Source organism: Vipera ursinii (genome assembly GCF_947247035.1).
Source record: "Vipera ursinii genome assembly, chromosome: 5".
NCBI classification, from domain to species: Eukaryota; Metazoa; Chordata; class Lepidosauria; order Squamata; family Viperidae; genus Vipera; species Vipera ursinii.
In genome coordinates this window covers 51464482-51536570 of record NC_139518.1, presented here as the reverse complement: position 1 = coordinate 51536570, position 72089 = coordinate 51464482, and the positions used below count along the sequence as shown (strand labels likewise).

The 72089-nt window shown below is 38.7% G+C and overlaps 1 protein-coding gene and 1 pseudogene across 2 annotated transcripts; one reads left to right on the top strand and one right to left on the bottom strand.

Annotated features, from left to right (window-relative positions):
* Positions 1–11633: 11633 nt before the first annotated feature.
* Positions 11634–25242, bottom strand: DUSP5 (dual specificity phosphatase 5). Its single transcript, XM_083365040.1, has 4 exons — positions 24443–25242; positions 19863–20005; positions 17755–17974; positions 11634–14303 (listed from the first exon to the last, which is right to left on the bottom strand). Exons 1-4 carry the CDS (start codon positions 24861–24863, stop codon positions 13882–13884), a joined length of 1206 nt encoding a protein of 401 aa, XP_083221166.1. The 5' UTR covers positions 24864–25242; the 3' UTR covers positions 11634–13881.
* Positions 25243–45895: 20653 nt separating this feature from the next.
* Positions 45896–46979, top strand: LOC310640987 (large ribosomal subunit protein uL16-like; annotated as a pseudogene). The gene has a single exon. The product of its transcript is annotated as a large ribosomal subunit protein uL16-like (transcript).
* Positions 46980–72089: the final 25110 nt, after the last annotated feature.

The following is a 72089-nucleotide window of genomic DNA, read 5'->3' as shown; positions in this document are numbered from 1 at the left end:
CTCCTTGGGGATCGCTGCTGCCATGGGGGCCGGCACAGGGATTTGTGGGTTAAATCAGAACCAAGCAGAAAGTGAAAAGGTAGCAACAGTAGCGGGAGTGGTTTTAATTGCCAAGCGTCCCCATGGAAGTCAATGGAGGCACCGCGGCTGGCCTTTTGAGTTGGTGAGTGAATGAGAGCGAGAGAGAAATGTTTTTTGAGCAGTGTGTGAATGAGAGCATGAAAGAGGCTTTTTAGAGCAAAAGTGAGGGAATGGGAGAGTGAGAGAGAAGCTTTTGCAAACAAAACATGAGTGAATGAGAGCGAGAGAGAAGCTTTTCCAAGCAAAGGCAAGTGAATGAGAGCGGAGGGGGCAGGGCGGCTGCGTGTCTCCCTTTAGGCTCCACTGTTTTGTCAAGCCTTTTTTTGCGCATGCGCATGCATGCACATCCTCCTTTGCGGCTCCCAGATTTTTCTTTTGTGAGGGAACCGGTTCCGAGTGGCTCTTTCGCTGTTTCAGGTTGCCGATCCCTGCCCTAGCCATTGTTGCTGGAATAAAAAAATTTCATGACTATTTATATGGCAAGGACTTCACGGTCTTTACAGACCACAAACCACTGTTGGGACTCTTCACAACAGACAAACAACCCCCCCACATACTTTCTCCAAGAATGTTGAGATGGTCTATTTTCTTAGCTGCATACACTTTTAAATTGGTTCACAAACCTGGTAAAGAAGTGGGCCATGCTGATGGCCTCAGCAGACTCCCACTGCCACTAACGGAACCAGACCCAGCCCCTGCAGCCAGAATTCTGTCCATTCAGGACCTGCCAGAATTCCCCCTCCATGCTGGGGACATAGCTGCAGAAACAGCTACAGATAGAACACTTAGTAGAGTGCTTTCATGGGTACACATGGGGTGGTTGGATAAAAGCCCAGGTTCTGAGTTTCAGAGTTATTTTGTAAGAAGACATGAGCTATCAGCTCACAAGGGGTGCATCCTATGGGAAAACAGAGTCATAATCCCCTCTTCACTGAGAGACAGGGTTTTACAGTCATTACATGAGGGCCATCCATGCATTGTCAGAATGAAAGCTTTAGCAAGAAACTACCTTTGGTGGCCTGGCCTTGACAAGGACATTGAGGCACAGGTAAATGGTTGTTATACATGCCAGCAATCTAGGCCTGAGATGCCACACGCCCCAGTTCACAGGTGGGAAGAAACGCACACTCCCTGATCTAGAATTCACATAAACTACGCTGGGCCCTTTCAGGGACAGCTCTTCCTCATAGTGGTGGACAGCCACTCCAAATGGCTGGAAGTAATCCCAGTTGCAAACATGACTACTGCTAGGACCATCCAGGTGCTGAGAAAACTCTTTGCCACACATGGGTTGCCAGATGTCTTAGTTTCAGACAATGGAGCTCAATTCACTGCTGCTGAATTTCAGGCCTTCCTAAGAGCAAATCTTATGAGGCATGCAACATCGGCCCCTTTTCACCCGTCCTCTAATGGTCAAGCTGAATGAATAGTGAGGACCATGAAGGAATCACTCAAACACATCGTAACAGGTGACTGGCATCACAGATTGGCAGATTTTTTTACTCTGCCAACATTCTACACCCTGCACTGCTACAGGCAAAAGTCCTGCAGAACTTCGTTGGGGGAGGCGACTGATCACTAAACTGGACAGGTTGCATCCAGATAGAGTGGCAGCAGAAGCCTCTTGACCAAAGCCGCCAAGGGAGCTGCAAGTGGGCGATTGGTTATGGGCCAGAAACTATGGACATGGGAATCTGTGGGTTCCTGGTAAAATTACCAAATCATCTGGTCCCCTTTCTTACGAAGTGGGGCTGGAGGGAGGGCGAGTTGTCAGATGCCACATTGATCAACTCAGAAAATGGTTTCCAGAATGGCCACTAAGTGAGGACTGCGTCATAAGTCCCTTCCAGAGTCCCCAAGCTTGCAGCCAAGTCAGCCCATACATGGACTCTCAAGACTCTTCCTTCTTAAGCAATGAGGAACTGGGCGTAGAGGAGGGGAGTCCAGAAGTGCAACATGGTTTTCCTGAAGGAGCAAGCCAACCAGACTAACAACCACTGTGCCAACTCTGCTGATCCATCTGACTCTGTGGTGGGCCAACCTGGAGAGGCCAGCCAGAGAGCATCCAATTCCTTTGACTCAGGTGCATCAAAGGACAATGGTCTACCTGGCCCGCTGGGTAAGCTGGTAGACCACAAAGTGACTGGAACCCCGAGGCGTTCCACAAGGGCACGCAAGCCTCCTTCTTACCTTGCTGATTACGTTGTAAAAGGAACTGTAATGTTGTCTGTTATGTAACTTGTCACTGTATTGAACAATACTGGAACCATGATGTTAACTGTCAAGTGTATTGCCAATGAAGCCTATTCATTCAGATACTATGAGGTTAACCCTTGTAACTTGTATTATGTTTTTCTAAGGTTGATATGATGTTAAGTCTTGTACTTGTATTGTTTGCCAATTATTGCTATGACGTTTGTCTGATCTAAGAGGGGAGGGGTGTTATGTATTGGGCTCAATTGTAGCATCACATGGTAAGCTGGAGCAGCTAACGGCTCTCCAGCAACCCAGACTCCAGGTCTCCAGTACTGCTATTGGCTACCCCTAGGCGGCAATGGTTGCTTTAAACCCATTGGCTGCCGCCTAGGGGCCTGGTTATAAATTGCTGCAAGCTGCAGCCCAATTCTCAGTTCAGATCCTGCAAGCAATAAACCATGAGCTTTGCTGAACTCACTTGCCTCGTCTTCTTTCCTGCGCAAAGAACCCGCTACATAACAAGTGTCATGACCTCTTATGAAGCCAGCATGAACATCTAGTACTGTAATTCCCTTTCAATAATTAATTCCAGTTGTTGTGTGATATTAAGAAGAATCTTATTAGCATGAGACCAGTTGTGTGTTCTGTACCAGCCTGCTACCGGCCCTGCAGAAAAGGCAGGGACAACCCCTTTTACAAGAAGGCAAGAGGCTGGAACTAAGCCTGCCAAATTTATGGATACAAAAGCAAACAAAACAAGACACGAACCATGAAACAGGAGCTATTCAAGAGGTTGCCTTCAGCAAACCAGCCCTCCCACGCATTCCCCTTTTATACAGTTCAGGGCGTGGCTTCTCTCTGCCTTCTTCCGAGGTGCCCCATTGCCTTCCTCTGTTTACTCCTGGTTGACTGCCTCCTGTGTCGGGCGTCCTTGAACAGGGCCAGCTGTGGGTCATCTTCATCCATGCTGTCAGGCTCACACAGCTGGGTCCGCGTCGTGACCAGGTGGGAGGGGCCTGGCTGAGGGCTCTCATCAGCAAGCTCTCCAACCCCCTCAGCAAGCTCTTCAACACCCCCCTCCTCCTCCTCTTGAGTCGTCCGACCCAACTGCCAAACCCACAGGCTGACCCTGAATCACAACATTGTGTGGCAATTGAAGAAATCCTTGGAGATGCCCTTTTTACCAATGGAATGAACACTGATAGTTTTCAATCCTATGGGCATGTGTTCATTTCCCAAATTTTCTGATACAAGGCTCTGATGGCTGTAGCACCAGCAATTCTGTGGGGATGGCATTCAATGCTTGGGGCCTTATTGTTTAGTAGTTAGCTCATTGCCCCCACCACCTTTTCATGAAGTATGGCTACTTCTATTTCTAATTCCCTTTCCAAATCATTCACCTGGGCTTCTTTGTTGCTGACATGCAGCTCTTTTATATATTCTCTCAAAGAGAAAGTTAATTGATTAAATATTCTTGCCTAGCCATAAGAGTTGGTCATAGGCACATTGCTGTTTGCTCATCCTGGTATGTGATCAATCATTAGTGCGTTGTGGGATGATGATAGCGCTGCTTCTTTTTCCTTCGAAGAGTTTTTTTCTACATGTGTTGACAACAACCATAATTGGCCATGCTGGCAACGAATTTTAGGTGATGTGTGGCCCAATTTATTAAGATTGCACCTGGTTGAAGAAAATTTGACATGATTTGAAAATTATCCTTGGTATCCATTATCCTTAGTGCCCTCTGTTCCAGGACATTTTTTTTCTCCTGGGCTGGGAGAGAAATTCTTAAAGCCTTTTCAATTCCCATGAAATGAGGTGATGGCTGCTCATCTCTTTGAGATTCATTTTGCTCTTGGAGATGGAAATTCCATTCCAGCTACTAGTCTTAGAATGGCCAGTCCACTTCATAAGTTTTTTTTTAATCTTTAAAAAAATCACTTTAAGTAATAACTTTCACAGCTTACTTCCCTCCTTAGGCACTTTATAGCTTGCTAGCATACTGTGTGAATCCAAATCCACATTCTGAGGTAGCTCCCCAAAGTCTCCTTTTACTATAATCCTGGAAAAAAAAGTAAAGCTTCCATGTAAACTTGTGTTTTTCTTCTGCCTTGACCGAGAGCTCTTTCAGTTCTAACTGATATGGAAAATGTGGACGGGAGATTTTGTTTCCCATTCTCACACTGTTCAAAGTCAAAATCATTCATTTAGACCAGACATGTCAAACACAAGGCCCGGGGGCCAGATCCGGCCCACGAAGTGGTTTCATGTGGCCCACGAAGCCATCCTGGAAACAGTGAGGGAACGGCCCCCACTGCCTTGGCCCTGGCCCAGAGACCCTCCTCCTGCCAGAGACCCTCAGATCTGTCCCACTCCTGCCCAGGCCCCCATAGGCACCCTTGATGCCAACGATGTAGAGCTGGCCATGCCCACCCAGTAGGCCATACGCACTCTAGCCACGCCCACCCAGTAGGCCATGCCCACCCTGGCCATACCCACCCGGCCCCTTGAGGGCAACCGCAATGCTGATGCAGCCCTCAGTGAAATTGAGTTTGACACCCCTGATTTAGACAGTCTGGGGAAGTTCAAACCCAATAAACAGAAGTACAACTTTATAAAACATTTACGTAAGTGCAAATTATGCTTGTCTTAGACCCAGCAATGGCCAGACAAATTTATAAAAGGGAATAGACAAATTCATGGAGAATGGGCTACTGATAGTTACTCATTTTGATGGTTCTTTAGTAGCACAGAATCAAAGGCAGCATATTTTAAATACCATTGCTGAAAAGCAACAGTGAAAGAAGGCACTGTCATCGTGTGACTAATGTCCACAAACTCTTCTCATTCTTTCCAGACTTTTTAACTGAGTCAAATAAGACAGACACTTGCTTCTAAATCTTCATTGTTTTACATTCTCAATAACATGTCTTTGCAATCTCCCTTGTTTGATTTCTGCTTCTCTTTACTTTTCCAAGTTATCTCAGGTAGCTGCCCAAGGAATTTTAAAGAATCAAATATGTATATTTGCTAGATGTCTGGGTTAGTCAGAAATGTCAAAGACCCCTGTGGCTTTCATAGCAAATAGAACAAAACTACTTTTTCTCACTATTCTAGGATAGGCCTCTTCATCAATTTGTCAAAGTATATTCCACAGCATGCATACCACAAAAAGCTAGCAAATCGCATGGTTGGATTTACTGAGCTTAACCTTGTCAGTTACTTAGATCTTAGAAATATAGACACTTCTGCTAATTTAACTGCAGAGATGCTAAGATACATTTGCTCAGCATAGGCAATTAAGTCAGTATTGGAACTATTCACTGATGCTTTTTGATTTGAGGTACACAATATTTGAGGACAAGAAAGATATAGCCAAAAGTTAGTTCTTTAAATAGAGTACAAATTTATATTGGTGATCCAAAAACAATTGAACTCAGGAAACGTGTTTCGAATGTGAAATAACTGTTTTTGATTCAAAATGCTCTGTGCACCACCAGTTTACACCATAAATACATTGAAGTTCATGCACATTGAATAAACAATATTGCCATTCTGGGTTTTTTAGAAGAATAAGGGATTGCCTGAAGTGTTTTGTGGTTTGAAATAGTTAGATATTCAGCATATTCACTAGTGTTCTATTAAACACAAGGAACATATGATATGTAAAATATCCTTTTGGTGCTGTTGTCTACAACAATGTAATGATAATTGATAATGTTGATACACATTATTTCATTTAAACTTATTACTTCATATATCATTATAAGCAAACACTACTGCTAATAATTGCTTTGTTGTCCCATGCACATATGAAAGGAAGATTATTGCAAGTCAGAAATCTGGTGTGCATATAGTATGTTGAGTGCTATGGATTTTCTGATATTTCATTAATGACCCAACATGAACTAAGTCTCTCACCATCCCAATGCCTATTTGTCATCCTGTTATGTTTTTTATGTTTTATGCATTTGAAAATTTCCTTTAAAGTTCCACTACCAAAGAAGTCTATAGTTGCTTGAGTGGCTAAAGGTGGCTTATTGGAGAATGAATTACATCTCAAAATGACCAGAAATATTTTACAGAGCAATTCTATACATCCCTGTTCAGAACTAAGTCCTACACAATTCAACTGAGCTTACAAATGAAACTGTAATTTGCAGAATGAATGTGGTAGAATTCAGTAACAGATCTGAAAATTGCCTTTCGTGTTTGCTATGGAAATCTATTGTCATTTTTTAAAATTAAAAAATGGTCACTTTAAAATTGGAAAAGAAGGAATAATTCTCAGAATCATATAATAAAAGGGAGGTAATGAACTTGCAGATGATCTAGTCCATTCTTCTACCCTGCAAGGAATCCATTACTTCTGGATCCCTAACAGATGGGTATGCATCTGTTTAAACGCTTACAAGAAGTGTTTGCCTCCTCCTCAATGCAGTCCTTTCCAGTTTTTTTTCTTTTTTCCTTAAAAAAATTATTAACTAAAAGCAAATAAAAAAGGAATACACAAAATTCCAGAGGCTGGAAAAATATATGTTTGCAAAGATACCTACTGTATACTGATATACTGTATATGTTCATTCCACTGTTAAACAGCTGTTGTTAGTGAATTTTTCCTGATGTCCCATTGAAGTCTGCTTCTTGTAATATAAACCTGCTGTTTATTATCTTTTGGAATAGCCTTCCCCACTCCATTTTCTGCAAGAAATTTTTCAATATATGAAGAAAGCTACTAAATCATCTCATATTCTTTCTTTTCCCCTGGCTAAACATACCCAATTTTCTTCTTGTTCCTTATAAATTTTAGGTCTTCTCTTATTTTGATTGCTCTTTCTGAATATTCTTCAGTATGCCATATCTTCCCCAAATGGATGCAGCCCAGGATTGCATTTTCTTTTTCTTTTGTAATTGTATCATATTGTTGAAGTGTACTGAACCTGTGAACAATGCAGACTATCAGATCCTTTTTAAATGTATTGCTATCCAATATGGTCTCCTACATCCTATACATATTCCTTAGGTTTTTCCTCTCAAATAAAAAGACCTTGCATTTGTTGAAATTCATCTTGTTCCTAGCTACTGATTATTCCAATCAGTTGCAAGCTCTTGGTAAATCTTAATTCTGTCAACTGAGATGATTGTTTTCTGTCCATCCTGGTGTCATTCATAAATTTAATTGTATAATCATAATAGTAAAGTTGGGACCTTGGAGGTCATCTAGTCCAACCCCCTGCTCAGGCAGGAAACCCTATACCATTTCAGACAAATGGCTGTCCAGTCTCTTCTTAAAAACTTCCAGTGTTGGAGCATTCACAGCTTCTGGAGGCAGGTTGTTCCACTGGTTAATTGTTCTAACTGTCAGGAAGTTTCTCCTTAGTTCTAGGTTGCTTCTCTCCTTGATTAGTTTCCATCCGTTGCTTTTTGTCCTGCCCTCAGGTGCTTTGGAGAATAGCTTGACTCCCTCTTCTTTGTGGCAGCCCCTGACATATTGGAACACTGCTATCATGTCACCCCTACTCCTCTTCATTAAACTAAACATACCAATTCCAGCAGCCGTTCCTTATGTTTTAGCCTCCAGACCTCTAATCATCTTTGTTGCTCTTCTCTGTACTCTTTTCAGAGTCTCAACATCTTTTTTACATCGTGGTGACCAAAACTGGATGCAGTATTCCAAGTGTGACCTTACCAAGGCATTGTAAAGTGGTATTAATACTTCACGTGATCTTGATTCTATCCCTTTGTTAATACATCCTAGCACTGTGTTGGCTTTTTTGGCAGCTGCAGCACACTGCTGGCTCATATTTAAGTGATTGTCCACTAGGACTCCAAGAGCCCTCTCACAGTTACTACTATTGAGCAAGGTACCCCCTATACTATACCTGTAGATTTGGTTTTTCTTGCCTAAATGTAGAACCTTACTTTTTTCACCGTTGAATTTCATTTTGTTATCGGTCCTGTAAATTTTCTAATCTGTCCTGTAAATAATTTAAAAATATGTCAAACAGTAGAAGGTTAGAATGGAGCTTCATAATATGCCAATGCCTGTTTCCAACTCAACATAAATCCATTGGTATACATTCATGAATGTTGCTCATGAAGCAGTTGCTGATTTCTGCCCAATAACATTGTTTTCTAGATGCTCATGAACTAAATGCACAATAATCTGTCCCTGGGTTTTGCCTGGTATTGATGTCAAGCTGTTAGGTCTGTATTTATTAGTTGACTACTTTTTTTGAAGATCTTACTATTTTCAAAATTTGCCTTCCTCTAATCTTCTTGCACCATATTTGTTCTCCACCATTTCTCCAAAAATCACAGAAAGGAGCATCAAGATGACATCAAGATGACATCTCCATGATCTAATCATGGAGACTTAAATCTGTTAATAGTACTCAAGGGCTGCTGTCTCTTTATTTACTTTGGGTTCTCGGTTGTTTGTTGTATCAATTGTTCTGAATAGAACATTTGGACTTAGTTCCTTTGGGAAACTAAGAAGACCAAGACCTATCCCTCTGTTCCATGTTACCATTTTATCATCTATAAATAGGAAGTCCAAGCTTTTATTTTCCCCCTCTAACTGCTAATATAGCTCCCAAAGCCATTTTTATTTCTGTAATTTCCATTGAAAACTTTATTTCTTCTAGATTTTTAGTACCCAGCTGCAGGTAGTCCTCGACTTATAAGAGTTTGTTTCGTGACAGTTCAAAGTTACAACGGCACTGAAAAAAGGGACTTATGACCAATTTTCATACTTACAACCATTGTAGCTACCCTGTGGTCAAAGTTTGGATGCTTGGCCACTGGTTCATATTTATGATGGGCTGCAGTGTCCCAGGATCACATGATTCCCTTTTGTAACCTTCTGACAAGCAAAGTCAATGAGGAAACCAGATTTACTTAACGGTTTGGCTAATTTAACAGCTACCGTGATTCGCTTAACAACTGTGGCAAGAAAGGTCATAAAATGGAGCAAACCTCACAAATGTTTCACTTAGCAACAGAAATTTTGGGCTCAACTGTGGTCATAAGTCGAGGATTACTTGTATTTGATAGCTTATCTTCTTGGTGATTATACCTATCTTCCATTTCTTAAGCATGTCACTTTTCACTCTTTTTATGGGTCTACAATCATTTCCTGAGCTGCTCTCTCTTTTTCCTCTATTTGGAATAGGGTGTAATTGTGTTCATAGGATCTTCTTTCTGAGAAATTCTTAATGTCTCACACTCTCTTTCAATTGATGAGCTCTGCCTATGGAATATTGTGTGGGATTTATTTAAAATATCTGGAATTGGCACTTCTGCAATCTAATGAATATGCTACTATGTACCAGTTTCCCCTTTTTGTAGTATCTTGACACCAAACATTAAGGAGATAGGTTTAAAGCAGTTTTTCTAAGCCTTCCAGATGGTGAAATGGAGAGGGAGGAGAAATTCACCTTTTTTTACAGTATCTGTACAGTTTCTGCATTTAGAAACTGCAGACAAGACACTCCTTATTACTGGTAAAGGCAAATGGAGTTTATCTGATAACCTTAAAACAGTCTACAAATAGCTGAATAATATAAGATGAAAGAACCAGTTTCATCATTTCACAATACAGACATAAAAAAGAGGATACTGAAATTGAGAACCTCAGTTACTGGTAATGTCTTCTTTGATTGACATGAGTGATTCAACCCCTTCCCAAACTAGATTCTTATGCCTTATTTAGAGAAATTAGTCATGTTTCATAACAAGCTGGCAGTGTGATAGAGAACAAATGTCAGAGAAGTTAAATGTGCAAGGTTGGTGGCAACACCTCCCCTGCCCAAATGTTAACTTCCCCATTTTTGGTGATAAATATTTTTTGGAAATATAAAGAATGAGCTGGCATCTGCCCTCATCTTGTCAACAATAATCCACAAAAGAAAATGCAGGGAAGAAAAAAAGCATTATCAGATGAACTATACCAATTATCTTTTGGGTAAAGTGTAGTTTCCAAGAAACAGGACATCTACAATTCTTGGTCAGCTCTCCCACTGCCACAGAGAAATAATACATTTTTATAAGAGCCTTGGTGGAGCAGTGGGCTAATGCCTCCTTAAGTAACACCAGCTGCCTGCAATTAGTGCAGGTTCGTATCCCACCAGGCTCAAGGTTGACTCAGCCTTCCATCCTTCCGAGGTAGGTAAAATGAGGACCCAGATTGTTGGGGGCAATTAAACTGACTTTGTAATAATGTCGCTTGGGGTGTGTGTGAAAGCCCTAATAAGCAGGCATATACATAGAATGAAGGCTACTGCTAAGCTTGTAAGCCGCCCTGAGTCTTCGGAGAAGGGCAGGATATAAATGGAATTAAAATTAAAAAATATATATAATGTAGCGTGTGCCCCGCTGTGCCTCTTCTATAGCACTCAGGACAGCAAACAGAACCAAAGTAAATACAATACAAAACAGTAGAACAAAAGCAATAAAAAGTAACAAAACAGTTAAAATCTATTTAAGAACAGCTGAACTATTTGATCTTACAATGCCAGTATATTACTGAGATAGAAAGATGCTTGGATGGATATTTTAAATGCTTTAAATACTTCTAGGTCACTACAAAGCTAAGTGTTATACTGTGGGCTAGTTTAGATGAGAGGTCCCCAATCTTTTGGGCACCAAGGACCGGTTCCGTGGAGAGATGTTTTTCCATGGACTGGAGGGGATGTGGTTTCATGTACTACCTGCATCCCGCCGATGGGGCTTTGCTTATTTACACTGACCAGTTTCTGGCATGCCGCAGCCTGGTGCTGGTCCATGGATTGGGCGTTGGGGTCCCCTGGTTTAGATAAAAGAATAACTGAGTTGGATGGGACCTTCTAGTCCAAGCCTCTGCTCAAGCAGGAAACCCTATTCCATTTCACACACATGGTTGTCCAATCTCTTTTTAAAAATCTCTAGTGTTGTAGCACACACAACGTCTGGAGGAAAGCCCTTCTACTGATCAATTGTTCTCACAGCGAGGAAATTTCTCCTTAGTTCTAAGTTGGTACTCTTCTTGATTATTTTCCATCCATTGCTTCTTGGGTGTTTGAACAATGGATTTTTCACTTCAGGGACTATTCCCCCCCCCCCCAGATTTGCAATAGCAGAAAAAACTAGAGAATGTTATAAGAGGAATGGTAAAATGTTTGGGCTGGTGCATTGGTTAGTTGTTTACATGATGTCAAGTTGTTGTTGACCTCAGCAATCACGTGTGCACCCATGACCAAGATTATGGCTTTTCTTGCAGACTCTCAAACAAAACGCTAGGCTTCTTGTTTTATTTTCTAAGTTTTATTTTCTAAGAATGTGAGGCCAGCATCAACTGCAAGAAACCAGATTGGTGCCAGAATGGTGGCATGTGCACAGAAGCAACAAGTTTTCTAACCAATTCTTGTCTTTCCCCATATTTAGAAAAAAATAATGGTTAACAGGACAAAGCCACAGCAGAACACGGAGCCACCTGCAGGGAACACGCTAAATATACAGATTATCTGTTTTTTGTTTTAGTCCCATTTGCTAAAAAATAAATAATTCCATAGGCTGGAATGCGAAATGAAAAAAGTCAACACAAGGAACACGAGTCCACATGTCCTTCATTAAGGATTGTCATTCAGTTGAAAAACATTTTGGGGGGGACATTTATTGTTTTTCAGACTGTCTTTCTTCTTTCCCCCCTCCCATTAAAAAAATATAAAAACCCATAAATTCAATTTCAATGTACAAAGAAAAATACATTTTCACAGAACAAAGTCAGAAATTCCAAAATTGTCCTTTATGTAACAATTTGCTATGGGATTGTCTGTTAGTTACAATACTTGCTTTGACATCATTGACCAGTTCAATCAACAAAAATCAGGAGCTTTAGAGAATACCTGTCAGATATTACATACAGTAATTTCTTTACTTTTAGCAGCCCACTAGCTAAAAAGTATGTTTTACATATGACCCAGTGACTAACATGCAATTATTTTGCAGCCTTCTGAAACATGTCAAACCTCATTGTGAAACTTTGGGCTTTCTGTCACCAGATATCCAGAATAAATACCTTAGAATGAATCTGTAAACCTTATATAGGCAATTCAGACTTCAACTGTGTCTTGAGGACCAGGAAGTTCACCCACCGTACCCAGGCAAGTTGGAATTTGGCAATACAGTATTTTGAATAGTTAGTTGTAGCTATCCCCTTGCTAATCTGTTATTTGGTGGCTAAGGTAGACAAAAAGAAAGGTAGGCTGTATTGCCACTTCTAGAACTGCTAAGGCTTTCTAGTAGTATATGAAGAACAATGCCTGAAGGAGGATGTTGTGGGGGTCTCTTGTAGGACAATGAAATACAGGAAACAAAATGGCTCTGTTCACACATCAACTTTAAAATAAGATTTTTCAAATCATGGTTTATTACCAAATGGCTCATAGACCCCATGTTGTAATGCTAAGACACGGTGGGTATGCTCAAGTAGTGAAAAACAAACAAGCTGTGTTATACTTGTGTTACATAATCATATAGCATTATGACAAAATCAATGCACTGTTTTGAAAAGAGCAATTTTGTAGAGTAAGGAATAAAATACAGGATTTAGCAAACACCAAGTTATCCCCTTCACATCCTGGCTCACGATAATAGGAGTTGTAGTTAAAACATCTGAAGCACATCGGATGAAAAGTCAGCTCTAACTGGACTGAGCTGGAGAATGAGGTATGAAATTCTCATGATTTTGCAGCCTTAGTAACTAGAAATTATCTCCTGAATTTACTTCATCCTGCTGATAACAGCATAAAGCAGAGGCTTTCAAGTAAGGGTCCAATTTTAACCTTGAACTCTGTAGTACACTAACAAATAATGGAGGCTGATTGGTGCAAAGGGGGAGAAGAGGCATTTGTTTCTCCAGCTTTCTAATTCACTTGCATATGGCAGTTTATGACATTTTTTTAGGAATCCACAAAAGAAAGAAAAAAAGGCAAGCATTCAAGTTTTTGCCAACACCAAGTAATATCAAGGTTTGCTCTTCCGTAAATTGTGCTTTTTGTTACAGCTTTTTTTTTCCTGACACAGCTGTTTATTGCTTACACTTCAACATAAGTCTATAATTAAAAGAGAGAAGGAGGCAAGAACTAAGAAGCAACCAGACAGGTCTGAGTAACTTTTTTTAAAAATGTGGTTCTTTCTATTCCAACAAGGTCTCGATGTACAGTAGTGAATGCACAAATGTTTCAGAAATTATTTAAAACACTCATAAATATGCACACATTATCCTCTGAAGAGATTTATTCTATCTACCCAGGAACTACAGAGGTTCTTAGCCAGAATGAAGGGCATTTACTTCTGGGAACAATATCTCTAAGTTCTAAGTAGGTCCTTAGATTATCTGAGCTAAAACCTGGAATTTGCTAAATTTAGCACATGATAACTCCAAATTGCATAACTGGCCCCGAGCTTCAATGTGCCAAATTCATTCATCTCCACTCCATCTCAACATAAAAGCATATTTTCCCTTCTGATGTAGACAGTCATTCCAGTGTCTGGAACAGAATGAAATAAATAAGGGCTTCTGTATTGCGTATAGATGAAATATCTTGTTATCATCACCTCACGTCATGGAACTGTACTGTCTCTTGTTCCCAAGAGGGCCCAGCATGATGAATTTGCAGCAATAGAGTTCAACGTTAGTGGATGGACAGGTGAGTGCAGGGGCACTGCATTCAAAACCGAGGTAGGAAAGGCAAAACCTTTGCTCAAAGCCAGCTCTTCTGTGAAGAAAGACACAGCATCCCTTTTGCAAGATGCAACAGGAGGGCTAGGAGCCGAAGACAAAATTTCTGACTCGTACTGCAACAGCTGCCCCATGAAACTGAAGTTTGGTGAGATCAGACTCCTCCGTTGCTTGATGTAATCAAATGCTTCCTCCAGGCGGAATTTTCTTGTTTTCATTAGATAAGCCATGCAGATTGTGGGAGAGCGAGAAATCCCTGCTTCGCAGTGTACCAGGATCTTGCCCCCTGCCCGTCTGGTGCAATCTGAAAGGAAGAAATGAAATTGACTAAATATGGAAGCTATTGCAATCACCATGACTGAATGCCTCTATTGATAGCATGCCATGGCATGGCTCCTGCCTTATCAAGCAATATTTCTCTGAGCTTTGGATAGCCCTGACCCTATTGGCTTTCTAGAAGGCCTTTGAAGACCTGGCTTTTCCTCCAGGTGTTGGGGTCCAGATCTTAGCGAAGCCAAACATACAGTAGTGGCCAAAATTGTGGAAACCTTTTGGGAAAAGTGTACAGTAGAAATGCCACTGTTGGTTAAGTTTCCACCAATTTTTCTTCTAATTTCTTTATAACTGTAGCCTTGTTAACTTAATAATACTATTTTACATCACTTTCTGGGTGACCAGTCAACTCTTTGTACAATTACTTTAATTTTATTACGTTTTACAAGCTCACTAAATGAAAGGAAAAAAAAGCCAACCAACTTGATAGTGATCACATAACACATTGACAAATGTCCTCCTCTCAGCTTCAATACATGACATCAGTAACTGAATCCTACTGTGATCCGACTAGCTCATTGCCAAAATAAGATGACACCTGGTTGGCTCTCTAAACACTCATGCTCATTGGCTACAGTCAGATGAAGGAAAGCTACCTGATATCAACCTAAGCAAGTTGTGCTTCCTTTTTCTGGTTATTTGGCTATAACTTTTCACAGAATACAGTACAGATAATTGAACAAACTTTGTTGCATTACATTCTTGATTAAATTATCTTTCTAATGATACATAATTTTATGGCACTACTGAAAAAAATGTGTTATTAGCCATCAAACCTCAAAAATACACTTTTCCCAAAAGTTTCTACAATTTTGGCTACTAGTGTATATGTGACCTTGACTAGTTTTTAAAAATTGTTTCCTGCTTGTTTATTTTTTTATTTTTTTTGCTCACTGAGTTACCTTAGTTAAGGTGGGTAGCCATAGAGAATTGTTTAATAAATAAATAAAACGTAAATATGCCATGATGCGAAGGGTCTCCCATATTTCACTTTATCACTCATTTCAGATTGCTAAGAGAAGGACATTCGGAAGGTATTTTATAGATGCAACAAACACCAGGAAAGTAATTTCTCCTTGTTCTTGTTGGCCACATTTACACAAAAATTACAACGCTTAATGACTGTGTGGTAGATAAAAAGGCTTCACTCCTTCCCTTCACCCTTGCCAAATCTAGCACATTATGGCAGCAGATGTTTAATAAAATGGACTCTACAGTTCTATATAAAAAAAACTAAAACAGTTTGATTCTTTTCATAAGAAACACAATCTGGCAGTAAAAAGTTTTATATACGTACGCTCTCAAAGCAGATGGAAATGAGTGTATTTCCCTATGAGATCTTTTTTGTAGACGTTTAGTATGCATTTTGAACCCAAAATGCCAAGCCCTGGGCTCCTGGGGTTTCCACCACAAACTGCACAAAAACCTACTCTAAAATCTCTAATTACAACCCTTGATAAGTGGCACTCGGTCTTAAATCAGACTATAAATGGCTTAAGCAGAGCTACCATTTTACGCAATGGGAGGCCCCAAGGTTACTCACACAATTCAATTATTGTTATAAGATTAAAAAGAAAATGCTGAAAATAAGCTCCTTGTGTAAAATGCAAGGATTAAAAATAGAACTGAACTGCTTTAAGCTGGACTAGGAAATGAATTTCCAAGTTTTATCCTATTGTGAAACCTGTTACATTTACAAGCCATGCTGTACTCCACCCAGAGTCACATACTCCCTAATTGTTATTACAAAGCTTCCTGAAGCATCTACAGAAGTCATTTAATTTTAAAGCAAAGAACCTGCACTCTTATTTACTACACAGTATTGAATAGGCATTGATATGTAAAGTGCTTAGACGTCTCAATAATTAGTTCTTGCAAAAATGTAAGTTCAAATCAATATTCATCTTTGAAAAACATTGGTGTTTCATTTTGAGTCACTCCACTTCATAAGGCTGCTTTTATGGGAAAATGGGGAGCATCTCAAGCCCAAAGTGGAATATAAAGATAGTAAGTGAATAAAGCCTACTAGACAGGATACTCTCTCACACTGAAGGATAAGGATGAGGAAAAGACCAAGAGATGTTGCTTAATGCTACCTAACAAGTTAATAGTAAGAGAAAGATTTGAATGGGTGGCTTCTTAGTTGGATATGAATTAGATTTTTTTCCTCAAAAAGCCAGAAACAGTATATTTCAAGAATCATATCCAAATAATTTATCCTCTTAAAACAATTTATGTAAATAACTGAACTGAGCTCTATAAACAAATTAAGCAATCCTGCCTACTTAATGAACCTGTTGTAGCACTAAGCTACTCCTATTTAGGGGCTGACAAATTTTTCCAAATAGAATAGGACTTAACCATAATTTTACACTAAAACTTCGTTTGCAATACTTTCATTAATAGAAAACTGTCATCTAAAAGTTAACTGTAGGTTAACATGCCAGTTTCCTATCCCTAATGAACTACATTTGCTTCTTCTTCCGACCTTCCAAAAGAGATCTATATGGTTGGTTACCTAAGCTTTGGACAAATCTATCAGATGTCTAGCTATTTGACTCTACTATTTATGGTTTTTATCTCTGTACTATATATGTATATAATATCTAAGCCAGCTAAAAGCACTTGGAAAACATTAACTCTCCTGTAGAAATGAGTCTGACAAGCACCTATTCAATGAATTCCAGAGAATACACAACAGTTCAAAGTATCTCAGTAGACAGATATTTATTGTATCCCCTGTGTGTGCCAACTCATTTCTCTTCAGTCTCATACCGTCCTACTCAACACTTAAAGAAAACTTCTTTCATACTTCAGACCCAGCAGTAAATTAGAATGCTTAGCCCTGCATTGTGAAAACATGAGGCCAGGAATGGGAAGAGTGAGGGACTCACACAGGAAATGCAGGGATAGCTTATAGACTAGATGTCTATACACTTTATTTTCCAAAATTCCCAAAGTGCCTTTAGTAAATCTACTATACCATTAGAATGTTTTTGCTAGTATGAATTGAATTAGATATTTCTGTGAAAATATTTATTTAATATATTTACATTTTGTCTTTCTTCATCTATTGCATGGTACATATCAAAATGAATACTAACAACAAATAATTAAAAATACGCTAGCCAAAGAAACCAAAGTAAAAGTGGCAGGCGAGGTAAGCAAAGTACAAATGACCATATACAGTAGCTTTCCGTGGAAATAGATAATGGTTGTAACCATAAACACTACCATAGCAATTAATAGAGAAGTGTTTGTGACCATGGAATCTGCAAAAACAAAAATTCATAATCCTCTGAAATACTCCTGGAAAGGGGAAGAAGGTTCTGAAGTCTGACACTAGTGGAGGAAGGCTTCCTTTCATGACTCAAGAGTTATTATTCTTATTTGCAAGAGAAAGGAAGAGAAAAGCCACCTACCAATAAATTCTATAGCCTCCTGGAAGTGTGAGCTGATGTCTGCTGTGTGACTGTCCTCCACTGGAATCCACTTATAGCAGAATTGATTAATAAAGGGTTCAGAACTCTTTCTGGAGACATTCAAGAGTGCAGTAATGTTTAAGTTGGCAAGGAACTCGCACTTGGAAGCATGATAGGCACTGCCAAGGTATAGGAAAGGCAGGATTTCCACTGGACCACCCTGGAAAATAAAAGAGGAATAAGTCGTTGTAGATCTTCTGAATGGCTTTTCTTCAATAAAATCAAGACAATAGGCAGCTGTGGTAAATTTTTAAAAAGCATTTTGGACACCTTCCAGATGTTCCTGTGATGAACAACTATGGTCGAAAGATTTTGTAAAAGGTGGAAATTCTTTTTAAAGCTACTGTTACTGCTTTGGCACTTGCTACGTTTTTCACCCTCTAAATGTCTTTACCATTATTCTACAAGAGTCAGTTCAATATGCAGGAATAGCTGTTGTTCTTGAAGATATAGATCAGGTATCTAGTACTTTTTAATCCCTTTTTTAAACCAGGGACTGCACTAAGCTCTAAATGATATGTGATGGCTGGCCACTGTCACAAAGTGGGTGATTAGACCAAAGAAGTAGATAGGACCAAGGTAAAACCTATAACTTGCAATGCAATTGAATCAAATCAAATTGGAGTAACTACAATTGGGTGACCTTTGATCATAATATATTGAAATTCAAACTAAGTTTATATTATTATTCACTATATATATATATAATAATTTTTCTCTCCAATCATGTTAAAAACTACTCATATGCAGCACTTTTTAAAGGGGATTTGGAGGCTGTTGCTAATAGTGGTACCCTGATATAGACACATAGCTTATTAGAATTATTAAGCCAACAATTAAGCTTAATAGCTAACGAAGATCCATCCATCCATGTTTTTCATCTCAATGGAGATAAAAGCATATTCAATAGCCTGAACCTGAATAACATGAACATGGGGAAAGGCACAGAAGAAAGTTTGTGGCTTTACTACATCAGATGTTCCATTTTCTCTGTGGATGGATGATGCACCAGAATACCACTAGGACATAAGAATATGCTAAACTGCTTCTGAAAAACATTTATTGCTGAATGTTGGTGACCAGAAAGTCAGAGCTTTGGTTGTTAGGGATTGACCTATATATTCACCCTTAAGTAATATTTTATGGATCTGACTGAGGTCAGGAAGAAAACAAAAGTCCACCAAATGTGATCAAGCCAAAATAATGGACAGAATGCCAGGTCAAGACTGAGGAAGCAGAATCAAAAATTTTTAATGAAAACTTATTTTATGCTATTTGCCATTGCTACGTATTTATCATTAATAAGTAGTTCTGCACAGAATATTCAACTTTTAACATTTCATGATATTTTCCTGTTCAAATAGTGAAATTTCCCCAGAGAAATTGAGATTATCAATATGCTGTCATGAGTAATAATTTTTCTTCCCATTTTTGAAAATAAGCAATCCAAGTAGGTAAAAAATTGATTTCACGTTTTTTAAAATACAGGAGCAGCCCTGTTTAGTTCCATCCTCTTTCTTTTTTTCTTTTTCTTTTTTTTTAAAAAAAGATTTGCTTCATAGACAATTATTCAGAATGAGAATACTCACAAACTATTTTGCAATTGTAGTAAAATTTCAGCCCCTTTGTTCTTTTTCATTGTCTGACTAGGCACATTTCATTTTATATATTTATCACAGTGCCTGGTTAAAGCTGTAATGAAACTTAAAACTGGTATTATCAATCTTCGAATACTATCTCAGATGAAGGTGGCATCTCAGTGAAATATCTATAGTTATAAGATACTTTAATTCTTTAAACTGTATAGCAAGAAGTTGGGGAGGGGAATGACTGGTGTTGGACTAGATTTATGTGGATTTCTCCTCCTCTGTTCTTGAGACTGATTGCAGCAATCCCAGTCTCTTCCTGAATTCCTTGAACTGACTCCTTTTGTCATATTACCAAATCTGAATAAAGGAATAAACTGTGTTATGAAGAGGAAAGTGCCAGAAAGAGTCCCTAAGGAACCAAGGCATAAACAGATTAATCTTATCTTCCTCTAAACACACCTGATCATATGCTGGTTTCTGGTTGATGCATTGCTTCTCATGCAAGCCGCTGATGTTTTTCTCAGTTTCAATCTTCTCTTGGGATACAGGCTTTACATCTATGCAGAACTCAGGATATTGTGAATAAAACGTTTCATAGCCGCCTAGAAAAAGTATAAGTACAAAAGTATAAATTTAAAAAGCTAGGGGGTCGCATATAACTGTGCCGAATCATCCTTTTTTTCTAAACCTGTTTTCGGGTTTCTTATTGCATTAAGAGTTTCCATGACAAAGAAAAACAGAGAAAAGAAAGCAAAAGAACAGGGATTTTCATTTAGAGCTATGAAATTAAAGAGAAAAACTTCAAATAAAAGGTGACATTTAAAAAAAATGTTTCCTTCAGACATTTTTATGCTTTTATTAATTTGAGAAAATACAAATTGAAAGGCTGCTGTCGGTTGATTAAAAAATTCCATTCCTTTGCCACTTGGCAAATTACATGGATCCATTAAGAGTCTTAAAAGTTAATGAAACCCTGTGCTGGGCTTAGGCATCTAAATAGCCCCAGGTGAGTAGTTTTTCTGTAGAAAAATAGATTTTCTAAATTTACTATACAATTAATGTAAACTAAATATATCTGAGATACAACTTAGAGCCTGGGTACTGATGTCTATCTAAGAAGCAACTTAGAGCATGGGTAACTGATGTAAAGAGGATAAATGTATGCCTCAAGTATGCCTCAAAGCAATCTTTCTCATTGTTATATTGGATAACAATGATTAGGGTGGCTCTTGGTTATGTTTTCATTTATAAGGAGGATTTCCACTGATACAATGAGAAAAGGAGGACATGTCTCTACAATCCTCTACACATTCAACCCTCACGAACAAATCTTAAGAAAAAGAAAAGGACGGTGAAGAAGTCACACCATTTTGCTAGTAGAGGCCTGATGTCTGACAAACCCACTTTAAATTAGGGCACATTGCTTAAGGAAACCTACTCAGAGTTACTATCTTATAACTTTACTCCCTCAGATCCTTTGAGTTGGTACATACTGAAATATTTTCAGTAGGAATTTATGAAAATACAGAAAAAACAGGAAGTTAAGTAAAAGTCAAGAAAAAGTGGTGTGGCGACTTGGGGAATTTTATAAATAATGTTCAGTTACGGCAATATAAAAACATTGTGTTTTCATCTTTTAAAAGCTTTCTCTAATTAAAATACGACCATAAGAATCTAGTAAGGACAAAGAAAGAAGTTTATTATCATAGATCAGAATGTTGAAAAAAGGATAACAAATTATTGTATATTTTCAGCTCTATGTCTTTCTGCCATCCAAAATGGATGCTAGGATTCTCCAAATGATCAGTGTAAGCAGCCAACTCTTTTCCACACTTTTGCTCTAATTTGTTTTCCCTCAATTCATTTCCCTCAATTTTAATCTTCTGAAACTTCTTATACAGGTAATCCTCAATTTACAATCACAATTGAGCCCAAAATTTATGTTGCTAAATGAGAAATCTGTTAAGTGAGCTTTGCTCCATTTTCTTACCATATTTGTTAAGTGAACCACTACAGTTATTAACTTAGTAACACAGTTGTTAAGTGAATCTGGTTTCCCCATTGATTTTGCTTGTCAGAAGATTGCAAAAGGTGAACACGTGAACCCAGGAAACTGTAACCATCATAGATACGAACTAGTTATCAAGCATCTTAATGTAAATCACATGACCATAAGGGTGCTACAATGATCACAAGTGTGAAAAATGGTCATAAATCACTTTTTTCTGTGCCATCACTAAATGAACTGTTGTAAGTCAAGGACTACCTGTCTTAGAGCAGGGAGGTGAGCATTAGAATTCATTTAAGTGTTACAATAATTTTTATATCCCTATTTTCTGGGATAAAAAAGAAAACCAAGTTATCTCATTTTTTTCTTGGATAGATCAGAGAACTCAACAGATCAGTTGTAACCCAGAAGCATCAGGGGGATCAGGAGATTAGCCAACTATTCTTAATATGAGTCACTTTTTCATCCAGTTTTCTAGCTCTTTCTCTGTATGCACTCCTTTGCGCTCTGATGCTATGATTTCCACTAAATACTGCATTGCTAATCTTGCAAAAGAGAGATTCTTCCTTTTCACTATGAGTGATCAAAATTCTAGGCACAGGAAAGTGGCAAAACCCCACAATCTCTCTTATAGCAAATAATTGCTTCCAATAGAGGAAGAAATCATAGTTTAATTTTACGATGTATTAATCTTTCAATAAAAACATTTTCACAATCAAATATGTATGATTTATCTATGTAAGGAAATAGTCTTGCCAATGAGGTATTCAAGGAATAAATTTTAAAGATTTTTGTGACTGTTCACATAAACTAGATCAACTGAAACTTCACTTTTAAATCAGTGAAGAAACCATTTCAAAAAAGGTCATGTTATGAGTGATGGATTAGAGACAGTGACATAACACATGCTGAAAGCTTTCAAAAATATTGGTGAGGGTGGTGATTGACAAGGATTATGTCACTCCGCAGTAAAAGTATTCTCTGAAGAGCAGGATTGCATTTGTGGTTGCCGTTAGCTGACAGGCTTTCTGACTCATGCCTGACAGACTGCCTGAGTCTAGGCCCACTTAGAAAATTAATGCCACGCAACAATGAATCGTCTCCCACATCACTAACAGACAAAACCCTTGGGATAAGCCTCAAGGTTCTTCCATTAGTTCATTGTGAACATTCAGACTGAGGTAAAAACATAACAAGAGCAGCATTGGCTTGTGACTCAAACACAATTTACCAGTGTAGCCAGTTTCCAGAAGATAACACGCAGTTCATAGCAAGAATAGACATTCTATTTCAGGATATTCAACATGGATGACATTGAGCCTAAAATCACCCAGAGAATTTTCTACCATGGTATCTCATGCTAAAATGTTCTTAATAGCTTAAAACAGGAAAAACTGTTAGCACTGAGTAATATTTACATTCATTTCTTAAGATCGCCTTGCTGTATCAAATAGAATGCTAAGAATAGGAGGTAAAGCTTTCAAGACTTACTTTTTGATTTTGAAATGGGAAGATGAGATTGCCATTTAACTAAACTACAAAACAGTTGGTAAGCCTATCAGAACCATTGCGTAGCGTATTAAAATTTTGCTTTGTTAAGAATGTGATGAAATATTCCTGAATTACAGTATGAGTTTATTTTATCATGTTTCCACCAACCAAAGGAATCAAATTTCAAAATCTGTTATATATTCACATGACATGAGTCTTCTTACAAATAAAATACTTATTTATGCCAGTATAAAAAATTTAGTATCCATTTGAATTAGCATACTGTCTAGAGATTTTCCTGCAATCGTTTGATATCATTGGGAAAAAAAGATGTCAAAATATTTTCTGATTTAAATAATATAAAGCAGTAATCATTATGCTTCTGACAGGATCAACTAAGACATTTAAATTGTTCCTAATAAAAGTACTATGCTACTGCTATCTGAAAGCGACCATTTTTGTTACATACAAAAATGCTTATGCTGGATAACATAAATGATAAAGATCTGGCCTATAGGAGGCAGTGCTGACTTCTACATTCTGCATCCCTTTAACTTAAAAGCAGAAGCTTTCTGATATCTCTGATTGTCTCCCATCTCCTCTATTAATACTTTCATGAAATGATCATACTACTTATGTATGAGCCAAGTGTATGTTTAAATAAACTCAAGTATAAAAGAAAGGACGGTGCTTTAGATCTGCAATGTGAGAACGGTGAAGTCATTAATCTGTTTCATGAGGGCAATTTCTGTAGCAAAACCAATACATTTCTTACCTCTTGTGTGTATATTTTTAGGTTAGATCTGGGCTAAAAGACCAGATCTAGGCGAACTTTGATTCATTAGTCATCTAAAAATATGCACAAGAGCATGTTTTCTCTTGCTGGGCTAAAAGATCAGATCTAGGTGAGCTTTGATTCATCAGTCAACCTAAAAATGTACACAAGAGCGCAGGAGATTATTGATTTTGCTTCTCCCCCCTTGCCCCCCTTTCCTTTTTGCATGCGTTTATGATGAACAGGATTTCCAATGGATTTTTTTTTTTGTTCTCACTTATTAGGAAAAAAAAGTTACAGAAATTTCAAGGGAAGAGGATCTGTTGAAAGGAAAACCTATCGATCAAAATCCCTTTCAATATAGAGAGAGTTGCGAAAGCTCAATGTATGTATGTCGTCCCTTCTTGTTTAGCATACGGTACATTGCATTAGACACTTGCCATTTACGTGACCGTGTCGGTTCTCACTTGCTCTGCGAAACTTACCCAGTCTAGCATCTGGACAGGTATTGTTAAGAACAAGGCGGCCACGGCTGCACACTGCTAGCAGGGCCGCCGGGCTCTTGAACCCGCTCACTCATCTGCGACATACGGGCGACAGACATTCAGACGGAGCTCTCTTGGGAACCGGTTTAGCAAAGACTCACGTTTCCAATTCCCTGCAGCAGCGCTCCCCAGGAGCTACCCGACGGGAGACTGGTCTCTTCCCTCCCTCCCTCCCCTCCCCACAACCCCCGCGGCGCTTCTTTCTCCTCGACGGCCTCACCTTTTAGGAAACAGACCCGGGCTCCAGCCTCCGGCACGCTTGCCGACAGCGTGTTCAGCACGATCTGCGCCGTGCTCTCTTTCTTCAGCTTTCGCCAGTGTCTCGTGTTTTGATCCAGGACTACCACCGCCGTCAAGGTCCGAGGCGGCGCGGCGTCCCCTTCTTCTCCTTCTTCCGACCCAGCAGCCGGCGGGAGGAGAAGCCGCCCCCGGGCCGTTTCGTCGGGCACCACGAAGTGTAAAGGCACGGGTCGCCCGTGGGAGCGGCGGATCACCACGGAGTTGAGGTTGACGTTGAGAGACCCACGGAGGCAAGAGGCCGAATAGGAGAGATACGGCCTGCAGTCCAGGACGAGGCACAGGGCAGGATCCTTCCGTAGCAGTTGCTTGAGGCGACGGGACTCGAGAGCCGTTACCTTCATCTTGGCTCGCTTTCCCCGTCTCTCGCTCTCTTCTCTCCCCTCTCGGAAGCAGCCTCGGAAAGGATCCCCCTAGGCGCCGAGCTTCCGAGGCCGGTGATTATTTTAAACAACACCCGAGAGACTGCCAGCCTGCTTCCTTAAAGCCACTCCTGGCCGCGACCGCGCCGTGTGTGTGTGTGTGTGTGTACTTCCCCTGCCTTCGCGTCTCTCTCTCCCGGAATTCAACCAGGGGATTCCGCTTCGAAGAAGAGGCAATTTATCTGAATGAAACGCCGGAGCCGCGCAGCTCTGTCCATGTAAGGCGACTAACGTCATAGGAATGTTCTGTAGTAGAGACGCCTCTCCGGTCAAGCGCCGCCCAGCCGAGGCAGAGGAGATTCCCTCCCCCCCCCCTCCAGGAAGAGGGAAGGAAGGCCAAGCCGAGGCGATGCTCAGGAGGAAAGCGTTACTCAGGCTTCTTCGAGCAAAGGAAGTTGAAGAACGTGTAAAAAATTCTCTAGTCATCAGAAAGCCCTCTTTTGCACTCACTCACAGTCACTCACTTATTTCCGTCGACTTACTAATGAAGGAAAGAACTGATGAGGGTGACGGAAGAAAGAGAAGTAGCATAAGGTGGAGGTGACACCAGGGTTGTTTTTTTTTTTGTGGGCAAAGCAGAGGCTGGCTCACTGCTAAAACTACAAGGACCAGGTTCTTAAGTTCCTCCAGGCAAGCTACTGATTTTAAATTGCCACAGCGATAAGAAAATCATCTGTTGGATTTCTTTCTGTAGAATACCCAGTACTTTTTTTGTAAAAGAAAAAGGTGCCGGAGAATGCCGGCTGGTGGCCCCCAGGGGGAGGGCCTTCTCTGTGGGCGCCCCGGCTCTGTGGAATCAACTGCCGGTTGAGCTCCGGATGGCACCGGATCTCCGCTCCTTCTGGCGCGGGTTAAAAACCCACTTATTCGAACAAGCTGGCCTGGCCTGATGGGGAGTTAATTTAGGATTTTAAATATTTGTATATTTTATTGTTTTATTTTGGGCATTAATTTAATACTATTTTAACTTTTGTATTTTTGTATTTTTTATTATATGCCCTGTTCACCGCCCTGAGTCCTTCGGGAGAAGGGCGGTATAAAAATTTAATAAAACTAAACTAAACTAAACTAAACTAACTCACACATGTCATACAACCCGCCTTGCCTACCTACAAGGTTCCATCCAAAAAAGGTGCCGGAACTCCGTTCTGAGCGTTCTATGACAAAAAAAGCCCTGAGAATACCTAAAAAATACATGGCGAGAGGGGGGCAGATGCCTCTCATTTTTAAAGTTCTGCTTTATCAGAAAGGTAGAGACAGCATCGCCACATTGTCTTCTGAAATATCTATGCAGAATAAGATGCTGTCTGGCAAATAACTGTGCTTATCCAAAGCTCTCTGATCGCATGAACAAGCAATAAATCCAACATAGTCTCAAAGTTTTTTGCTTTGATGAGCAATGTGCTTATGATCAATATATTACAACTCTTCTTGTGTTGGCACAAAGTAATTCTATCATAAAGGAGGTTGTCTGCATTGCTAAATCCCATTCTACTCTCCTGTAAGTCTGATAGAACCTTGTTTTCTCATTTTGCAAGTGTACCAGTCATTGTCAGCAAGCTGTTGGTTGTAGTTTTTGGTTTTGCTGCTGTGCCCTTTCAGCATAATGCCAGCTGGCAAGAAACACCCAACAATTGTCATCAAGGGTAGGCCAGATATTATGACTAAGTTTCACAGTTTTGGTTTTCACCTTAGCTTCTCTAGTTTTGCCCTCATCTACCCTCCTTTTGTAAATGCAGTGAATATACATCTGTAAAAATATTTAAATATCTTCTAAATAGTTTATCTGGGGAGAAAACTATGGTTCTCCAGAGTTTGATGGTTCCTAGGAGCCCAATTCTGAAGATACCAAGTAGCATTATGCTGAATATTCTCTGCACAAATTGTTTCCGGCATAGAACTGTTAATTTTGGGTGGTCTGTGCTCCAAGAGTGAAACAAAGCTATCTTTTGGTGGCTGTTGATTGAAATCTGCTTGTGTTAGTGGCTTGGGGATATGGGAAAAAGCAGATCAGGGGCTACCTTGGCAAGAGTTTGTGTGAATATTGGCAGTAGCAGTGCAGGCTGAGGGAAGAGGGAAATAAGGGGGCTGAGATGATGGAGGGAGCACAGCAGGCCACTAGGATATGCTGTCCCTTAATGATGTAAAGAACAATACATAGAAAACTACACCTATCGCAATAAGTGGTTTCTGGTAACATATTGCAAAAATAAAGAAGTTAAGTAATCACAAGCATTTTCTTTTGTAGTGTGACTCATTTATGCTAGGAGTTTCAGTTTAGTTTGTAATACGTTTCATTTCCAACAATTGTTTCAACTGAGAAGTGAAAATAGAAGGGACTTGTTAAAAAAGGCGGGGTGGTGGTGCGGGAATTAGTTCTATATAACCATAGCTTAGGTAGAATTTCCCTTTCTTCTTCCCACCAAGTAATGTCTTCCTTATTTTGCTACTGTAGTATTTTTTCTTCTGCTTTTGATACCCATAGACAAAAAAGAGACTGAGTGACAGTCTCAATTTCTGATAATAGCTAAGTTTTTATAAGTGTAACAGGCAGCTGAATCTTTTCACCTCTTTGGTACTTTTAGATGTTGCTTTTCGTAAGCAATTATCTCAAAGATTTTTTTTTTACAGTTGCAACACTTTATTCCCAATTCTTCTCATTATTCCTTATTATAGAAAATACGTAACAAGAGAAAGTTAGAATTGCAGCACTGTCATTTTTAATAGATAGTGCAAGGAGTAGTTCATTTTAAAGCACTTTTTGAATCTTAAAGTTTGAGGCTTAGACTGCTGTTAAAGAATAAACTTTACACTGACTGCCTTACAGATGTGTGCATAACCGATACTACTTATTTATATGAAATTCTAATTGAGTTGGTCTTCTGGGAATACTTTAAACAAAAATCTCTGTACCAAAATGAAGAAGAGATTCAAGGGGTTGAAATAATTATAACATATCTAAATCATGACTTCAGGCTTTAATAAAATTAGGTTGGGGTTGGTTTTTTTATGTCCTTGCCGTCCAGCTGTGGAACACAACTGAATTAGTCAAAAGGACTTTCTTCAAAATTAGCTAAAGTTGATGGATGTATAAGACAAGCCTATCAGATAACCACAAGAAATTGCTTTTTAGTGAAACAAAGCCATACTATAACCAGTCTATCGTGTGCAGCTTTCTGGCAAGATTCTGTTCTTATTCTGTCTGGAAACATTGTGCATTGATCTTGGGACCTTCTAATGAAAAAGGATCTGTTCCACCACAATTTTTCCCTAAGGATTTACAGGTAAAATTTTATAACTTTCAGGAAAGATTTGTCAGAATCCATGTGTGGTGAAGATTTTGCAATATAACTGAAAGCATCCAGTCTTATCACAGAACTCAGTAAAATCAAAATCCTGTAATTACACAAAGCCACCTAGAGATGCATTATCTGAGCTGTTCCAGAATACTGGATTATTTGTTGTTGTTAGTTGCGAAGTCGTGTCCGACCCATCGCGACCCTATGGACAATGTTCCTCCAGGCTTTCCTGTCCTCTGCCATCTTCTGGGCTCCATTTAAGCTCACGCCTACTGCTTCAGTGACTCCATCCAGCCACCTCATTCTCTGTCGTCCCCTTCTTCTATTGCCCTCAATCTTTCCCAGCATTAGGCTCTTCCCCAGTGAGTCCTTCCTCCTCATTAGGTGGCCAAAGTATTTGAGTTTTAGCTTCAGGATCTGGCCTTCTAAAGAGCAGTCAGGGTTGATCTCCTCTAGGACTGACCGGTTTGATCGCCTTGCAGTCCAAGGAACTCGCAGGAGTCTTCTCCAGCACCATAGTTCAAAGGCTTCAATTCTTTGGCGCTCAGCCTTTCTTATGGTCCAACTTTCACTGCCATACATTGCAACTGGGAAGACCATAGCCTTGACTATACGCACTTTTGTTGACAGGGTGATGTCTCTGCTTTTTAGTGTGCTGTCTAGATTTGCCATGGCTTTCCTCCCCAGGAGCAAGCGTCTTTTAATTTCTTGGCTGCAGTCCCCATCTGCAGTGATCTTGGAGCCCAGGAAAATAAAATCTGTCACTACCTCCATTTCTTCACCATCTATTTGCCAGGAATTGAGAGGGCCGGATGCCATGATCTTGGTTTTCTTAATGTTTAGTTTCAACCCAACTTTTGCACTCTCCTTCTTCACTCGCAACAAGAGACTCTTCAGTTCCTCTTCACTTTCTGCCATTAGAGTGGTATCATCTGCGTATCTTAGGTTGTTGATATTTCTTCCAGCAATCTTAATTCCAACTTTTGATTCATCTAGCCCTGCCTTTCTCATGATGTGCTCTGCATATAAGTTAAATAGGCAAGGCGACAGTATACAGCCTTGCCGGACTCCTTTCCCAATTTGGAACCAATCAGTGGTTCCGTGTCCAGTTCTCACTGTTGCTTCTTGGCCCGCATATAGGTTTCTCAAGAGACAAATAAGATGTTCTGGTACTCCCATCTCTTTAAGAACTTGCCAGAGTTTGTTATGATCCACACAATCAAAGGCTTTAGCATAGTCAATGAAGCAGAAGTAGATGTTTTTCTGGAACTCTCTAGCTTTCTCCATGATCCAGCGTATGTTGGCAATTTGATCTCTAGTTCCTCTGCCTCTTCGAAATCCTGCCTGTACTTCTGGTAGTTCTCGATCCACATACTGCTGGAGTCTTGTTTGTAGGATTTTAAGCATAACTTTACTAGCATGAGAAATGAGTGCAATGGTGCGATAGTTTGAACATTCTTTGGCACTGCCTTTCTTTGGAATTGGAATGTAAACTGATCTTTTCCAATCCTGTGGCCACTGTTGAGTTTTCCAAATTTGCTGGCAAATTGAGTGTAGCACTTTTACTGCATCGTCTTTTAAGATTTTGAATAGCTCAGCTGGAATACTGTCACCTCCACTAGCTTTGTTGTTGCTCAGCTTTTCTAAGGCCCACTTCACTTCACATTCTAGGATGTCTGGCTCGAGGTCAGTGACCACCTCATTGTGATTATCAGGGACGTTAAGCTCATTCTTGTATAGTTCTTCTGTGTAATTTTGCCATCTCTTCTTAATCTCTTCTGCCTCTGTTAGGTCCCTGCCATTTTGGTCCTTTATCATGCCCATTTTTGCATTGAACGTTCCCTTCATCTCTCTAATTTTCTTGAAAAGATCTCTGGTCCTCCCTATTCTATTGTTTTCTTCTATTTCTTTGCACTGTTCATTTAAGAAGGCATTCTTATCTCTTCTAGCTATTCTCTGGAATTCTGCATTCAATTGGGCGTATCTTCCTTTTTCTCCCTTGCCTTTTGCTTCCCTCCTTTCCTCAGCTATTTGCAAAGCTTCCTCAGACAGCCATTTTGCTTTCTTGCATTTCTTTTTCTTTGGGATGGTTTTGGTTGCTACCTCTTGTACAATGTTGCGAACCTCTGTCCATAGTTCTTCAGGCACCCTGTCTATCAGATCTAATTCCTTAAATCTATTTGTCACCTCTACTGTATATTCAACGGGGATATGATTTAATTCATACCTGACTGGCCTGGTGCTTTTCCCTACTTTCTTCAGTTTAAGCCTAAACTTTGCAACAAGAAGCTCATGGTCTGAGCCACAGTCAGCTCCTGGTCTTGTTTTTACTGACTGTATAGAGCTTCTCCATCTTTGGCTGCAGAGCATATAGTCAATCTGATTTCTGTGTTGACCGTCTGGTGATGTCCATGTGTAGAGCCGTCTCTTGGGTTGTTGGAAAAGAGTGTTTGCTATGACCATCGTATTCTCTTGACAAAATTCTATCAGCCTGTGCCCTGCTTCATTTTGTACTCCAAGGCCAAACTTGCCTGTTATTCCGGTTATCTTTTGGCTTCCTACTTTAGCATTCCAATCCCCCATGATGATAAGGACATCATTTTTTGGTGTTAGTTCTATAAGGTGCTGTAGGGCTTCATAGAACCGGTCAATTTCATCCTCTTCAGCACCGGTGGTTGGGGCATAGACTTGGACTACTGTGATATTGAATGGTTTGCCTTGGATTCGAACTGAGATCATTCTGTCATTTTGAGGATTGTATCCCAGTATTGCTTTTCCTACTCTTTTATTGACTATGAAGGCTACTCCATTTCTTCTGAGGGATTCTTGCCCGCAGTAGTATACCTGATGGTCATCTGAATTAAATTCACCCATTCCTGTCCATTTTAGTTCACTGATACCTAAGATGTCAATGTTCAGTCTTGTCATCTCTTGTTTGACCACGTCCAGCTTGCCTTGATTCATGGATCTTACATTCCAGGTTCCTATGGAGAAAAAATCTTTACAGCATCGGACTTTCCTTTCACCACCAGACATATCCACAGCTGAGCGTCCTTTCGGCTTTGGCCCAGTCGCTTCATTCTTTCTGGCGCTACTAGTACTAGCCCTCTGCTCTTCCCCAGTAGCATATTGGACGCCTTCCGACCTGAGGGGCTCATCTTCCAGCGTCATATCGTTTTGCCTTTTGGTACTGTCCATAGGGTTTTCATGGCAAAGATACTGGAGTGGGTTGCCATTTCCTTCTCCAGTGGATCACGTTTTGTCAGAACTCTCTGCTATGACCTGTCCGTCTTGGGTGGCCCTGCACGGCATAGCTCATAGCTTCATTGAATTACGCAAGCCCCTTCGCCACGACAAGGCAGTAATCCATGAAGGGGATACTGGATTATACTGTGGTTCAAATCAATTCTTTTGTTGATTTTGCCATATTACTGTGTATATAAAACTGGAATTCTTAGCCCTGTACAGTGCTGGACCCTTTAAAAGGAATGAAAAGGTGCACATTATTCCCTACACTCAACAAACATTAACATCAATGTCATTGTCAATAGAGTAATAAGTATCTAAGTAACAGAATTGGCAATAACTATGGCTGAAGTAAAGCAAACAACCAACTTAACAGTAATACAGAAGTAGAACACATCAATGATTTGCTATACTTTTTTGCCTCAGGAGAAATTGTTATATATTTATTTCCTATATTTTTTCCCCTCACAAGTGTTGTATCAACATGTCAAGAAAGGTTTGAAATTCCATAGAATTGGAGCAGATGTGTAGAAAGAATGTATATAATATGCTAGCCATAAGCTATTGGCCCATGGAACTGGGGTGGGGCAGAACAATATCAAAGAGTGATATATAAATAAGCAGGAAATTCTAATTGACTTGGTCTTCTGGGAATACCAGAAGGAAGACAAGATTTGTCTTGAAATAGTTGTAACATATCTAAATCAGGAAAACTTTGGTCATAGGATGGTTGGGCCTACAAAAGATAAGGAAGCTGTAGAAACAGTTTTGAAATGAATTTAATGTGGGGAAAAAAAACCTAAAGCAGCAGAGAGGTTCAGTATTACAAAGATAGGGGGATTCTGTGACAAATGCCATAGTAATCATAATTCACGTGATACATCCCAATGAATTCACAAATTTAGCTACATAATGTATTGGCAAAAATCTCAGAATATTGTATGCCTCATTTGATTGATTGTCAAGGGCATACTTAACTTTTCAGTAAAATAGGTCATTTAGCTCAGTCATGCTACTTACCTTTAAAAAGAACAAATACAGATTTGAGAATTAAGAATTGTACACATTTTAACATAAATGGAGTTATTAATTTTATTCAGTGATAATATGTAATAAATGGGCAAGTGCCTTTTATGGATGTGTGGAATAACACGGCTCAGTTTGGAAGATCATATAGGAGCCGTGGCCAGGGGGGCTTTTGCCCAGGTTCGTCTGGTGTGCCAGTTACGGCCCTGTCTGGACCGAGATGCCCTATGCACAGTCACCCATGCGCTCGTGACCTCCCGGCTAGATTACTGCAATGCTCTCTACATGGGGCTGCCCCTGAGGACCACTCGGAGGCTTCAGCTGGTGCAGAATGCAGCCGCGCGAGTTGTGATGGGAGTCTGCCAATACTCCCAAGTAACACCTCTTCTCTGTGAGCTGCATTGGCTTCCAGTTGCCCTCCGGGTGAGATTCAAGGTGCTGGTGATGACCTATAAAGCCCTAAATGGCATGGGCCCAGATTATCTAAGGGAGCACCTGCTGCCAGCGTCAATTTCCCATCGTCCTGTGCGCTCCCACAGGGAGGGTCTTCTCAGGGTACCGCCGATCAAGGATTGCCGACGGGCGATCCCCAGGGGGAGGGCGTTCTCTGTGGGCGTGCCTGCCCTATGGAATCAACTGCCAACGGAACTCCGGACTGCCCCTGACCTTTGTTCATTTCGCCGGGACCTAAAAACCTGGCTCTTTGAGCTATCTGGTCTGGACTGAGGGGTTTAATGTTTTTAAATTGTGATTTTAATTTTTGCGGCTAGACTTAATTTAATTTTATTTTAATTTTATATTGTATTGTTTTTAAATTTTGCCTTGTAAACCGCCCTGAGTCCTTTGGGAGTAGGGCAGTATATAAACCAAATTAATTAATTAATTAATTAATTAATTAATTTCCACCACAATGATACAATTGGAATCTGCTAGAAGGGATTCTTGCTATACTTTTATTTCTTCCCCAGTTTAGTATCATTGATAGAAAAGAACATTTGTCGCTCAGAGGTGCTTTTTCACGAGGCAACTGGACTTTCTTGTTTTTCTTTGAAGCCGTTTTGCTTCTTGGATGAGAAGCAAAACGTCTTCAAAGAAAAACAAGTAAGTTTTGTTGTCACTAGAATGTATTCTTTTCATTTTGAAAGAGATCATACAACACAGAATAAAACAGTTTCATGTTTTGGGGTGCATGATACATGCTGACAAATGTAATATGGTCTGGAGATGTGCAAATATTTACTGTGACAAATTATGATTTCTCTGTCCCACCTCTGTTCCTTCTAATTTGTAAGCCACAGATGTGCTGCTTTCCTTTCCAATAGCTCAGAGGGTTTTCATAGAAACCAACCAAGGAAGGCATGCTATTTCTGTGTACGTTTTTGACCCACTATATTCTACTTATTAGGTATATGGAAACACTGTCAACTTTCTTTTGAAAATATAGAACAGATGCTCAATATAAAGTGTGTATTTCCAACAATATTGTGAGGGATAGAATAGAATAGAATAGAATAGAATAGAATAGAATAGAATAGAATAGAATAGAATAGAATAGAATAGAATAGAATAGAATAGAATAGAAGTTTAGTAGGAAATGTTTAGCAGAGAAGGAAAGTAATCTCCCATTAATGCTACTTGTATGGCACCTGGAAAAAAGGCTTTTAAATTTAGATCAAATTGCTAGTTTGAATAAAATATTTTTTATGTTCTTCCTAACTGAGTCCAAAGCAGATGTATGATCCTTTTATCATAGAATGCAATATTGTCATTCAATATCTCCCAGGACAGAGGAGCCAAGCTTTGCCCGGAAGACACAGTATTTAAAAACCTTCTAGTGGAAAGAATATGGGAGAATGTTGTTTAACATAATAACAAGGATTTCTCAGATTTAAAAGTGCTAATAAAACTTTGAAGCCATCTATCCTGGATTGCTTGGGAAAAAACCATTGGGTGTATGTATATAAATGTGTGTGGGACCTACAGTATGCTGGATGAGATTTTATTGCCCTTGAGGGGCTCTCATATGTTTATCTTTAGGTTCAGTGAGTTTTGCCCTTCTTAATTTAATTGCAAAACACCACCTTGTACATTTATATAACAGTTTCATGATTTGATAACATTTGACCATCAGCTATAGATATATGAATTTGGAAAAACAATCAGATTCTTAATTTTTGATTTATATTTCCTATTTGTTTCTAGACACAGAATATAAAAGTACTTCAAAAATTAAATTAATGTAATCAATTTCAAGAAAATTATGCTGCTTTTGTTTGGAACAATGTAATTGTTGCTTGTAACTTAGCTCTATCTACAATAGCATCATCTGAGATTCATTTCTTGAACATAGTGTTTTTCATTACAGCACTATGCACTGTAGCTCATGCAAGGAGATAAAGATAACTGACACAGAAGAAAAAATAAAAAAGTGGATACAAGCTGTCAAACTAGATGTCTGAAAATGAAGTTTAACCTGCTACTAGAGCTTTTTTTTTGTAAAAGAAAAAGGTGCCGGAACTCACACATGTCATACAACCCGCCTTGTCTACCCTACAAGGTTCCATCCAAAAAAGGTGCCGGAACTCTGTTCTGAGCGTTCAATGACAAAAAAAGCCCTGCCTGCCACTAAGTTCTTAGAAATGTAGAATATACTGCATACTATATAACAAATTTCACAAAGCTACAAACTACTTATGTTTTATTTTAAAATATCACTTACATATCAGGGTAAAACTTTCAAAATGTCTAACGTGAGCGACAAATTAAAATAATATGCCAAACATTCACATTCAAAAAATGAAACATTTACGTATCACATCAGCACCTCATATTCTTGACTAGTTATTGGATATAGTTAGAAGTTGTTTTTAATATATTTTCTCCTTAATCTATCAAATCATTCATAGCAATTATGATTGATACATTATATCTGTGACAAATTGTTTGTCTGTCATAGTGTACATCACAGTGGGTTCTACAGGATATTGTACAATATGATGAGATCCACAGGAAAGGAAATGGGTAATACAGCAGCCATAATAACTGGGTCAGCCCAATATAGTGCATCTAGGTCAGCTTCCTGTCTCCAGCGGTAACTAAAATCAAATTATTAGAGGAAATATAGAAGAAGCCAGCAGGCAAATATGGAATGAGCTGCACTCTTATGGCCCAAGAAACCTGAGGCTAAAAACAGTTTATCTGATATACATTAGCTTGGGCAGTTCTCTGCCAAGGGGTGATTGAGGGGATGGCAGAGATGATAGGAATATCAATTACTATTAAAAAATATTGGGATGCTTTTCAATCACAATAAAGATTTACAGCTTTACACTAATTAATTCTAACTTGTTCAATTATTACTCTGTTTTTACATATTTTAGAAGCCCCACATGCCATCAGAAACAATATTTTGACTCTTGAATTCCTTCTGTTTTATTAGTTTTTAATGTAACCTGTATTGTCCTGCATTTTCCCTACAATAAAAATGTATGAATCAAAATTTGGGTGTACAAATGTTTTAGACAAAAATGACTAATAAATTGCACCCCATATATTACACAGTAATATATACCCTACTCTCATCATCTTATTGAACCATCTGGATACACCATTAACAAGGTACAATATGTTAAAGAAAACACCTCAACCTAGAGTCATGGATAGCCAAGATAAAAACTAGTCATAATCTATGCTTATAATGATTGAAATCATGCTTGGCCCAGCCCTCATGGGTGTAAATTCTCATTCACATCATTATAAAAGTTGTTTAAATCATTTTTTTTGCACAGGAAGACTTAGAATTAAACATATGTAGTTCTAATATGTAGCCGTGTGGTAAAATAATGCACAGGCAACACAGTTGTGCAATGCTTTGGATTCAAATAAAAAACTGCTTTGGAATGTGCAAAGGCCCAAACACAGCACCTATCTGTAACTCCTGTAACTATGGCTGTTGGGCCACTTTCCTAGAGTCATATGACTGCTTTCTATAGCTGTTGCATGGTCTTGGGAAAGGCATATAATCTGAAGTGCTGCACATCTCTAATTGCAATTATCATTCATCACAATGTACTTATTTGGAGAAATCTGCAAGAAGAATGTAAGAAATGTATCACATTTAAAGTTGCACTAATTGAATGATGGTGTTATTTGTCTATTCTGGTAGCCTGTTCCTACATTTAGTTCTGAGCAGTTGTATTTTTAGAAAGCTGTGCCAGCTAGTTTTAGAATAGACGAAAACTATTCTTTGGACCTCCGTTTAGCTCCACAAGAACACAAAGTCCCAAGTTGGTTAGCAGGTGAACTTAAAATCAAAAGATGAGAGAGACAGGAAGTCCATTAGAAAATTTAGATGATCTTTGGATATTTGTTTGCTGTTAAGTGAGAGCTGCTCTGCCATGGCTCCTCTAAGCTTTCAGCCTCATTAACATACAAAATTGCTGCAACAAAATTAATTATGATGCAGGAAGTCCTTTTTCCTGTTCTTGTAATCATGGCACAGAACTGACTAGAAGAAACGCCACAGCACTCCAACAACTTGTTTCTAAATGGCATGATGACACTTAAGATAATAAAAACTATAAGCCAGTTAAAATTGCAATTTCTGTCATATTTTGAAAAGGATCATGTGAGCAGTTACATAAAATATTCTTTGGGGCAAGAAAAAGTATTTTAATGGTCCGGCTCATACATGTGTACATTAATGCCAAATTCAAACTGATACAGTTATGTATGAATTCATGGAAAATGAGCATTGACCATGAACCTAACAGGAAAAAAGCAAAATATGATGTTAAGAAGCTAAAACATCTTGTCTTTAATTCCAGAAGTTAGAAGATGTAAAATAAGCATCTTCATTATTGAGTGTAAGGAAATCTAAAGTGTTTGTTAATCTCTGATTAGCTAGTAAACCTGTTATAGAGAGGCATTTCAGGAAATAAGAAATGGGATTTCTTTTTCCCCTCCATCCTATTTTTTGTTTACAGAAGAGTTCAAGATGGTTAAGAAAATTAAAATCTTGCTTCAATACAAATGCTGATTAATTTTAAAAATTAAGGAAATTTGAAATAGCATGTTATATTTACACATCATCTGTATTTCTAAAATAAAAGGTATTTACCAATTTCTAGAAAGTTAATAATGAAGATTTGTGAAAAGAGTTCCAGCCCTTTTACTAAATGCAGTTCAAGTATCATTAACACATAATAAGCCTTCTGAATATTATTTAAATGGATTAATCAACTAGGGTAAGGCAAGAAAGTCCGTCAGTTATTTGTGTTTTAAAGCTTGCAGGGTTTTTACAATTTTCAATTACACCAGAAGACAAATAGGAAACCATTTAAAACATTTAAGCAATTAAGGTAAAGATTTTCAAAGCTTGCATTCCTATGATGACCTAAAATCATATATTACTTAGTGTAGCCTCCCCATAAGTATGATTACCATAGTCACTCCATCTCTGATAGCTTTTATTTGACAGGCTGGGCAACGTTTAAGGTTTAAATCCAAGATCCAAGGACACTGTCAACATTATTAGGCTATCTGAAGGAAATCAAACCAGTGTAACTGGGCAGTAGGTAATAGATATGAGTGAAAATATGCACATATTATTTATAGTGGATCTCCTGACTGGATTACTAATTTGTATTTTATGTTAAGTCTGTGAAAATTTCCTAGTGGCTTTAAAATTTTTAAATCTGATTTGCCCCCACTAGGCAAATATCAATCTTGCAAGTCTGAAAGTACAGGTAGTCCTTGATGTATGATCACAACTGAGCACAAAATTATGTTGCTAAGTGAAAAATTTGTTAAGTGAGTCTGCTCCATTTTACAACCCTTGACTAGTAAATTAGACAAACCGTTGTTAAGTGAATCTGGCTTCCCCATTGACTTTGCTTGTCAGAAGGTCACAAAAGGTGATGATCACATGACCTCAGGACACTGCAACCGTCATAACTATGAGTCAGTTGCCAAGGGTCTGAATTTTGATCATATGATCATGGGGATGCTACAACGGTTGTAAACTGGTCATAAGTCACTTTTTTTCAGTGCCTTCGTATCTTTGAACAGTCACTAAATGAACAGTTGCAAGTCGAGGACTACTTGTACATTTCTTCACCCAAACCACATTTCTTTTACTGACTGAGAAACTAGGGAGGATCTCTTCTGAACCTCTTGCCCCATCCACTATATAGCTGTGGGATGTGCTGCCTCTTACCTGACTGTTCCCTTGGCAGTGTTTCTTTGCCCGGTCATTCCCACATACCATTACAAATTGTGTAACATTAGCCTGCTATACAAAGGCAGTTTGAAATCCTAATAGGTTTTCCTATTGGCATAAGCCTGATCCGGTAGTAATCTGTACTTGATCAGGAAACTATATTAAGCTTCAGTGTGTGGAGGGAAACAGGCCCAGGTTGTATACAGCTGAACACATGGGCCTGACATTACCTGGAATGTGCAATGGTTGCCATGGCAACCATGAATATCTCTAGGCAGGGGACACAGGTTAGGGTTTCTGATGTTCATCATATAGTACTGGTGCAGGCTATTAATTTCCCCCTAAAATATATAAAGCCCCTGTCATCAGTCTGTGGCTTTCAGAAATATGATTCTGATAATGTTGAAGGTGTAAAAAAGTAATATGCTCCAGTAGAAGATTTGAAAAATGATTTGCATCTCTATACAGTCATCACCACAGTCACTCCCTCCCTAAATGTTCAGATATACCACCTTGAAATTGACCTGAATTGTCCTCACTGCTGTTAATCTCAAAATGTCAGAATCATTACATAACCCGATCCAAGTCACCAGTAGGTAAGTGTAAAACATGTACCACATTCTACATGCAACTATGTCTGTTTGGGTATTTTTCTTAAAAGAGGCAATTCTAATCAGTTGCTCTAGAGCAGTCTTGCCAATATACTTCTGCTCTACTGTTTTTAGTATGCAAATTAAGATATCTGCAGCTTAAAAACAAAATGTAAAGGTATCTGGGGGGGGAGGGGGAATGCACAGAACCAAGGAGGCAAGGAGGCTTTAGCATTTATGAATGTAAAATTGTACTACAAGTATTCCAGAAATAAATCAGTTCAACTGATCCATAAGCAACACAAATGCTAGCATGGAGCTACGGTATGTTGAGTTTATTTGTATCACTGATTGCTTTGAAATGTAGCTTTATACTAGACTACCAATTTCATGTTGGGTCATCATTTCAGACATATTTCCTTATCTAAACAGAATAATAGAATGACAATGGGTGGGCAAAAAAACAGTGGTAGCCAGAGCAACTTCCAAGTTCCTGCTGGTTCCCATAGTTTGAATTTCCTTGTGGGAAGCTGGCAGGGAGCATCAACCAACCTTCCTTCCTTTTTTCCTTCCTTCCTTCCTTCCTTCCTTCCTTCCTTCCTTCCTTCCTTCCTTCCTTCCTTCCTTCCCTTCCTCCCTTTTCATTGTATATTTGGAGAGTTCAAATTTGTACAGGAGGTAAGTATCGCCAAATGCCATAGCTTTGAGACATCCTGGATATCCTGGATGATTATGCCAGATATAATCTTGAAACATAATCTCAAATTGGTACAGGGCCATCCCCTTCTTCCCCAATTTTGGGTTTATCTTCTAGAAACTTCTAGAAATCCTTAGTGACATTGACTAGGATTTTTCAAATTGTCAACCCCCTGATATAGTCTATAGCAGCGTTTCCCAACCTTAGGAACTTGAAGATGCGTGGACTTCAACTCCCAGAATTCCCCAGCCAGCTATCTATGCTGGCTGGGGAATTCTGGGAGTTGAAGTCCACGCATCTTCAAGTTCCTAAGGTTGGGAAACGCTGGTCTATAGCTACAAATCAATCCTGTTAAATGTCTCAGTTGGAAGCAGAGCTACAGATAATAAACCAGTGTGTGAAAGTAACAGGGAAAACCAGGGAAAAACTATATAAAAACCAGCAATGAACAACAAAAAAGAATGAAAAGAATCTCTTCTCACAGAGCATTGGAATAATTAATTGCTTCAAATATTTCATAAAAAAGGGGACAGCTGTGCAAATTTTAACGTACACAAAGAAAAGTTAAGGACCAACTTTATAATTGCTACTAATTATAGCTTAAAATTAATTCTGTTGAAAATATGAAATAGGGAAACTAGTGAACATTGCAAAATCCTTCCCCTGCCCTGATTTTTGGCCCTTATAGGAAATATCAAGAAATTTTGATATTCAGTTAATATTTTGTACATAACAACTTCCCTTAATATGATACAATAATTACTTTTAACAAATTAATCAGCACACTGGTGAGTTCAGCATCCTCTGTCTGAGTTTGCACAACACACTGAACCACAAATGAGTCAAAGACCTTTTAACCTGGCATAGTGAGCAAGCCCAGCCTGTATTTATGATCTAGTGCATTAGTGGTGTGTGAATCCTGAAAATGAGCTTAATTGAATAAATCAATTAAGGTTTCATCTTTAACTGGGCAAGCTAGTGAAGTAGGATCATTAGACTATTCTCTTTATTCCTTCAGGACATGAGAGCCACAAAAAGCAGACAGTGGAATAAGCATGTTGTGTAGAAACATAGTGGAGTAATTGAGTTAGTATAATGCAAATATAGTCTAACAGGCATCTTAAACAAAATTGAGATATATATCATCAGTTTACAGGTAGTCCTCGACTTATAACAGTTCATTTAATGACTATTCAAAATTACAATGGCACTGAAAAAAGTGACTTATGAGGGTTTTTCACACTTACAACATTGAAGCATGCCCGTGGTCCTGTGATCAAAATTTGGACAATTGGCAACTGACTCATATTTATGAAGATTGCAGGGTCCAAGGGTCATGTGAGCCCCTTTTGTGACTTCCTGCAAGCAAAGTCAATGGGAAAGCCAGATTCACTTAACAACTGTGTTGCTAATTTTTACAACTGCAGTGATTAACTGTGGCAAGAAAGGTTGTAAAATGGGGCCAAATTCACTTAACAAATGCCTCGCTTAGCAACAAAAATTTTAGGCTCCATTGTGGGCGTAAATCGAGGACCACCTGTAAATGGAGACATAAGCCCAATTACAAGAGCTCAATTCAGAGAACAGAAATTCTGTTAAAGCCCCTTTTGCAAATCAGAGATTGCTTTCTATGGGCATGCACAATTTGGATCCTTTTTAAATATCAATTATGTAGTGAGATTATTTAGATCCCTACAGGAAGCCCAGCCAGGCTTTATCACAAACAGCTGTGGGATTTTCTGAAAATCTTCATGTTTTGGATTTCCTTTCCTCATTGAAGAGTACAGTCTTTCAAAACAAGTGGTGATGCTTGCTGTATTAAATTTGCCTTTGCTATGATTTAGGCAAGCAGCTGGAGGTGTAGGAAAAAGGAAATTAGTCAGCAGAAGGCAAGATAGCTGGGCTTGAGGCCAGGGACTGACAGCACACACTTCTAAAATTAATGATGCACCCGGATATCAAGGTAATGGAATAATCACTTATGCATACAGAGAGAATCATGAACATACACAACTAACCAAGGTTCTGCGAACATCTCGATCATGAATTTCTTTATACAGGATAAATAAAGTTCTTTCAATTTCCTTGAAAAAAATGTGCAATACACTAGCCATTTCTAGAAAGGGCTAGTATATATTACATAAAAGTAAAAAGTTGAAGTTTTATGTTATTACCTTGTTCTATTGCACCAAGAGGAGTTGGACGTCAATGCTTTTCTTTTTCTTTTCCCCTTAAGGTACATTTTTCTCTCTTCCCCCTTTCCTCCCCTATCTTCCTATTATTTTCATTTTTCTTTGTATTTCTGTATTTTATATTTTGATACACACACACACACACACACATAATTTGGATACATTAATAAAATATTTGAATCTGAAAAATGTGCAATATAAACATTATTTTGATCATATGTTATTTAAACATGGTTTACTGATTCAAACCAATTGTTTACATTTGCGCAATATATTGGCTGTGTTTTCCCAGAACACTTTACTACTTTGTTTTGCAAACTCATTCCATGTGTTAGCTTGTGTTGCAGTTCTCACCTACAGAGTTTAAGGGTTTTTCTCTTTGCATTTTTAATTATTTTAAAGGGCTACATGTGGATCTAGGAACTGCATCTTGGTGCGCCTATTGAGATATAATAAAACAGGAATTTATTTATTTATTTATTTATTTATTTATTTATTTATTTATTTATTTATTTATTAATGGGATTTATATCCTGCCCTATCTCCCGAAGGACTCAGGGCGGCTAACAACAAAAAATATAATAAGTACAGAAATTAAGATAAAAATAAAATTAAAATCATCTGTCCAATAAATTAAAATTTAAAATTAACAATACATTAAAAATTGTAAATATAATTAAAATGCTTGTCAGTCCAGGTCAGCCAGGTGGAAAAGGAGTGTTTTGAGGCCGCGGCGAAAGGACTGGAGATTTTGGGCCATCCGAAGCTCAGGGGGGAGCTGATTCCATAGGACTGGCGCTCCCACAGAGAAGGCCCTCCCCCTGGGGGTCGCCAGCCGACATTGCCTAGCTGACGGTACCCTGAGGAGGCCTTCTCTGTGTGAGCGTACTGGGCGATGGGAATTCGTTCCCGGCAGCAGATGGTCCTGCAAGTATCCCGGGCCTAAGCCATGTAGGGCTTTGAAGGTAAGTACCAGCACCTTAAATCTCACCCGGAGGGCAACCGGTAGCCAATGCAGCTCACGCAGGAGGGGAGTAATATGGGAGTATCGGGGTGCTCCCATCACTACCCGTGCAGCTGCACTCTGCACCAGCTGAAGCCTCCGGGTGGTCTTCAAGGGCAGCCCCATGTAGAGAGCATTACAGTAGTCTACATGGGAGGTAACGAGTGCGTGGGTGACTGTACGTAGGGCATCTCGGTCCAGAAAGGGGCGCAATTGGTATATTAGGAATTAATAACGTAAAATGATTAAAAACAGGATGAAAATCATATTTGTTGTATTTAATTTCATTTTTATAACTTTACATTAAATAAAAGCAAATTTAGTTGTTATATTCTACTTCTCTCTTTAGCCTGCTCTTCAAATTTTTAATATTATTCCCAGGCCAGCATATCACTTTGTGGCCAAATTCAGCTCCAAATTCAAAAACAGTTGGCTAAAACTGTAGTAGAGTTTGGAGATGTAATAATATATTTGCATTGACGTTCTAGTATTAGTAATAACAAGCTAACATGCATTCATGCCTGTTATTATAGTAAAACACTGGAATTATAACATAACCAGGATTCTGCAAAAGACTAGCTTCCGTGGTGATAATAGTTTTGCAGAAGGGAGAATTAAAAATGCACCATGTCAGACTATGGCTGTGTATCAACCTCTACCCGCTAAATGTCTTCTACACAATATTAGCAAAGCAGGCTTGTTTTCTTTCACATGTGTTTGTGTTGGTTCTAGCCTGACAGAATATGCTCTAAATTCAGATAATACCTTGTCAGTAGAAATGTTTTCATAGATTTAAATGGATTCTAATGCTATCTGTTTGAGGTTCAAATCTAGCAAAGAGGTGAGAATTGCAGCCATGGCAACTAGGCTGAAAGAGTTTGGGTGTTTCTGTTCTTGGAAGATTGTCTGTAGAATCTGTCCATTGTAGCTGTCTATGCACTAATTGAAGTTTTCATTATAGTAATTTGAATCGCTGTTTTTGCTTAACAAGAGTAAAACTAACCAAAGTAAGCAATATGCATATGTCCATGGGAACAGACTATGCAGTTTTATTTTTCTGTATTGTTATATCATGCCATCTATATTTTAGCTTCCATTACATAAGAGTAAAGGCCCTTGACATGGAAATTCACACACCAGCATGAGAGGCCACACATGTTATTTCTTCTGCTCAGATTAGCATTTTGCCCACCAACCAGTCCTCTTCAGAAGTTACAGTAAGCAAATGAGGATTAATCAGACAAACACATGATAGACTTAGATGCTTAGCATAATCTGTATGACATCAGAGGTGTAGGAGGAAGCTTTGCAGAATGTTTACTGACTTGGCTCAGAGATACTCCAAACTGCTAGGGAATAAACAGACGTTTCAAATGTTTGCCATTCTGCATCAAAGGCATAGATAGAAGAAGGAAATCAGTTGATTGGATCTGCCTTTGATCAACAGGAAACTTTATCACTGAACTGATTCTCTTGTATCTTGTCTTCATTTAATATTCTGCTTTCACGGCTTTGCTACCTCGCTGAATCCAACTAAAGTTTGCTGCTTTATAAAGCTAACTAATTATATTCATGCAAATTGACTCAACACTGTAAAATGTTTAAAAAGCTGTAAAATGTTTATTTTGGTCAAATGTTTTTCTTTTGCTTCACTTTTCAGTGTTTGTTTTAATTTGTTGTGAATCATTCACTCATTCTAAAACATTTATAACTTGCCTGTCACACTTCCCTATTCAAAGTACCTGATGACAACACAAAGAAAGACAAAATTCTGACTCTGTTATATAACAACCCTAAATTAAAATACTTAACCTCAAAAAACTCAACAAAGAAATTGGTTTTAAGCCAACAATGCTGCACACTAATTTATTGGGCTTTCAAAACACTTGGAAAATAGCAATAAGAATAAAAGGTGAAAAATGAAATGAGTTTCCTACAGAAAAGCGCTGTGGAGTTAGGATCCCATTACTAACAAAAACCTGCAAAATGATAATAAGTGGCCAGAGAAAAGCAACGAGAAAGACTTGAGAAATGAAAAGGAGATCCTAAAGATAGCCTTTAAGATCTTCAGCATAAGCATTTTAAGTTGAACTTATAATCAATATTAGAAGTTAATTAAGAATATATAGGAATCCTAGCTTTCACTCCATATTACAAGTTACATTTAAAACTATATTTGCAACCTAATAAAGCTTCTAAACATTATATGAGGGTACTCCCATGTTATGCCCAATTAACCAGCATGTTACCAAAGAATATTTGATTATGGCCAAATTTGTCAGACTAATAAATATACAGCATAAAAATATTGTAAGGACAGCTGATTAGAAAAGCAGATTGATTGCATAGACATACACCTGATGGAAGCACCACATATGCTTTTACATATGGAATTTCTTTGCTAGATTGGGTTGAGGCTGATTGTAAAAGGTAACTTCATCAGGTATGGAAAAATTCAGAAAAGGAGGCATGCCTTTTATTCAACAGCTCCTTGATCATATTAAAAGCAGGCATTTAGTTGTTACTAAATATTTTTGTGAAGGAAATGCAGATATTTGTATTTTTTCCTATTTCTCTCCTTTTTATAATGTGCAGAGTTCTAGTAACTTAATAAAGGAATCACTAATACAGATTTGTTAACATGTTAGCAACCAGCTTTCCATTCGGCGAGGCCTGCAATCATGGGCCGCCAACCAGCACATTTTTATCGAAACTGCAAGAATAAGCCTTATCCTAAGTCCTGCTTCTGCAGGGGTGTTCCAGATCCCAAGATCATGATATTTGATCTGGGCAGGAAGAAGGCGAAGGCTGATAAGTTCCCACTCTGTGGGAACATAGTGTCAGATGAATATGAGCAATTGTCTTCAGAAGCTCTAGAAGCTGCTCGTATCTGAGCCAACAAATACATGGTTGTGGCAAGGATGGTTTTCACATCCGTGTGGGCCTGTACCCCTTCCATGTCATCGGCATCAACAAAATGTTATCATGTGCTGGAGCTGACATTCCAGACTGGAATGTGTGGTGCTTTTGGCAAGCCTCAGGGCACTGTGGCCCGTGTGCACATTGGCCATCATGTCCATCCGCACCAACGTGCAAAACAAGGAGCATGTAATTGAAGCGCTGCACAGAGCCAAATTCAAATTTCCTGGATGTCAGAAGACCCATATTTCTAAGAAATGGGGCTTCACCAAATTCAATGTGATAAGTTTGAAGAAATGGTGTCTGAGAAGCACCTCATCCCTGATGGCTGTGGAGTTAAATACATACCCAACAGGAGTCCTCTAGATAAATGGTGTGCCTTACATGCAGCATGACAATTTGATCTAACTAGAGGACAATTGTGTTAATTTATTGACAGAAAAGGCATCAAAATAAACAGCTCTATGTAAAAAAATAAAAATAAAAAATTAGCAACCATAGAACCTTTACCAAAGGACCTGGTATTTCCAGAAAATAGATCATGGCATTATCCAGGCCTAGAGAAAGACACTATTCCATTAGTACACTTTCTGTTCATCATAACATGTAGTGTTAAATAATGTCTACTTCAATAAGTGAGAAATGTTTGCTGGTCAAAACTAAGAAAAATAATCAATTATTTGCATAGAAGGTGACAACCCAATAAATCAGTGTCAATGGCCGTCCTTAGGACTGATACTCAGTTTCTCTCTCAAAGCATCTGAACATGCACAAGCCATGAAAATGTTGGCTTTTTCTAAGACAGAAGGAGTATATTAGTAGTTTGTTTCCTTTCCTATTTCTCCAAATTCCTTATCCTGTAGGAAGGCCATTTTTCTGCATTATAATCACAAGCTCTTGAGAAGCAGCTATGTTATAAAACCAATCTGGATTTAGCAGAGGAAGGGGGCAGAAAAGGGTAGGGATTTAAACAATAAACAGAATCTTTCTGGGAGCACCCTCCTTGTCTAAAGCTGTACATGAAGGAAATGATATAACGAGGTATGGAGACAAGAAAAAAAATGGAGAGGTAGAAGAATATTCTTCCCTAGAAAATGTCACCCTCATAGACTCAGGAAATGTTGTGAAAAAATTTGAAAGGAGAAACAACTAAGGATTTGAAAGATACCAGGCATAAAGAGATTTATAGCAAATTCCCTGTCAAAAAGAGACAACTGGGAGGAACATATTGAACTGTATATAGTAGTATCATCAAGACCAGGGGTCTTCAAACTTGGCCCTTTTATGACTTGTGGACTTCAATTCCCAGAATTCTTCAGCCAGCATGCCTGGCTGAGGTATTCTAGGAGTTCAAGACAAACCAAATATTTGTGTAGTTGAAGCATGTACATGTAACAAACCAATATTCTTGAAGATTCTTTAGGCAGAACCAAGCTTAGCCAATTTATGATGCTGACTACATTGGTGGGAAGGACCAATTGTGAATATAGCAAAGAAAGAAGGTTTCTGGTCAAATGAAAGTAGAGCAGAATAAAAATTAATACAACAGAACAGAGATTTTTCTTCAGTAAGCCATTTCCTTTTATATAAGCTTTCTAATACAGTATTTAATAAACTGTCTATTATCTCCCATCATTCCTCCATTAGCCCAATTAGAAAAAAAATCAGTCCAAGCTGATTGCTGACAGTGTATGCAGGATGTGAATCCTGATAATTTAAGATGAGCTAGGAAATTGGGAGATTAGATCAGAGATTAGATTAGTGAGCCAGCTTTCAAAACAGAATTTAAGCAAACTATCTGGGACTTAGCTATTCAACCACATAGGCCCCAAATCTCCCATCTTTGTTATAGGAGAATTGCCCAGTCCTAGATTTCCCCAGATTGATGCACGACCCACCAGGGCAACAGTGGAAGTTATTTTGAAATATGAAAATCATATTTGTATATGTTTAAAGGCAGAGGTTGAATCTGTTAGTATCCACTGTATGTGCAATGGTGAGCAGAAGTTATAACTCCAGTTATTAGAAATTTTAATTCCTCTCACAATGAAGAGACCCTTTTAAGTAACTAAATTTTAGGAAGCATCAAAGATGGTAGCAAATTTCGTATATAGTTTTAGTCTATGGGAATCAGCTAATGCCTTCCTCACAGGTATGATCTTGGACTTTGTGTAAATTATATACATTAATTAGACACCTGAACATTATTGTTTTATGGCTCCTTTGACCCGACTTCGCAACTAACAACAACAACATGTTGAGGAGCAAAAAGCACTGAAGCCCTTAGGTCAGGGGTGTCAAACTGCCGGCCTGTGGGCTGGACGTGTCATGCGGAAGCCGCGCCCACCCCATTGCTGGCAATGGCAAAACACTCCTGGTACGTTGCGCGGTATCATGTAACGTCGCGGGTTTGACATGTCTGCCTTAGGTAAATGGCAGCAAGAAGGGGATTCTATAGCATTTAATGTCTATTCCTTAAGAGTGTGGAATTTATTCTTTTCTGTTATCACTGTAAATTCTAATTGAGTGATGAGAGAAGAGATTCTTAGCACTCTATTCTGACAAATTTACCAACACTTTGCTAATAAAATCAATCACTTATATATTAATTTGGGTTCTGGACTTGAAGCTGATTGAAACTATAGACCAGAAAAGCAGTTCAAAAGAACTTTTATAAAGTAAATAAATAGATATACAATGACTATATGCAGAAACCTTCTTGGATTGGATTAAGGGTCCATCTAATCCAACATTCCAGGATACATAGAGGCCAATCAAATAATTCTACTCAGAAAAATGAGCAAGGAGGTGATAGTTTCCCCCCCCATTATTGCTGTCTGGTATAGTAGGAAGATGCCACTGTCCTCATTGTCGAGGACTACATATTGTAAGTGGAATGCAAAAAGCTGGGTATGCATTACATTACACCAACAAGCTACAGAAAGCCCTAATATTTTGCTTGTGTAATGGCTATTGTCATTTTTGCAGCCCAAATACAATTTCCCCAATTGTTTGCTTTCATCCAAAAAAAGTAACACCAGAGAGTGAATTTTCCTCATGTCCTGTACTTTCCATGAGTGGATCTTCTTAAAATCCCACTAAGATTTTTCAACAAACCCAACTTAGCAACTGCTTCTAAATGTTTTGTTAATATTGTTTTAAATTCATGATTGGCATTCTTTACTTGGCTAATCTAATTTCAGCTTCCTCCTAAAATGTAGCATATCATAATCAGTTTACTGTGCAAAGACGAAGTGAGAGCAGCTAGATTAATCATCTATTATTTCCTAGGTAGCTGTATTTTATCTGAACTTAAAATGTGGAGAGACAAGGTGGAGGAGATACTGGAAAAAACACTAATGCTCTATTTGTTGCAGTTTGTTAAAGGCAATTGCACAGTAAAATGGCACAGGAAGTAATATGGTTTTATGTGCGTCACAATCATTAGCACAGCAGTCTACTCAAAGCCTTAAGTGCAAAGACCATCCTCTATCAATATATTCTCTGTTGAAAAGTTTGGCCTAGTTCTCGGGGACAAAACGACATTTTACGAGTAGTTTTATGGGTTTTTTTTTAAAAGGAACTATAAAGATTGCAGACCTTAAGGGTATAGAAGACCAGTACTGGAATCAGAATGAGAAAATCTTTAATCTCTTGTATTATTTCTCCAGAAAAATGTATCCCTCCACTTACCATGCAGGCTGATTTGACTACACTCACTGCCAAGAAAAGATGTGACTGTGTGTATGTGTATTGCCCAGCAGGAGTAAAAATATGCTGGAGATACATGTCTGTCATTCTTGCAGCAAAATGGCTTCAGAGGAAATATTTAAGAGTTTTTTTCCAATGCCAGTCTTCTGTTTCAAATCTTTCTTTTTACACGCGCGCGCACACACACACACACACACACACAAACACACACACACACACACACACTCCTAAAATTTCATAGAGACCAATGACCTGAATAATTTATCTTTAAGTAAGATGATAAAACTGTAAGTCAGGGGTGTCAAACTCAATTTCATTGAGGGCCGCATCAGCATTACGGTTGCCCTCAGGGGGCCGGGTGGGTATGGCCAGGGTGGGCATGGCCTACTGGGTGGGCGTGGCTAGAGTGTGTATGGCCTACTGGGTGGGCGTGCCCAGCTCTACATCGTTCACATCAAGGGTGCCTATGGGGGCCTGGGCAGGAGTGGCACAGATCTGAGGGTCTCTGGCAGGTGGAGGGTCTCTGGGCCAGGGCCAAGGCAGTGGGGGCCGTTCCCTCACTGTTTCCAGGATGGCTTCATGGGCCACATGAAACCACTTCGCGGGCCGGATCTGGCCCCCTGGCCTTGTGTTTGACATGTCTGCTGTAAGTCATACCATTTGGTAACAGCTTGCATGCTAAATGAATATTCTTTTATATACTAGGAAAAAAAGTGAACACAGAAAACAAAGTATAAGAGAAGGATTCTGAATTAGTCCATTCCTTGCCATACCAATTTTTTCCAAGCCTTTCATCTTGCTCTGAAGGGGAATTTCACCCCATGAGCCATCACGTGCAACCTGAATTGATTGTCAGTTTAAATTATATCTTCTTCTGTAAGATAGCTAGGTTAGGAAGGAAAAGGTGGAGTATATTATATTAGCAATGCATTTTCTTCCTTTATTTGCTTGAGTTACAGCAGATGGTGTTTCACCTTCTACTAATAATACTCATTCATTTCACAAATTAATATCAGATCCCTTTTCAACCCATGACTTGAACTCTCCATCCCTCTCAGGAAGAAATTTCTCAAGTGGGTGGATCATAACTACTGTTCATCATATGGGACCATTTTGTCTTTATTCCTTTTTTTGCTTTTCCTCTTGCCTAGCCATCTGTTGCTGAGTAATTGTACATTGTACAACTAATAACTCCTGCATTGCAATGGCTCATGTTGTGTATGTAAATAGTTAGCAATAAGCCATGAAAGAGATTGCAAACACAGTGCAGCTTTGCAAGGTTTAAAGCGGGAAAATAAGGTGCAATCATTGGACGCCACAACCAAGGAGCGGGAAAACAGACTGTTTGTATTGGTTACAGTTCAAACGCTTTCTCTATAAAAGGGTTGCAACATTTGACATTTGACAGTTGACTTTGTGTATTCAATAAACTCGTTCAGTGTTAACCACTCTGAGTCCTCGTCAATTCGAACCAAACAACTGGCGACGAAGGTGGGATTGACAGAAGACCAGAGATTAGGAAGAATTGTCGTGAAGGCGGCAAAGTCAGAGCGAGTCACAGTCAACCGAGCGGCCGCGGCAGAATAGGAAAAAAATTCTCCGAATGGCGCAAATCGGGTCACTGAAGGAATTTGACCCTAACTTCCCCGAAGATTGGGAAGAATACATTGGTCAGGTCGAAGGATTCCTGTTAGTGAACGGAATCACTGACGACCGAAAAAAAGCGGCGGCACTTTTGACAATTTGCGGCACACCGGTCTACAGAGTCGCTGTCGGGCTGTGCCAGCCACAACCAGTCTCCAGCGTGCCCTATGCCGACCTCCTTGCAAAACTAAAGGTTCACTTTACTCCCCGAAGGTCCGAACTTTTTTGGCGGCGCATCTTCGAGAAGAGAAATCAGAGACCGGGGGAGTCCATACAGAAATTCGTCGCTGCCGTCAGGGAAGCCGCAGTACGTTGCAAATACGATAATTTAGAAATTAGGATTCGGGACAGAGTCGTGCTGGGCTTACGCGATGAACAATTACAAAATAGAATAATCGCCAAACCTACCGGCGATTTACAGGAAGTGCTCGACGAACTCCTAACGTATGAGTCAACCGGGTATCGCGACCCCCCCCGCAGTAGCATGGCGACAGCACCTGAAATTAACCAAGAGGGCTATGTGGACTGCGGGGAGGTGGATCAGCAGTGGGAGGAAGAGATTGCCGAAGTCTCCAGGCGATTTGGAAAGATGGCACCCAGACAACTTAGAAGCGAGGGGCCTGAACCAGGCCGCCGGCAACAACCCGCAACACCGCAAAGACCACCGACCGGGGCACAACGACCGTGGCGGGACACCGCAACCAGACCGCGCGACAACGACACCCAGAACCGATGTGGCAGCTGTGGCGGCAACCATCCCCGCGCTTCCTGCCGATTCCGCACCGCCAAGTGCAGGGCTTGCGGCAAGACCGGCCACATCCAGGCCATCTGCAGAAACCGCGTTCGGGACTCCCGTCTGAATGAAGTCGATGTGTGGCCAGAGGGTAAGGTAACCCCCAATGCTAGTGGCAAGGAGACCCCTAGATCCCGGGCGAAATTTCCAAACCTAAGGGAGGTGGCCCGAGTCAATCGGAGACGGCAGGGAAGGGGGCACAATTTTCCGGACGGAAAATTAAAAATTACAGTCCTTCTGCAAGGGGTCCCTTGCAGAATGGAAATCGACTCAGGGGCTTCAGTGTCGATAATTTCCACTGAAACCCTTGAGAAAATCGAACAACTAAGTGGAAAAAGAATTCCACTTAGTCCAACAAATATTCAATTAATGGACTTCCAAAAAAGTCCAATAATCGTAAAAGGAAAGACCAGCCTTAGAGTAAACTTTAAGGGGTTTAAGGGGGTCTTAGATTTGATAGTTACGGAGGGGAATAGGACCAGCTTAATAGGGCTTAATTGGTTTCCTGCCCTGGGAATTTGGATAGGGGGAATAAATTCAGTAATCAGAAATAAGACCCTCGAATCCGTCTGCAAAGAATTTGCAGACGTATTCGATGGATCTCTAGGCAAGTACAAAGGGCCCCCCATTAATTTTAACCTAGACCCCTCAGTAAACCCAATCAGGCTAAAGGCCCGGAGGGTACCTTTTGCCTTAAAAGAAAAAATCGAGGCCGAGCTCGACCGGCTTGTAGGCCTCGGAGTTTTAGAACCCGTTGAGGGCGGTTTGTGGGAGACGCCGATCGTCACACCCCTCAAACCCAATGGGGATGTGAGGATCTGCGCCGACTATAAAGCGACCCTCAACATTGGAATGAAAAAGCATGCTTACCCGGTCCCGACGGTGAAGCAGGTCCTCGCCACGATCCAGGACGCCGCCATCTTCGCCAAGCTCGACTTGGCGCATGCGTACTTACAGTTGACTGTTTCCAAAGAGGCTGCAGAGGCACAGACAATTGTTACCCACAAGGGGGCGTTCCGAGTCCACAGACTGCAATTTGGAATTGCAGCTGCTCCAGGCATCTTCCAAGAAGTGATGGAGAGGACCTTAAAGGGCATACCTGGAGTATGCCCTTACTTTGATGATGTCCTAATAGCTGGAAAAGATGAAGGAATGTTAGTAGAGCGACTGGAACAGGTACTGGGTAGATTTAGAAAGGCTGGATTAAAATTAAAAAAGGAAAAATGTAGCATAGGGGTTAAGTCCACTGATTTTTTGGGGTTCAGGATTGACAAAAGCGGAGTCCACCCTACCCCTGAAAAAATTAAAGCAATAAAAGGGGCGCCTGAACCAAGGAACAAGGCTGAGCTACAGGCCTTCCTAGGCTTGGTAAATTTTTATCACACTTTTGTGCCACATAAGGCTGCCATTGCAGAACCACTGCACAGGCTTTTAGATAAGAAGACCCCTTGGCATTGGCAAGACAAGCACAAAGCGAGTTTCCAGACCTTAAAAGATATCCTTTCCAGTAGCTCAACTGTAACCCACTTTATAGAAAACAGACCAATCTACCTGGCGTGCGATGCTTCGCCTTATGGCGTTGGGGCAGTAATCAGCCATTTAGACACCCAGGGAATGCAAAGACCCATTGCTTACTACTCCCGCACACTAACCAAGGCAGAGCGGAACTATGCTCAAATTGACCGGGAAGCTTTAGCCATAGTGGCAGGAGTTAAAAAGTTCCACGACTACCTGTATGGCAGGAACTTTACAATACTGACAGACCACAAACCCCTGCTGGGACTGTTTACCACAGATAAACAGACTCCCCAAATTATGTCTCCCAGGATGCTGAGATGGTCCATTTTCCTCTCAGCATATTCATTTTCCCTCCAATACCGACCAGGTAAGGACATGGGTCATGCAGACGCTCTTAGCAGATTGCCCCTTAGCACAACAGAGGAGGACCCTGCCCCAGTGGGACAAGTAATGTCCCTACAAGATATTCCTGATCTGCCCCTAACTGCTAAAGACATAGCTGAGGCAACCAATAAGGACCTCATCTTAAGGAGAGTAATGGCCTGGGTCATGAGCGGTTGGCCCAACGCCAACCCGGACGTAAAATACAGTCCATTTTTCCGAAGGAAGGATGAACTATCAGTTCATATGGGTTGCTTACTTTGGGGAACTCGTGTAGTAATTCCAGGAATCCACAAATCAGCTATTCTATTTGAATTGCATGAGGGACACCCCGGAATAGTAAGGATGAAGGCCCTGGCTAGGAGTCACTTGTGGTGGCCAGGATTGGACCAAGACATTGAGGAATGCGTTGCCAATTGCCATCTGTGCCAACGTTCCAGGCCTGAACAACAACACATCCGCACACATAAATGGGAGCTAGCTAGGAATCCTTGGTCCAGGATTCATATCGACTTCGCTGGACCTTTCCAGGGGTTAACGTTCCTTGTAGTGGTCGACAGCTACTCTAGATGGCTAGAAGTAGTACCGGTCAGTTCAGTAACGGCAGGCAGAACAATACAGGCATTAAGGGGCCTCTTTGCCACTCATGGGTTGCCGGATTTAATAGTGTCTGATAACGGGCCACAATTCACATCTATTGAATTTCAGGATTTCCTCAAGGCCAACTCGATTAAGCATAAGACTTCTGCACCCTTCCACCCCTCCACCAACGGATTGGCTGAAAGGAACGTGAGGACCACGAAGGACGCGCTTAAAAGAATCATTCGAGGTGACTGGCATCAGAGACTAGCTGAGTTCTTGTTGGCTCAACACACAACCCCTTGTTCGGCTACAGGGAAAAGTCCAGCTGAAATGAGGTGGGGAAGAAAAATCTTGACCAAGTTGGACAGACTACACCCTGACAGACTCCAACCAAACATTGAATTAGACATTCCTAACAGAACATTTGAAGTGGGGGACTTGATTTGGGCCAGGAACTACGCCCAAGGGGATAAATGGATTCCTGGGGTGGTAACTGAAATCTTAGGTCCCCTATCATACATCATTGAGGGGGAAGGGAATAGGGTCTGTAAAAGACACATAGACCAGCTGAGGAAAAGATCTAGTGGGTGTGTGCCAGCTGAGGGGGACCAAAGCTCAGTTAGGGCAAACAGTACAGATAACATTAGGCCAGAAAGTGGTGTAGTGGTTGGGCAAGATGACATATTTCCTGATGCCCATCAACAACAATTCAGTCCAATTGATTGGGAAATACCCCTGCGAAGTAGGCCAGTGACAACTGAATCCCAAACACAACCTAATACACAAGGCAGTACATCTGAAGCCAGTAACCCTGTGCCCAGGTCTAGTAGTAACCAGCATAGTAACCAGCAGCCAAGCAGTCAACCAGGAAGAAGGGTCCCTAGCAGCCAAAGTAACAGATACCCTTCTAGAATACATAGGCCACCAAAATACCTAATGGATTTTGTAAAGAAATGACACCAACTGGGGGGTAAGGGGTGTTGTGTATGTAAATAGTTAGCAATAAGCCATGAAAGAGATTGCAAACACAGTGCAGCTTTGCAAGGTTTAAAGCGGGAAAATAAGGTGCAATCATTGGACGCCACAACCAAGGAGCGGGAAAACAGACTGTTTGTATTGGTTACAGTTCAAACGCTTTCTCTATAAAAGGGTTGCAACATTTGACATTTGACAGTTGACTTTGTGTATTCAATAAACTCGTTCAGTGTTAACCACTCTGAGTCCTCGTCAATTCGAACCAAACAGCTCAAATGGCATTATGTTGCTAAACCAGCATCTGGTGGCAAGGCTTTTGCACAAGGTATTAAAAGTAGAAACAAACATCTATACTTTTTCAGCCTCATCCTTGCTTCTTGTACTTTGGTTTTACATACCGACCCAGCAAGATGGGCATTCTTCTTCTTTTAACTTCACAGGCCCTATGAACAATGCATTACATTTAATTAGATATATAGAATTCAGTTCCATTTCATTATTGACCTCTCCCAGGTTAGTCATAACCTTACCGCAGTTTCAGGATTGTAACCCAGATCTGAGGTATAGAAAGGAAGAAAGAAATCTGTTTAACTTTTAGAATGTTTTGTACCTGGCTTTGTTTTAATAGGCAATAAGTGTTCATTGAATTATATTTTAGTTTGGGATCTATGATTTATGGAAACTTGGTGAATGCAAATAGCTGATGTATCAGCAATGGTTTTCATCAATTGGAGAAAGGAACAATCTGTTAACTGGTTTATTGAATAAAATGATGTCAAGATTACAATCATGACTGTACATAAGACGTGTACTAATTGAAACATTAGAGAAAAAAAGAAAGAAAACTTTATTTTGGTATTCACAGAATGTTATCTGAAATATAATGGAAGTCCAGCATTGAAATAAATGAATTATAATCCTTGGTATGTTCATATCAGTGAAGCCCCCACGTTTGGTAATTGGGTAATTTTTTATTTTTATTTTTGCACATAGGATGAATGTGAATTATGGTACTTGCATCTGCCACCAAGTGATTCAATGGCAATAATTCTGGGATTATGAGCCCTATTAAATATGCAAGGGACAAAGGCAATAGACTGTGCCTTCAGTTAGACTTTTGTTATAGCAATACAATATAATTTCTGTCAGTAAGCATAATATAAAAACCTCTCTGTATAGTTCTGAATGTGCAGAGAGAGAAGGGGGGGCGGGTAGAGGTTTGACTTTTTTTAATGAAACACATGACTGAAGCAGGAGACCGGCATCTGAGCCAAGACTCAGGAAAGAGTTTCCGCCTCATTGCCTAAGCAGTGACAGATGGAAGGATACGTCAAGCAGGCTAGATTTGAAGATTTGCACTAGGTGCCAGGTTGCTGACGTCTTTGGAGGCATGCTACCACAGCACAGGATTCTCCTGTAGCTAACATTTGCTCTCATGTTCCAGACAATAACAGGTCTTTGCATTTAAAAAAATGGAGATAAGGCACGCCTGGCACAACTGGTTGGAAACATACTGAGTTATACACATTGAAAATTGGTGGGAAGTGGAGAGAAAAGTGTTGGGGAAAGCAGAATGGTTTTTATTTTATTTTTTATTTTCAAGATTTATAAAAATCCTCTATGACAAAGAATAATTTTCTCTGACTCAGATATGCTCTGTTCCTCCAGTGTTTCAGAAAATATGTTTCATGGGCCTACAGTTTATCTTGTGGTAATATATTAGCACAAATTGAGAGCTGAGGGGAAAAAAATCTCAGCAACAGGCAGGCAAGCAGTAATTAAGAGTAGGAAGCCACATAAATGAGGATGGTGGAGGTTGCAGAGGAAGTAGGGAGATTAGGTTAGGGCTAATGCTGAATGGGCATTTCAGTAATAACTGGGCTGGGTGTCTGTCTCATGATTACAGCTCTGTTGCATGTTTTCAGGTAGAGGCTCAATTAATTCTAGAAATAAGAAACCACAGTTTGGCCTGCTTGGGCGAGATACGGAACTGCTCATTTGCTTCTGATTCCTCACCCTGTCTTGTAAGAAATCTAGAAATGACTCTATCTGGAATCTGTAGTGGGGCTCACAGTGCTGGGTGCCCTGCAGTTCGTCCCAGTTACGATGCTTCACTGATTGTTTTCCAAGTGCAACTCAAGGTTCAGGTTTTCATATTTAAAGTCTTACATGGCACAGGAACAGGTTCTTTCCAGGACTGCCTCTCTGCAAGTTCATCTACCCATCCCATTAGGTCAGATAAGATGAGTATTCTCCAGGTCCCTTTCTCTGAAGGCTGTCATCTGGTGAGACCTTGGAGGTGCACCTTCTCTGTAGCACCTCAGCCCTTTGGCATAGCCTCGCACCTGAGGTTAGAGAGCTCCCTACTTTTAGTCTACTGAAAGGCCATGCAGACTTGCTTCTTCCCCCAAGGATGGGCTAGAATAGAGTCAGGAGATTAGTAGTTTAGTTGTTCTGGCACCGCTTGGAAAAATTTGTTGTTTTTTATTTTTATTTTTGTTATTAGGAACTGCCTAGGAGCATGATGTGAGATAGGTGGCCATATAAGTTCTTCAAATAACTAAATACATACATTTCAGCAGAACTGAAAGTTGCTTCATTTGCCTGAAATTCATTTTTCGACTCCCTATGACAATCCATCTGTGTCAGAGACAACCAACTCATATAACCTTGTTTAGGCCTGAGCCATGCTGTGAATATGGCAAATTCAGTTCAGTGGCTTATGAACTCAGGTTTCCAGTTGAGACCTAATCATTTAGTATGGTACTATATAACAATAATTCTCTGGTGCCATTGGACTGTGAATAAAGTTAGAGAGAGATATCTACAGTAAATCCCTGAATTTCTTTTAACAAGATTGAAAATAATAGGATGAAGTTACAGAAGTCATCTCAGGAACTGAAAAGATTTCACTTTTAGAACCTAATTTACAGCACAGCTAAAATTACCCTCTGAACTTTAGTGACATTTTTTCCCTAGAATCTTTTGGCTAATTATAAGTAACACTTCATTCTTTTTAGTTATTTCCCTCCCCCAACTTTTTTCTATAAGGCTTTCTGATTATGAACGAGATCTAATATTAGCTTCATAGTTCCTCAAATGTTTGTTATGGAATTTTTATTATATTATACTGTTTTTCAGATGTCTTATATTGCTAATCCTGGTGAGGCCCAAGTTAAGAAGGACTACAACTAAGCCTAACTTCTCTGCAAGCAATACTCATGATTATTTAATTTGTTTAAGAGGCAAGCTTATGATACTGGATTGTCCTAAATTGTGATATAACCCCATCCAGTAACCTACATATTAGACTGAGCAAGGATATATTGAAATTGCAACTAAATTAGGCACTTCAGGGTGTTTCCTGCAAGGAGACAGTATATAATTGCTGTGGCTAGTCTTACTGGCTGCTTTGGTCATATAATTGAACAGAGAAATTGCAGGCTAAAAAATAAAGCAAAAGTCACAGGAAGTTTTTATATATGTTCCAAACATAACAGCTGCTTGACATTTTTTTAAAAAAATGTATTGCAAAAGCTTTGATAGATTATTTAAACAAAAATCACACAAGAATAAAGATACAAAAAGTAAAGTAGAAGATAAACAACTACCAGTAGAACATAAGTAAAAGCTTTGTGGAGAAAAAAAACTTTCGGTAATACATTCTCTTTTTCCATTCCATTTATTTTCCTCACCATTAAACACTATCTAAATATTTGTACTTTACTTTGAAAGTTAAACACTGGAGGTTATTGCTAGTATTTGTTTATTTTATCTATTGTTTTTTATTGATCTCTTCTCTATTTTCCTAAAAAACATATTCCAAATGTATGAATTCACTTTTTCAGTGAGGTATTATATATTTATTTACGCATGTATGCATTTATTTACTTATTAAATTTATATGCTTCTCATCTCACTATCAAAGTGACTCTGGGCAATATATAGAGGAGTCATTCTTGTTTGAAGTTAGTTAGGCTTCTGTTATGGGTCTATGCTGTAAATTTTGCCCTTGATGCCTATTCTTCAGTGCTGGTATCCCAGTCTCCCAAATGATAGACCAATTTCACCCTGATTTTCTGCAGGTATACTATCTGTAATTGTTTTAAATTAAGGCATTGATTTAATTGATACTATAAACATAACTGAATTAGTATTATGACCACTGAATACAGTGCAGCAGGTTTGGAGCCCTGTTGCACATTAAAACTGTCACAAAGATTCAATGATTGGTCTCAAGGTATTTTTGAGACTAAGTTAAGTTTGTATGTGTACTAGGTCCCCAGATTTAAAGACACAAACCGGGGGTGCGAATATAACAGGTCTGTCACTTCTTAAAACAGTGATTCATTTTCATGGGTTTAGTTTTGCAAAACCAAAGACTCTCTTATCAAGAGTTGTTCTATTCAAGTAAACATTCTAGTTCAAGAAGTGGTCCAACATTAAATTTTTTCAGTCCTGTGTAGCACTATATTCAGAGCTCTTGTTTGGCATTCTGTATATTTGTATTCATTTGATAATTATTCAGGTCAGGACAGGACAAACTTAGCTATTCTCAATTCATTTTATATTTTAGATAGGAGTTAAGATAGGCAACATTCATTATCATTACAGGACTATCATCGTATCATTAGTCCTAGCAGCTTATTCATCACATTAGCCAGGGGTGTCAAACTCGCAATGTCACGTAACGTGTCGCGATGTATCATGACTTTTTTCCCATTGCCAGCAATGGGGTGGGCACGGTTTTGCCATGACGCATCCGGCCTGTGGGCAAGCAGTTTGACACCCTTGCATTAGATGAATTTTGATTCTTTTGATACCAGGTATAAGTAAGTTAAATGCTGGACAGATCAATGGGATCCCATGCCATAGAGGAATTTGAAACATCAGTTTAGATATTGACTTATCTGGACAATACAGTTTACTGGGTCATCCACTTTCTATGGCAATTTATGACAGTAGAAGATTTGATCAGGTAACTAACATCCATTTTTGCATACCTTCTAGCTGCTGCAAAATTGACTTGGGGAAAAATTACTTTCTGCCTTCCATAAATTAAAAAGATAATAATAATTATAAAGTCATATATTATCAGAATCGAGACTGGTTCCCAAAATAAAATGATGAGATTTCAACAGGACATTGAAAAATATCTCAACAATTTCAGAAAAACTATTTCCCTTTGTTAGATTTTAACTGATGTTGAAAACTTTGAATGTTAACTAGAACCTGGTATATCTGAAAAGAATGAAAACAATTCTGAATAATGAAGTAGTACAAATCCTATTTATGAGTTTATGGCTTTCAAATATGCTTGCCATCAGATGAGCACCTGTTACGAATGGTAAATTCAGTATGCAGTAACTCAGGTATAAAAGAGAGAGAAAGAGAGCTCTTGACTCTACACAAGTAAGCAGTCTAATCCTTTCACATATGTTTGCCTAAAGAAAACGATCAGAAGTAAAAGAGTCAAAAACATGAAAGTTTATCTTGCATCAGTCAACTGTTATAAGGTAGCCAAATTGATGCTTCTTCATTATATAAGATAAAATGTGCTTGTAGTACATAATTAACATGCAGCTTCAAAAAGTCTAATTATTTCCCCATTTCCAAAGAGAGAACTACCACATTAATTCAAGACACAAAATGTAGCATTTTAATTACATCCTATTTAGCCATGTCTATTATCAGCTCTTCATGTATGATAATCAGAATGTTCCAAATAGTGCATAACCTTGTCACTCTCTGAGTTGTCTTTCTGAATAGTAATTCCCATCTGGAGTCTAAACTTTGGGAATAGGGTTAAAAGGGATTAAAGCAAGAGAAAATAACAAAGAAAGCCAGAGACAATGAAGGGGGATGCTAGTTGCTACGTTTTCAGAAATAACATTATCAGTATCTAAATAGACAAAAAAAGCACCTTACACAACCAGGTGATCTATTTTTATAATTTAACCTTTATTACATCCTGCTCTCAAGCAATTCAGAATAGCAATCTATGTAACCTCTTTCTTATCTTGTAAGAAATGTAGGATTTTAGCAAAACATCTAGTGTCAATCAGTAAGCTTACTAGCAAAGCAGATTTGAACTTGTTCCCCAATTCTAGTCAAACATAGAAGTGATGAAAATAAAAGTCCTGTAAAGAAATGTTAAAGATTTATGTTACACATGATTTCAGTTTAATCTACTCCGACCATGACTAAACCTGGATATAATCTGATAGATACCTACTTTATGTCTTCTAGTCATTGTTTGATGGTTAAACTGGTTAAGAACTCAACCATCCATGCCGGTCCACCTGCATATTTTTCTGCCTCTCCTAAATGGAAATCTGCATTTGTTGTTTTGTTGTTATTTGCAAAGTTGTGTCCGACCCATCGCAACCCCATGGACAACGTTCCTCCAGGCCTTCCTGTCCTCTACCATCTTCTGGAGTCCATTTAAGCTCACACCTACTGCTTCAGTGACTCCATCCAGCCACCTCATTCTCTGTTGTCCCCTTCTTCTCTTGCCCTCAACCTTTCCCAGCATTAGGCTCTTCTCCAGTGAGTCGTTCCTTCTCATTAGGTGGCCAAAGTATTTGAGTTTCAACTTCAGGATCATGACATGCTTCAAAGAAGAAAATGTGACCCTAAAGACAAAAGAAATAGGGGATCACAACTTCATATTCAGGCTTAGTGAAAAAGTCAAATGTTTTATACTTTTCATCATCCATTGTTTTAGATTGATTTTTTTATTAAACAACATACTTGTCACCTTTTGTATCATGTTTCAACAAATACAAGATTACTTCAAGAGATGTACAAGATATGATACAATAATTTCTAACATAAATACATTATTTCAAAGTGCTCACCTTAACAAAACCCAGGTCAAATGTCACAGATAGGAGAAATTGACCCAGGTCAATACAGTTGTAATATATAAACCATGGATTGTGTTATGAGCATTAGCATTGTGAGCCCAACTGATTCAATAGTGTCTGGTTATCAAAATGGTTATCCTGAGTTGTACAAATGACTAGCTATTATATACAAAGGGTACATGGGTCAGCATTTCAAATTTGAGGTTAGCAATGCACATGAGAAATGTACCGATCTTAATTTTCACTCTTGCTAGCTCAGCATGGTCTAGTTAGTATATTTCATTTTAATTCTGGCTTGTTGAACAAGCTACCACAATAGTTAGGGAGACATTTCATAATGAGCAAAAAATCAAAGTACCATCTTAACCAACCCATTGGTTGCATGTATTTGTTTGTAGTCTGGAAACTCCACTAGAAGCAAAATCAGCTTGAGATACTGTATTGCCAGAACTCAGGACTCAGTCTACTGTTCAGAATAACCCATCTATCTGTTTTCTTTTAAACAACAGTTCTGTGAGGTATTCTCCTTCCCAGAAGAAGATCATGGGTAAAGAATATTATTTTGCCTAAGTCTATCCAAGGATTCAGGGCAGAGCTGGATTGTACTGTAACATATTATCAGATCCTTATACCAATTTTTATACACTTGAATATAAGTGCCTTGTGCTTTACTGCTTCCAATAGGGCTCTTTTCTAATTATTTTTCATTGGAAAGTAAAGCTGTATTATATACAGAGAGAAAAATTGAAACAGGCACCCATAATTACAGGTACATTTTAAGCAGAAAACAGCATGTATCATGTGTTAATTCTATTACTATGGCCACATTTGCTATATGCTTAATAAATGCAATAAAATTGTACATATATCAATACAAGCAATTGTATTGGGGGAGAAGCAGAAAAATAATTTATGTTTTGAATGGCCTTTCTAATACAGCCCAGTAACTAATGATATATTTTCATATTATGACCAAGCACAAACTAGGAATAGCTTTTTCATCTATCTCTTGATTTCACCCTGTGCATGGCTTGGGTGGCAGAATGAAAAGTGAATCAGCAAATCCAAGTGAAATTAATATTTTTCCCATAAAAATTAGTTCTGACAACTAATGGGCTGTCTGTACTTTGCAGAGTCTATAGCTTCACAGCATATGGATAAACAATTAATGAAAATTAACAAGAACCCCATTTCCTTTGCAATTATCAAATTGAGGTGGCAAATGATTTAATAACAAAGAGTTACTGTTGAAGATGTAAGGCCACCTCTTTGAAGCTTGGAAACAGAAATTTTTATATCCATGCTACCTGACATTTTAGGTCATTCTTCAATAACTCGATTCCTTCCAGATTGCTAGTTAAAATCTGGGAATCCTGAAAGCTGCAAAGCATTAGTTCCTGCAGCATTTGCATTGCTTCCACATTGGTTCTACATTCATGTGATCCCACAACACTGCATATATTTAGTAATATAGCTTTGTCTGTCTGTATATCTATCTATCTATCTATCTATCTATCTATCTATCTATCTATCTATCTATCTATCTATCTATCTATCTATCTAACAAATTTATATAGCTGTCCATCTCAACAAAAACAACTCTGTTCTAGAAATGCTGAAATATTACAGAACCTGGACTGTTTTCTCGGTAGTAGAAATTCTTGCCTCATTCCCTTTCCCAACTCTTAGATTTTTCCTCCTCGTCTGTCACAGCTTTGTGCTATTGTTTCTCTGCTGTTTTAATAAACTGAGCAGAGGATTGGGGATTTAGCAGTTTTAACACTGAGCCATGTTTACAAATGGTTTAAAGGCCAAACAAAATGAACTGTAGATTAAAGGGCACTAGCTGGATATTGTTGTTTGCTCTGTCTTATTTGGTCAGCTGGAGAACACGCAGGTCTCCTCATGTGGCCCATTCTGCACTTTAAGCTCAGCAGCAGTGACTTTAGTCTCAAACTCTTCCTGATGTTTTGAGGAGTGAGAGGAGCAGTGGCATACGAATAAGCTCTGCCCCTTCTCAAAGTATATTTATTGTTGCCCATGTAAAAATGCTCTGCCTGTAATATATCCATTATGTTCTTTAAAAAAAAGCAAGCCTAGAAAGAATCCTGGCTGAGGTAATTAATTCAGAAAGTAAAATCAGTCTCCCCCATGTATAGGTATGCATACCTGAATACATAAATGTCTCTGTTTCAGTGATAGAACTGCAGTAGCGATATGAGAAGATACCATGCATGAGCTAGGTTCTTCTTTGGCGTTTCTATTAAAATGTAAAACAGTATACTTACATTTTTAAATATTTAAAAATATTAATACTTCATATTTTGTAGATTTTTGCGTGACTGTTTGTCCAGACAGTGCTAACATAGGAAAAGTGTGGAAAGTCAAATGATGTTTACGGTTAGGTGGCTTAGTCTGAAGTGATCCAGTTTGTCTTGTGATAGACATACTACTCTGCCCAAATTCTTTGTCAGGAATAAGAAAAGACTTGAAAAATAATCATATCATCTCTCGACGTACTAACAACTTCCTTAACAAATGGATAATAAGTAAAAGTATTTTAAAGAGGTCCTTGGTGCTCTCTGAGCTTGCTTGTATTCTTGCAAAAAACAACCTGCCTCCAGAAGCGGTGAATGCTCCAACACTGGAAGTTTTTAAGAAGAGACTGGACAGCCATTTGCCTGAAATGGTATAGGGTTTCCTGCCTGAGCAGCGGGTTGGACTAGATGACCTCCAAGGTCACTTCCAACTTCTTCTTCTTCTTCTTCTTCTTCTTCTTCTTCTTCTTCTTCTTCTTCTTCTTCTTCTTCTTCTTCTTCTTCTTCTTCTTCTTCTTTCTTAAATTTTTAAGAAAATGTTTTTGCTTGCATCCTCCTGAAATTCTTCTTCAATATTTAGTCTAAATTTCTTTTCTTGTAATTTGAATTTGAGAATTCAGTTCATACCTACAATTTGTTTTTTTCCGTTTTTTATTAAAAAGTTTTACAATACATTTTATCTTTAACAAACCAAAAAAAGAAAAAAAACTCTCCCAACCCCCTCCCCCCCACCCTCTTCCCCCTCCCCAACCCCTCCCTCCCTTTCCCCTCCCCCCCAGCTTCCCAGAGCAAAATACAGGGTATAAAAATACAAACAATCATAATCTAACTTACGCAAACAATCCTAAACTATTTAAACTACCGAACTTTAACTCATATAAGAAAAACTCCAAACATATATATAGAAAACATATATATATATATGTTTTCTGGGGTTTTTGCGGGTGTTCGTATGTGGATCTTTGGCTATTCGGGTTTTTCCCCGCGTAGAACTAAAGGTGTAGGGGCGACGTTTCGACGGAATCCCATCCGTCATCATCAGGCTGGTGGCTTCTGCTTCCTTCTTCTGGGAGAAGCATGTGGCTGTTTGTTCCTCATGGCACCACCACAAACACGAAGCCGAACAAAAGCAGCACAACTCACCAGCTCAGGTCTAAGGCTGGCAGCTGAGACCAGCCCATCCACTCAAAACACACCCCCACCCAATCAGAACACACCCACCATTCAAAACACACTCCCACCCAATCAGAACACACTTACTCCCCCACCCAATCAGAGCACACCTCCATCCACAGAACACATCCCCTCTGGCAGTTTAAAAAAGAGGAACAAACAGCCACATGCTTCTCCCAGAAGAAGGAAGCAGAAGCCACCAGCCTATGATGACGGATGGGATTCCGTCGAAACGTCGCCCCTACACCTTTAGTTCTACGCGGGGGAAAACCCGAATAACCAAAGATCCATATATATATATATATATATATATATGTGAGAATTTTTGTAAACATTCAGATTATTATTTACACTGTAAGTATGGATTTTCTTGATATCCCTATAGAAATATTATATTATAAATATACAGCTACACATGAATTAGATAAAGGTAAAGGTTCCCCCGCACATGCGTACTAGTCGTTTCCGACTCTAGGGGCCGGTGCTCATCTCCGTTTAAAAGCCAAAGAGCCAGCACTTGTCCAAGGACATCTCCATGGTCATGTGGCCGGCATGACTAGATGCCAAAGGCGCATGGAACACTGTTACCTTCCCACCGTAGTGGTCCCTATTTTTCTACTTGCATTTTTACGTGCTTTTGAACTGCTAGGTTGGCAGAAGCTGGGATGAGTAACAGTTGCTCACTCTGTTACGCAGCACTCGGGATTTGACCCGCCAAACTGCTGACCTTCTGATCGACAAGCTCAGTGTCCTAACCCACTGAGCCACCACGTCCCTTGTATGAATTAAAGGTTTCTACAGCAGATGATGTTCATCAAAACTAGTATTTTTATGAACTTTGTGCTTAAATAAGCACTTGGGTTCTTGGTTCTCTCTCAAAATCATTTGATTCCCAGGTGCATTTTCAGTCTATAAACATAAACCTTAAATCTTTGTTCAGTGTATTTTTAGGAATAGAATACTATGGTATGCAGACAAAGTGTCAGATTTCTAGTTTTATATTAACAGCACCCAAAATATTAAAAAAGTCTACTATCATTATGGCACTGATGGGTCTGTGGTTTGCTGTTTAACATCTTTGTCACTTTAATCTAGAATCAGTTTTCTAATTTTGAGGAGAGAGAGTATTAATTTTCAGTGTTCACATTTTCCCAAAGTAAAAAAAAACACCATTGTAATCTTATTGAAAACTATAAATTAGTGGCCTGACAAATCTAACATTTTGCTTCCTCCTTGTTCTACTATTTGTTCCTTGTTTGACCACTAAGTCTCAGTTCTGAGAACTGTCATGAAGCTAAGGGAATATACCGGTAATTTAGAACAATTTAAGGACTGGTCTAAATCATCTAAATATGGAGCCAAGATTTGTTTCTCACAATTCCCAATGTAATCCAGTCCAGTCCAATACAACCCAACTCAATCCCCCACAAAACTTTCCAAAGCTAGGGTTTCCTGTAGACAAGTAGAGGCAGAAATAAATCAGGAATCTTACCCACTGTAACCAAATTAGCCTGTGACTCAAAGATACTGTTACAGGTGCTGTGGGATAACACTCTAAAATCCAAACTGAAAATGCCATCTTAAGAAGCTTACACTCAGTCAGCCTGTTGGTACATAAAACTCAGGATCATTGACGTCTATTGGGATCAATTTCCCATGAATTTCAGAATCACATTTTACCAGTTTCCCTGAAAATGTCAGTCATTAAAATGAATCACACTGTTTTTAAATGAATCTAGCTTTCCCACTGTCTCTGCTTGTTGGAAGCCAATTGGAAAGTCACAAATGTTGATCAGATGACCCTGGATCCTTCAAGCATCATAAATATGTTGCCAAGTGCCCAGTTTTGATTACATGTCTATAGGAATGCTAGAAGGGTCATTAGTGCACAGACTAGTCATAAGTCACCTTTTCAACACCATTGTAACATCGAATGGTTGTTAAACAAATTGTTGTAAGTCAAGGACTATCTGTATGACTAAAATATAACCTCTCCTGATAACTGTATTTCATTTTATGCAGGATAGGAGTGATTCAGGAGGTATTTTGCTGTATGTCTCTTTCTATTAGAAACATAATTAAAGGAGAGCAGTGTAAATTGTGTAGATTCTTAGCCTGAGCTAATTCTGACCGGATGGAAAATATTTATAACCTTGGCTCCATTCATGTGCTGAACAGGATCATGAGATAAAGCTTGGGAAAAATAGCCTTCATTATGCTGAAAATTAGAAGGTTCCTCTTTGTAATCTTTTTTTTTTTAATATGGTGAACCTTTCATGTGCATCCATTTATCATGTGGAATCTCTGTTTTTTTTTCCTGTGCCATTGAACTCCTCATTTACAAGTTGCCTATGGCTGTGCACGAATGATTCTTCATATAGAACAGCCCTCATGTGATTGCATATTCAGATGAATTGGCCTTTTGTTTTTTCAGACTACACTTGTGTTATTTTCCGAGGGCTGTTACAAGCCATGTAAACTTCTTGGGAATGTTCTTTTTTTTTGTATATAAGCTTTTTATTATTTTTTCCCCTCTACATACATATGTTAGTTTTTCAAACAGCGTGTGATCTGGGTTCATATAACGCTAATACATAGTCAAGTCCTACTCTTTGGTTCTCTCTTCTAGCCATTTGTAGAATAAATTCCAGCTTTGGTAGTATTCTGTTTCTTCTTTATCTTTCAACCTCATAGTTAATCTGTCCATCTCCGCGCATTCCAGTATCTTTTTTATTACTTCTTCTGAAGGTATTCGTTCGTTCTTCCAGCATTGCGCATAACTTATTCTAGCTGAGGTTATAATATGTAAAACCAAATATAGATTTTGTTTATTAATCTTTTCTGGTACTATACCTAATAAATAAAATTCAGGATTAAATACTACATGTTCTCCTAATATTTTTTCTAGCCAAGCATGTATTTTTTTCCAATATGCCTTTACTTTGTCACATGTCCACCAAATATGATAATACGTACCTAAATTATGTTTACATTTCCAACATTTACCTGATACATTTTTAAACATTTTTGCTAATCTTGCTGGAGGCAAGTGCCATCTATAAAACATTTTATAGAGATTTTCTTTATACGCAGTTGACATTGTCAATTTATAATTTCTCTCCCATAATTCTTACCATTTTTCTAATTCTATATTATAACCAAAGTTTTTCACCCACCTTATCATTGTCTCTTTAGTTTGTTCACTTTCCATCTCTAAAATTAACAAAAAATATACATTTTCTTAATTACTTTCTCATCAGAAGTTAATAATATTTTATCAAATAGTTTGATCTTTATAGAATCCATAGTTTCATATCTTTTTCATATGTACTTTGTATTTGTAAGCATGTCCACCATGACATGTTGATACTCTGATTTTCCAGTTTTTGTTTTGATTTTAATGTCCCATCAGTATTTAAAATATCTCTATAAATCCAAGTTTTTTCAAAATCTAACAGATTTGTGTGTGAAAAAGCTTCAATTGTTGATAACCACCCTGGAACTTTCACATATATTTTCGTTTTATTTTTTCCCATACTGTTATCAAAGCATTTCTAATACAGTGATTTTGAAAATATTTATGAATTTTGTTTTTATCATACCACAAAAAAGCATGCCACCCGAATTGTAAATCATGTCTCTCCAAGTGTAACCTTTTCTTCCTAAGCATTATCCATTCTTTCACCCATGTTAATACAGATGCTTGATAATACAAAGCCCACTCAGGTAGGCCAAAGCCTCCATTTTCTTTAGTATCTTGCAAGGTTTTCATCTTTATTCTAGCTTTCTTTCCTTGCCATACAAACTTCAAAATTAATGAATTCAACTCTTGAAAAAAAAATCCCAAGTTTTATCAGAATTGTTTGAAACAAAAATAAAATCTTCATATTCATTTTAACTGTAGCAATTCTTCCTAATAATGACAATTTTAAATTCTTCCACTTTTCCAAATCTAGCTTCATTTGTTTCAATAACCTTATGTAATTATCTTCTTTTATTGTTGAGCACTTAGCTAATAAATATATACCCAAATATTTTACCTTTTTCACTATCTGTACCTCTATTACTTCTGAAATTCGCCTTTTTTGCTTATCCGTAAGATTATTAACTATTATCTTGGTTTTCTCTTTATTTATTTTTAATCCTGCTATTTCACCATATTGTTCTATTTCCCCCCACAATTTTGGGATCATCTCCAAGAGTTCTTCCAAAATAAATACTAAATCATCAGCAAATGCTTGTAATTTATATGTTTCATCCTTTATCCCCAACCATCTAATCTCTGTATCTTGTCTTATATTTCGATTTAAAACTTCCAAAGTGAAAATGAACAGGGGGGATAAAGGGCATCCTTGCCTTGTGCTTTTCCTTATTTCAAAGCTCTCAATGCAATCTCCATTTACAATCACTTTGGCTGTTTGTTTGTTATATATTGTTTTTACCATGTTTATAAAATTCTGTCCAAATTCCATCATTTGTAATTGATGAAACATAAATTGCCATGAAAGATTATCAAATGCTTTTTGAGCGTCTAAAAATATTAATGCCATTTGTTTCCCTGGATGTAGCTCATAGTATTCCAATACATCTATTATCACTCTTGTTATTTTTAATTTGTCTCTTTGGTAAAAAACCATTTTGATCCGGGTGTATAAATTCAACCAAGTATTTTTTCAATCTCTCCGCCATTATTGAAGTAAAAATTTTATAATCCACATTGAGAAATGAAATTGGTCTATAGTTCTTAATCTGAGTTAAATCTGAATCTTCTTTTGGTATTAAAGTAATATTTGCTTCAATCCATGTCACTGGCATTTTAGCTTCTAATAAAAGTCCGTTACAAACATCTTTCAACGGTTTGCTTAATATCTCTTGTAAGTTCTTATATAACTCTGCTGGAAGTCCATCTGGACCAGGAGTTTTCCCATTTTTTTTGTCTCTTTATGGCCTCTCTTATTTCCTTCATTGTAACACCTTCATCTAACATATTTTTAAATGTGTCTGAGATTTTTGGAAGATTACTTTCTTCCAAGTATTTTACAGTTTTCTCTCTTGAAGTCTCCTGTTTATCCTACAGTTCCTTATAGAATTCTTTAACTATCTTTTTTATTTCTTCATTTTTATGTTGTAAATAACCTTTCCCATCAAGTAAATTATGTATGATCTTTTTTTCTTTCTGGTTTTTAAGTTTATAAGCTAAACCATCTTCCCGGCTTATTGGCACTTTAAAAAAAAATTGTTTCGCTCTTTTTATCTGTTCTGCCACTTTTTTTGAGTCTAATAAATTTAATTTGTGTTTTATTATGTCCATTTCTCTTTTTAAAGACTTTGTTTGTGGTTTTCTTTGCAGTTCTAATTCTAACTTTCCAAATTCTTCTTTTAATAATACATATTGCTGTTTTCTCTGTTTATTTTTTCTTGCCGTATATGTTATTGCTATACCTCTGAAATACGCTTTAGCTGTATCCCATAAGTTTTGTACAGTAGTATCTTCTTTTCTATTTTATTTGAAGAAGAATTCCATTTCTTTTTTTGTTAACTCTAATTCTTTTTCCTTTAATATGGAACGATTTAAAGTCCATCTTGGCCCTTTTTGTATTCCTTTCCAGGAATGTACTTTTTTATGTTGGCAGGGTGACAGGAAATTCTCAATATTTTCTTGCAGTGCTTGCACTATGTTCTTCAGAAAATAGCAAAAAGCCCCACCTGGTTTAAAAGAGTGGATTCAAACGACAAGTTAAAATTTGATGGAATTTAGAAAACTCATTACTAGGATTTTCAGCTACCCCAGTTATAAAAAAGTGAAATTTAGGGTGGAACTAAAAAAACGTGTCAGTTGTTTCAGTTCTCTTCTCCTCCCTTCTTACTTGTGACTGATCCCTTCAAAAATACAGTGTTGACTTAAGCATTAATCCAACTCTTTAGATCTGCTAACAGTACTACTGTATGAGGATAATACCAAGATTTTCACTCAGTGTGACAGCCAAGAAGT

Excerpts from the sequence above, each read along its gene's own strand:
- DUSP5 (XM_083365040.1), bottom strand. The coding sequence starts at position 24,863 with ATGAAGGTAACGGCTCTCGAGTCCCGTCGCCTCAAGCAACTGCTACGG. Across the intron at positions 20,006-24,442 it reads CCGGGTCTGTTTCCTAAAAG|GCGGCTATGAAACGTTTTAT; the intron begins GTGAGGCCGTCG and ends TACTTTTTCTAG. Across the intron at positions 17,975-19,862 it reads AGAAACCAGCATATGATCAG|GGTGGTCCAGTGGAAATCCT; the intron begins GTGTGTTTAGAG and ends TTTATTTTCCAG.